At 38.1% G+C, this 65,494-nt stretch overlaps 4 protein-coding genes and 1 pseudogene across 4 annotated transcripts; 3 read left to right on the forward strand and 2 right to left on the reverse strand.

Moving 5' to 3' along the window:
- Positions 1-13,844: 13,844 nt before the first annotated feature.
- LOC133523523 (chromobox protein homolog 1-like) lies at positions 13,845-37,385 on the reverse strand. Its single transcript, XM_061859167.1, has 6 exons — positions 36,798-37,385; positions 36,541-36,684; positions 34,831-34,977; positions 17,173-17,319; positions 16,925-17,049; positions 13,845-16,591 (listed from the first exon to the last, which is right to left on the reverse strand). The coding sequence occupies exons 1-6, from the start codon at positions 37,041-37,043 to the stop codon at positions 16,567-16,569; spliced, it is 834 nt and encodes a 277-aa protein (XP_061715151.1). The 5' UTR covers positions 37,044-37,385; the 3' UTR covers positions 13,845-16,566.
- On the forward strand, positions 17,334-19,981 carry LOC133523522 (uncharacterized; annotated as a pseudogene).
- Positions 37,384-38,841, forward strand: LOC133523520 (acyl-coenzyme A diphosphatase FITM2). The gene has a single exon (XM_061859165.1). It carries the CDS (start codon positions 37,460-37,462, stop codon positions 38,543-38,545), a length of 1,086 nt encoding a protein of 361 aa, XP_061715149.1. The 5' UTR covers positions 37,384-37,459; the 3' UTR covers positions 38,546-38,841.
- On the reverse strand, positions 38,774-42,101 carry LOC133523521 (ganglioside-induced differentiation-associated protein 1). Its single transcript, XM_061859166.1, has 5 exons — positions 41,862-42,101; positions 39,990-40,182; positions 39,581-39,760; positions 39,279-39,479; positions 38,774-39,206 (listed from the first exon to the last, which is right to left on the reverse strand). Exons 1-5 carry the CDS (start codon positions 41,979-41,981, stop codon positions 38,905-38,907), a joined length of 996 nt encoding a protein of 331 aa, XP_061715150.1. The 5' UTR covers positions 41,982-42,101; the 3' UTR covers positions 38,774-38,904.
- A 4,537-nt stretch (positions 42,102-46,638) lies between these two features.
- On the forward strand, positions 46,639-48,280 carry LOC133523524 (YTH domain-containing protein 1). The gene has a single exon (XM_061859168.1). The coding sequence runs from the start codon at positions 46,872-46,874 to the stop codon at positions 48,213-48,215; it is 1,344 nt and encodes a 447-aa protein (XP_061715152.1). The 5' UTR covers positions 46,639-46,871; the 3' UTR covers positions 48,216-48,280.
- Positions 48,281-65,494: the final 17,214 nt, after the last annotated feature.

Genomic DNA, 65,494 nt, shown 5'->3' on the forward strand with positions numbered 1-65,494 from the left:
TTGCTTGAAAATCGAAAACGGTACGTCCGGCGTAAAATTTGTTATAATTATGATTAAAACTGATATCTGAGGATCCGAAATGAAATTTAATTATGTTCTTGCAATAAAACATATTGATTTATTGAAGGTACCCTAATATGTATTCCTAGTCTAAATTGTATAAAAAGGTCGACATTTTTTATTTTTGGTAAAATCATGTTAAAAACCCAAAAACGCGTTCTTACCAGTGTCTAATCCACGAACTGTCCTATGTCCTTCAAAATCAAGTGGTTTCGAAAGGAAAAAAATATCTCCTAAGGATCCCAAAATGTATGCCCCCTGGGATGGAGCAAACTTGGATTACACGCATTTAGAATGAAATGAAAGTATTAAAACATTTTCCAGCTTGCTGGGAATTAATTCCTCAAAACGCTATTTTTGGATTTAATTTGATTGGCCTAAATCGTGAAAGTTTAAATCAGTGTTTTTAAAGGCAAAGTCTAAGACTGAGCTTTTCATAAGAGTGAACGCGCGGAGCGTTCAATCGGCGCTTACGGATGAGGCATGAATGAGGCCAAAGGTCGAGCTGGAAGAAAGCATTTGAATTTGACCACTGGCGAGGTATGAATGGCTGAACGTCCGGAGCGTCCGATCGCGGTGGGTTATCATACAATACAACTGATGGCGAGGTGTGAGCAAGGCAGAAGGCCCAGCTTCGAGAGAGGACAGCTTAGATTTGGATCCATGTTAAGTGAAAGTAAGGCAGTTTGCACAAAGTAGAAGGCCTAGCGTCGCATAAGACCTAACGCCGAACTGCAAAAGAGTGGCTTGAAATCGAACCTATGTAATCACGGTTCTCCTACTGCTCGGCCTTTGGCTTAAGTGGAAACCAAAACTTAATAAGTTGCTTTTGGTTTTGTGCCTTCGCGGGGCCCTTTATAACAGTTTGACAATTAGGTCGCAGGATCGTGGTTCTGCAGCAACTCGGCCAGGCCGACACATCTGGCGTGCAAGAGAGCAAAATTCGCTACAAAATCGGTAATCTACGTCGAGAAAATCGGTTGGCCACAAGCCCGACGGTAAGATATTTTGGCTATTAGCTTTGAGGGCCTCCGCGAAGGGTTGGTGATGTGCTTACGTGTCCTCACTCTATTACGACCCTTCGTTATTAGATGGGTACTTGCACACGTCAAAGTCGACAAAAAAATTCGTGTACATAAGTACTACGACTGCGATGCAGCCTGCGCGTTTTTTTCCTACGATTTTGGTGCCCCCCTAGACGTGGTGCCCTAAGCAAGTGCTTATTTTGCTTAATGGTTAATCCGGCACTGCATATGACATGACGACTACAACTTCACTCAGTAAAACATTGATACACATTTGCCTTCGATGGGAGTTAGGTACTCCCCAGAAGTTGATGCATGCACTATACTTGAGTTTACTTACGACCAAAAATCGTAAAAAATCATCGCACGAAAATTTTGACAAGAAAATCCATTGAAGATGAAACAAGGAATTTTTAAAACGATGGCACGATACTAACTGTATTCTGCTCCCAAAGAGTTACATTTTTATATGTTATACACATATATACTTCTATACATATATTTAATATAGTTCCAGTAAGTGCATGACCCCTCCGGATACATAAGTAGCAGCCCTCGTAGGAATGACACTAGACTTATCATCTATTTACCATGCATTTAACTGTATATACAATGATATTTGTAGATTATATCTTATTGTTACTTTAAATTGTGTAGAAAGCAGTTACGCTATCAATGTTAACTGACACTCAAATACACATTGTTTAAAATATATGTTGTGTTTTGTTTCTTGGCACAGCTTCTTAATACGAGTACATAACATAAAAGAGAAGACTAGATAAGCAAAAGTTATTTATCGAAAAAATTGCTATCAGTGGAGGTATATTTAACTACTTAGTCCGGTCATAAGTTCTGCCACAAAGGTTTTGACTGATAAAAAAGCTAGGTATGTATAGGTACAGATCCTTCATTATTCATATACATATATGGGTTGAAAGCTTATTTAATGCTAAATTACTTACAATATAATATAACGTAATTTGCTGTCTCAGTTTTGCATTATTATATTTAATTATATTGTTCATATTCGGAAAAAAACGTTGTAAATAAACTTACAAAAAATACGCGACCTGTTCAAGGTGATTTTGATCCCTATTTAAAGCCTGACCAGTTATAGGGGCCTTCAAATCTGCGTCTATACATTTTTCATTGTACTACTTACTTACATGCGCGCCCTTGAATGCTGTGCGTATTTCGTTCTGCTGTTAGAAATACTAAATAATGCCTTACTGCGACAACTACCTATGTCTAAGGGTGGCACGGAAGCCAATTTTATGTAATAAGGCAATCAATAATTTTGAATAAAAATAATAAATCGGTACTAAGTGAAAGCGCCTGGTGTTTTTATGATGTGTAGCGGAGAAAGCTAACCACCCACTCGGAATTCCAGTGCTTTAATGAACTTTTTCTAGAGTCGTTCAATTCGGGTGTTATAGACATTAAAGAATGGAATCCGTAAGAGAAAGCGTAATTTAAATAGTTACCATCCACTCGGAATTCCAGTGCTTGAATGAACTTTTTCTAGAGTCATTCAATTCGGGTGTTATAGACATTAAAGAATGGAATCCGTAAGAGAAAGCGTAATTTAAATAGTTACCACCCACTCGGAATTCCAGTGCTTTAATTAACTTTTTCTAGAGTCGTTCAATTCGGGTGTTATAGACATTAAAGAATGGAATCCGTAAGAGAAAGCGTAATTTAAATAGTTACCACCCACTCGGAATTCCAGTGCTTGAATGAACTTTTTCTAGAGTCATTCAATTCGGGTGTTATAGACATTAAAGAATGGAATCCGTAAGAGAAAGCGTAATTTAAATAGTTACCACCCACTCGGAATTCCAGTGCTTTAATTAACTTTTTCTAGAGTCGTTCAATTCGGGTGTTATAGACATTAAAGAATGGAATCCGTAAGAGAAAGCGTAATTTAAATAGTTACCACCCACTCGGAATTCCAGTGCTTTAATTAACTTTTTCTAGAGTCGTTCAATTCGGGTGTTATAGACATTAAAGAATGGAATCCGTAAGAGAAAGCGTAATTTAAATAGTTACCACCCACTCGAAATTCCAGCGCTTTAATGACCTTTTTCTAGAGTCGTTTAATTCGGGTGTTATAGACATTAAAGAATGGATTCCGTACTATAGAAGCACATTCCAATCTATTACCTACGTAGTCTGTTCGGAAAGAGTAGTGGCCCTATACATTCCACGACTCTCTTTCCGAACAGACTACGTAGGTAATACCTAGCACACTACACCTTATAAAACAAAGTCCCCTCGCCACGTCTGTCTCTGTGTAAGTGCGTGTCATGCGTGTTTCTGTGTATATTCGCGATAAACTCAAAAACTACTGAACGGATTTTCACCTATCGATAGTGATTCTTGAGGAAGGTTTAAGTAAGTGTATAATTTGTTAACCCGTGCGAAGCCGGGGTGGGTCGCTAGTTATAAAGAAGTTTATAAGTGAGAGGTCTTCAAAAAGGTTTTGCAACGCGAAGAACGAAACCCAGTTGTTTGCATGCCTTGTTTAAGATATGTTCTGTACGAGGGTTAAAAGTTAGTTTTGCATCCCTAATTCCCCTAGATGATGTATACTATGATGTCGTGTTATAGTACTGCCACACAGCCGGTAACTATATTGGGAGCGTGCACGACTGTCACGCAACCTAGTGTCCGCAATTCTAGGGGAAAACGACAATTCACTACATCTTATAAAACTACTCCAAAACTAAAAACTACTGAACGGATTTTCATACGGCTTTCATCTATCAATAGAGTGATTCCTGAGGAAGGCTTAAGTATATAACTTGTTAAGGTTTTGTGTAAATTGTTTGAAATATAACGATGTTGTCGGAAAAAATCACGCTGGCTAGGAGCTTTAATCGAAAACGCTGCCTAATCCGTTTGAGCTATAACAACACAATGTATGGTGGGGTTGTTTCTCATTCATAGGTCTACAAAAAAGTCCGCGATGTGAAATGTCTATATATTAAGGATAACTTACTATATCCATTCTTAACTTCTAGAAAAAGATCACGTAATATGTGGCATTTGCAAAGCTATTTACATGGATACATTATTAACAATTATCAAAATAAATACGTTAGTTATATTAAGCATTTCATACAGATTACAATGGTCCCTTACACCATACAATTTAAATGAATATTTCAGGAGTAATCGTAAATCAAAGTTTCATTTCGAGCCATATCATTGTATGAAATGTTAAAGACGCTATCCGCAGTTAGTTCAAATTTTTACCGCCTTATGCGCTGGGATCGCTTTACTTACCCCCACCACGCACTTCGCACGGTCCCAATACAATGGGATCTCTTTTCCGCGTGAAAGTAACAACTGTACCCCTAGTGTAAATTTTATCGACATCATAACGTGACGAACGCGTTTGCGTTAAGTCTCATTTTGTATAGGATTTTGAGTTTCCAAAACGTCCCGCTTGGCGCGCTCTTTCTAAATCCAATACAAAATGAGACTAAACGCAAACGCGTACGTCACGTTTCAAAATCGAATTTATTTACACTAGGGGTACTGAACACTCGTCACTATTTAAAAACAGAATATTTTCCACATAATACGTTCCAAAGCTACTTAAATCATCTTGCAGAGCACAGTCGACGTCTGTTTTAATGACTCGAAATATTTTAGTATCGTCGCTGTATAAAAGAGCTTTAAAATTTGTCACTCTGTGTACGAAACGCATAGTGGAATTGGTTTACCCAATGTCCCGATAGATGGCGCTGTTACATCGGTCAACTAGCGAACGTTAGTTCAACGTAGTTTTATAAGGTGTTAAACATTTTTTTGAATTTTCCTGAGAATTTGTGTGGAGATTGTTACTCATAGAATGAATATACGTCTGTTTATTATTAAACACTGTAATTGTTCTTGCCTCCCCTTCCGAGACCCTAGTGCAAAATTGTACACTCTGTCTGTGTCTGTGATATCTTATAGTTCTTATACATATAAAATAAATAATAAAGGACCCAAATGGGACCCTCGAGGAACACCTGAAGTGGTTATTTTGAAAGCCGATGTAAAACCTCCCGAGTAGTCAGAGTACAACACTTTGGGACCTATTTTCTATTTTAAAAGATTTCACCCATCGAAAAAGATCACCATGGATGCCAAGTGCCAAGGTTCCAAAGTTTCTTGATAAGGTGTAAGAAATTTTATCGAACGCTTTAGTGAAATCTATGTAAACCGACTTGATACTTATTATCTACCGCATCTCGTATGACTTCACTAAAGGACAAAAGATTATTCGGCACACTTTGACCCTTGTAGAATCCATGCTGACTCGGATTGAAGTACGCCGGACAGCGTAAATGTAGTAATAAAGTAAGTAACTAGTAGCTCTGTGAGCTGTAGACCTCGCGACCTCGTGTAGGGCTTAAAATGAATAAATGTTTAGAAGTATTTATGAAAACTAAATTAACAAAAATACATAATTATCGAAGAGGGTGGTCCAACTTTACTTTGTATGTAGAAAAAAAGGGGAATAGATTTTATCTTCACAAGGCTCCCTTTATTTACATTATAGAATAATTTGAACTTATTTGCAAATGATTTAGTAGTCCCTGTACTCGCTAGGATTTTTTGATTTGCAATATCCTCATACAATTAAAAAAATACAAAGTAACAACAACCAAACAAGTAAGAAGTAACCAAAAAGTAAAAAAAAATCGACCGCCATATTTTTAAGTAACAAGTAACCAAAAAGTAAAAAAAATCGACCGCCATATTTTTAACATACTTATAACTTATAAATAAAACGTATAAGAAGTCCTTAAAGACATTTCCAAAGCAGAATTATAGATGGGTCAATTTATTTTCATACAATTTTGTATGTAGCAGAATTGTTTTATTTATAGCGACCTCTAAATGATGTTTAATACTCTAAATTTTGCTAGGAATACTTGTTATGTAAATATGTTGGAATAAAAAACCCCTCATGGAAAAGTTATTTTCTAAAAGATGTCATTCAGTTGTCATGCATTTCGCTCGTAATCTACGGAGTCCGTACATGTACTGGCGCAAGCGAGACGCATGATAACTAAATAAAATGGTTCATAATTATATCATTCGTGCATTCTGATGTCAGTGTACGTTCGAAATTGGCCTGTAAGCTGTAACCGAGATGTCTTTTAAGTATTTTTTCCTCGAAGTCCTCGAGTTTACTCGAGTAGGAGTTTCATGATCTAAATTAGAAGGCTCTAGGATAATTATATTAAGAAATTGAACCCGAGAAAGCGCAACGTATAACAACCTACAGCAAGATACCCCAAGGTCGACCACTACTCTAGGCAAAGTAATGGCTCCTCTACACGATGGCTTAGAACTGAACCAGCGAGATGGCTATGCGATGGTTGAGAGCACGCACTATGGAATGGGCCACGTGTAGATGCGTACGCACCATCGCTGGCCCACTACCTTTGATGTGCAGATGAAAAACCGACACTGTGGCCATCCCATCGCCATCCCGCCGCGCCATAAGCCATCCGACACCACTGTCCTGTCTACACGCTGGCCCATCTTAGTGGGCTAGTATGACGGCCCATCGTGTAGAGCAGCCATAAATGTAACCGCCGTAACAGCCAGTATTGTCACTCTGCAGCTGCGGTCGAGAATAGGAACGTTACCTTTAGTTAACCCCTGCGACCATAGAAATAGGATAGTATAGAACGACTGTCAAACTTCAAAAGTGTGACCAAAAATGAAATGCAAGTGTGTGCGTAAATTGTCTATGTGCGAACAAAAATAGTGATGTCATGTTACAACATATTAATAATCTATCGATGTTTAACTGCTTTATCGACTACTTTTTCAAATGTATTTGTTTTTATAAAAAATGTAATAGGTATGAGTATTATTACTACTATTAGACCTTATTAGCGCCTTTAGTACCTTTAATTTTCTTTTACAGCGGACGCATAGTAAATAACAATACTGATAGTGATAACCGAGGCTACAGTTACAGTCGTTACAGTCAGCATCAAAATGGTCAAATATATAGGTACACATGTGTCACAATGGTCAAATATATATTGTTACTTATTTTACAGTACATATGGAGCTACTTTACCGCACTAGTGCGATAATTAGCACATTACGTAACTATATCGAACATTTTAAGGGCCATATGTATTGTAATACATTTACGAATAGTTAATTCGAAACTCGTGTCGACTTAAAATCGTATCGCCACTCATTGCGATTTTTTATTTTTCTCACCTGGTTTGGTGTTCTGGGACGTTTACTTACTTACTACTTACTCCGTTGGCTCAGCGACCCAAAATGAGACTTGGCCTCCGACACAAGACAGCGCCACTTTTCTCGGTCCTGTGCGACCTCTCGCCAATTGTCGACTCGAAGCTCGCGCAGATCCGCCTCCACCATGTCGCTCCAGCGATACCTAGGGCGTCCGATAGGACGTCCACCTGCTAGGCGACCCAGGTACGCTCTTTTTACGTTTTTTCGTTTTTACTTGACTAAATTACTAACGTAGTCCGATCAAGCATTATGGAACGCGGCGCTGTCGGTAAAGCAGGTGACTCGCGTTGATAAAGCAGGTTTCTGTCGTATGCGGGTGTGAGTGGTGTAACATGTGCAATGTCGCTAACACAAACACATGCTAAGTGTTAACAGTAGGCGCAATAATTGACTTACCAAAGAAAATTTGAATTTCGTGCCTTTTCCGCCTGACAAGTTGGGTTGGGTGTGTATACGCTGTCTTGTGTTTCCTTGTGTTGGCGGCAAAGCCGTGGAAAAGTGGTTAAAATGTAAGTAATGTGTTGGAAAGTGAAGTTTAAATTTATCGCTGAACATGTGCACCTTCAAAAAAGGTATTATAATAATCGTTATTATTTTAAGTCGGTTATAAAGGTTAATATCTTAATGATGTCTTGTGAACAACTAATTCCATACCTACTAATATACCGACAAGTTATCGATACAGTCATATGAACATTTTGTCAAGCCCTAGCGTAAAGTAACAGTTAAGGTTTTTACACAAAATATTCTAAATTATTGACTAATATCATGAAATATTAACACACAATTGAAGAAAAACTTATAATGAACTGTATAAATTGGCTTTTTACACTTTTTATGCTGTTAATTTGATAAAATATCGTTACGAAAATTTCGCTACGATTATCATAATTACCTGTGAAATGAGTATTTCCCTGGGTTTTTTGGCCCTGAAACACAACAATCCGGCACACAACATGACACCATCTTCACTAAATTACTTAATATTTATTTTTGATTTTGATTCTCGTATATTTTTAACGTTAAAAAATACGGCAATATGATTTTGGCCGCCTCGGCCGCCTTCGAATTCAAAAAATGGTTACGTTTTCTCATATGTAGTCTGTCTCTTTCACACTCGTGGCTTGTTCATATACGTGATGGCTTCCCTTTCGCACACTTCATCTGTCTGTCAAGCGAAGCGTATGACAAGTCTCTGCCTGCGACTGATGGATGGTGACGGCCTATACTAACGTAAGTGGAAACTGACTCCTAGAACATGTAAGTTCTTGAGGACGCCAAGTTCTTTTGACAGTGGCGTTATCAAATCTGACAAAACTTCAAAATGGCATCATTGGGCAGTCTCAAAATGCAACAAAAATCAAGAAACAAAATCATACAAAAACTCTGAGCATTTCAACTTTTTAAGCCAGTCAGGACCTATGTTGGTGCTCTAAATACCGCACAGCACAGTAACAAACTGTTCAACTAATGTGGGTTTATATCATAGAAATAGGATAGTATAGAACGACTGTCAAACTTGGAAAGTGTGACCAAAAATGAAATGCAAGTGTGTGCGTAAATTGTCTATGTGCGAACAAAAATAGTGATGTCATGTTACAGCATATTAATAATCTATCGATGTTTAACTGCTTTATCGACTACTTTTTCAAACGTGTTTGAAAAAGTTGAAGTTGTTTGAAAATGTGTTCGCAAAGAGTTGACTTACCAAAGAAAATTTGAATTTCGCGCCTTTTCCTGCTGGCAACTTGGGTTGGATTGTATACGCTGTCTTGTGTTTCCTTGTGTTGGCGGCAAAGCCGTGGAAAAGTGGTTAAAATGTACTGTGTTGGAAAGTGAAGTTTAAATTTATCGCTAAACATGTACACTACACGTTCAAAAAAGGTATTATAACAATCGTTATTATTTTAAGTCGGTTATAAAGGTATAATATCTTAATGATGTCTTGTGAAGAACTAATTCCATACCTACTAATATACCGACAATCATAGATATAAGAAGTAAGGAGATTTATAACGAAGCATAATTTCAACGAGTCTCGCTGTCTCCAACTGTCCCCCACCACATCATTAAAGGCGTGGCCAGACAACCAACTCACGCGCTGTGATTGGCCAAACCGCGCGGTGTAGGAGCCTAGAGCGGCGGCACTAGAGTGAGGACAATTCGATAGAGCTATCGATATTTTACATGTTCTGAAAATGACCTTAGAGTTTTGACATATTTGTTTTAAGTAATAATTGCCATAGACTTAATTTATATTCCTTTAAATTTTTGACCTTATTTACGAGCTAAGAATTTTAAGGTACGTGTAAGGTATATTAGTTGAGCCATAAGTTCTCTCACAAAGGTTTTTACTGATAAAAAGTAATACAAAGCTTATAATTAAAAAAAAAAAAACATGTACCATGATGCGAAAGCTTGTTTATGCTTAACTAATCAAATTGGTTCAAATTTCAGTAATTATTTGATGTAATGTTTGTTTAAATTGTTTACTTTGGGATTGTCGTTAGACGCGAGCGCTTCATTAAAAAAAAGTTTCAGTTTATTATAGCATATTTCGTCACCAATTGAAAGCAATTCCAGCATGTTATATAGTAAGTATAATGCACCATTAAATAAGCTTTTATATCATATGTACGAATAATAAGGAAACAGTAATCATAATTATCAGTAAAAATCTTTCTAATAGAACTTTTGGATCGACTAAGTATGCAATATACTATTATTTTAAACATATTTATACGGGAAACAATTTTCTTGAAAATGATCCGAACAAATAACACTTTTCTCGCTCATAAACCAGTTAGGGCCCTCTTCCTGTAGCATCTATCCATTTTTCGTTAATACTGGGATTTTTAGGGAAACTGAAAAAAATTGCAATCATGAGCATATTTCTTTTTTGACTCACTGTAAACTGTACCTCTGTAAATTCCATTCACCACCGTTTCTTTTTCAATTGTTTACTCTAAATAATTGTATATTATTTTTTTCAATTGTAGTATTGTTTTTTTTTTACTTGTAAACCTTATTATCCACCACAGGACAGGCTATGCCTAGTGTGGGGGCCAGCATAAATGTAATACTGTTATTATTTTATTTCTGAAATAAAACATTTGTACAATTGTACTTAATTAAATCAGTTTATTTTTTGGCTTACCTTTTCGATTTTTAATCCAAATTAAAAAGTATTAAATTAAACATTATGTGCATATAAAATAATTATAAAATTTTACTTGAAAAATAATTACTTTCGTATGAAAGTAATTATTTTTAATGTGTGTATACACTATATCCAAACATTTTTATCGATAACGCTCAAAGATCAATTATATGCACGAGCACCACTCTACTTCGCGGCGTCAATGAAGGGAGCGGTTGGCGGTCGTACCAAGAAACAATAATGTCCCTGTGAATATCGTTAGCGGTTTAATGCATTGCGCCGTTGCTAAGGACACTACAAATAGTTTTCCATGCCAAAGCGTCAATGTAGAATGCATAGACAAATTGCCACGCGTTTGTATGACAACATGGTCTGATTCAGAAAAATCATATGTCACTGGATTCATTTGTTAAAATGTGTGGTTTTATTGACTAATACGTGAAAAAAAAGTACTATGTAACTCCATGATCATTATAGTTTTTGGATGCACTCCTATTTCGACACAAAATAGCGCTATAATTCGGCATTTCAATAAAATTGACGCGCACATTGTTCAATGACAGCTAAGTTGCTACTGTCTTACGGCGGGCCGGTATGGCCACGATGTGGCCATGTCGCGGCGACACGCGCCACGCCTCCGTCAGCCATCTAGTACTTTCTATGATCTGAGATCGATACAGTCATATGAACATTTTGTCAATCCCTAGCGTAAAGTAACAGTTTAGGTTTTTACACAAAATATTCTAAATTATTGACTAATATGATGAAATATTAATACACAATTGAAGAAAAACTTATAATGAACTGTTATAATTGGTTTTTTACACTTTTTATGCTGTTAATTTGATAAAAATCGTTACGAAAATTTCGCTAGGAATATCATAATTACCTGTGAAATGAGTATTTTCCTGGGTTTTTTGGCCCTGAAACACTACAACCCGGCACACAACATGACACCATCGTCACTAAATTACTTAATATATATTTTTCTTTTTGATTCGCTTATATTTCACGTTAAAAAATACGGCAATATGATCTTGGCCGCCTCGGCCGCCTTCGAACTCAAAATTGGTTACGTTTTCTCATGTAGTCTGCTTCTTTCGCACTTATGGCTTGTTCATATACGTCATGGCTTCCCTTTCGCACACTTCATCTGTCTGCCAAGCGAAGCGACTGACATGTCTCTGGTTTATACAAATATGCGGCCCCTGACTGGTAATCTGGTGACTAACAGCAAATAGAATTCGAAATAGAGGTGTATTGTCAAAGAAAACTTTATAGTCACGTAAATTTACTGCCTTGTCTTTCGACACATGATTAAAACTTTTAGAACGCCATTTGACTTTGATCCTTATTATTTCACTGATATGTGTTCAATTTGATATCAAAAACCGTCGCCATTTTACCGGGAACAACCTAAAGGTTATGGCACCATCACTCGAAACGATGTCGCTATACCTTTGCTTTGGCCTTTGATCTATTAGATGGCGCCACTTTTTCATCGCCGACTGTTGTTAAAAATTATCTAAAATAATGCCACGTGCCGTACCGTAACTTTCTGCCGCGACAGCCATCTTGAAACATTGCAGCCCCGGCAGGGGCTGGGAAAATGCTAGAGAACTGTTTCCCTCTTTTGACTGTGATATTCATTTTGGTAATTAAATAAATATTATATATAAATATTATAGGACATTATTACACAAATTGACTAAGTCCCACAGTAAGCTCAATAAGGCTTGTGTTGTAGGTACCTAGACAACGATATATATAATATATAATTATAAATACTTAAATACATAGAAAACACCCATGACTCAGAAACAAATATCCGTGTTCATCACACAAATATATGCTCTTACCAGGATTTGAACCCGGGACCATCAGCTTCATAGGCAGGGTCACTACCCACTAGGCCAGACCGGTCGTCAATCTAACAAACATTTACGTTTAAACTTCTGTTCTTAAAATAATACCAATATTCCGATCTACAACGAATCTATAGAAAAACCAAAGTTGATAAATGATTCAAACTCCAAAAAATTCTGAACATGGACCCCACACATCGCACACGCTTTCACCTGCGCAACTGTCCGTCTCCTTGAACTTTAACAGCTGAAATAAAAGTTCAGACAAAAAAACTGATACGAACGCGCTAAGCTTGATCAATCAACAATACGAAATTTAAATGCAAAAAAAAATACAAAAAGTTACAATTCCGGGGATAGATCCAGGGACCTCTCTTTTCATACTACAAAGCTTAGTCAATCAAAAATCAGAAATTAAAGTGAAAAAAAAAAAGAATTCGTCTTTCGGGGATGGAACCCAGAACCTCGCCATTGCAAAGCGAGCGTATTCCAACGAAGCCACAAATGGTTATATGCGACATGGTTAAATTAGCCTACTTATTGTCGAGTAAAATACCCCCTAAACCAGCATTCTAAAATATCTGAATTTTCGCAAATCACTCAGTAAACACGTCTCACAAGAAAGAAACTCTTATGATATCGATTCGACACGGCTATTTGTTGAGGCGCGACTCGCTATGAATCCGCCATTTTGAAATTTTCCAAAAACTGGATCGACAAAAAAATTCTATTTAGTCATAGAATATGGTCATAAAATTTCACGCGAATCGGTTGAGAATTGCGGCCTGGAGCTGGAGCTTGCGTGCGCGTTGGAGGGTCTGCCATCTGTGGCCTGAATCGGAACCACAAACATGTACATTTACACGTCACGTGTTTTCTTGTGCATAGTAGGTTCTGCCATCTTGTGGGCTAGATCGGAACAATAAACATCACATTTACGCCTTACGCCAAAAATCTGACGGCTCCTGTGCTGCCTCCTACAGTTCATGCACGCTCCCTATTGGCAGAGTCAAAACGTAGACCTAGGCTACGCTTCGGTCAATAATTGATTAGTAACGATTTTTTCTTATATTTTACCGAATTGGCACAATGTAGAGATAGGCCCATATTTTTCTGCACTATTGTGCACGTGGTCTTCCCCGTCGTCCAGTTGCGCGAAGCCTTCCCTCCCACGGCCCTGCTACCCTGGCGCACTCGGGAGTCCGGCGCATGCTGGCGCCTACCACCGCGGAGTGCAAAACTGAAAATCCTCCGTGATGCTCCAAGGTTGGTCTTCGAGCATTCAAATTAATACCTTAATATAATTGAAATAGGGAATAATACGCATTGATAATCTGCGCTGCCCTCCACCGGTTGCAGTAAAAGCAAAAAAAGGGTAGATAGGTAGGGTATGACGGTGATAATAGTTCGGTGGGCGGGGTATAACCAGGTTACAAACAATGAAATTACTTCTTATATTGAACTATTTATATTTAGAAATAATAGACATACTTAAAATTGAAACCATATCACCGGTCAGGTCAAAAATGAGACACGCACTCGGGATACTTACACATTCATATCTTATTAATTACACTTATTTTTATAAAATAGTGAATTCTTTTAAATGCAACGGAAAATAAAAAGTGCATGTAAAAATCAGAACCTCAGCCATGAAGATCGTAAGTTCTTGTACTTACTAGACAACATTGACTATTTTAAGTTTATTGCATAAAGACAAAAAGCCTGTGGTCTTCATGGTTCAACTGGCTTTTAATAGAATTTATTCATTTGCATTTTTGTCGAATACACAAGAAAATGCAAATAAATATTACACAAGTATACAAAAATGCTATCTTATTGAAAATTAATGTTTATATTCGTCGTCTTGCACAAATATCTTATTAGACAACTCGCTAACTCCGAAAACTTGTAATTGTAACACAAATAACACTACACATACCTATTTAAAAATTTCGACATAGCCCCAAAACATCAATAGAATCACACCATATATATTCATACCAAAGAGTCCATGTGTTTTCTGATACAGTTTATTTTGTGTCATAAAAGTGACAGTCACTACAATATCTTGCACCACAATTCAAGGAAAAGTTAAATACGTACTTAGTAATTACCTACAGAACAAACAAGATACTAGTAAAATAACTATGTACCATTTTGGGCTTATACCGAAATATTTTTTTTCCCAAGCCTGATTTTGTTATTATTTGTGTATTTTACAAAGCAGTAATAATGGAGGTACAAAAGAAACTTTATTATAACCATTTAATTAGACTGTACTTGTATCAAATTATAGCATGATAATGGTTTTATCGAAGGGTATCCCCGTCACTAACAGATGTTGCAGCATAATCCTTAAGTACGACTAAAAAATACAGTCATAAATCTTTACAACCCGATGTTATTAATTTATTTCAAACTCCTAATTTAAACAACAGTTGTCAGTGCAATTATTTTAAACCATTATGCAATAAAAAAAATCCTTAATCCTAGAAAAAAAAACACTTGTTAAAATTTATATCCTTTTATAAGCCTTACAGTCCCATGACCTGATGAGACAGACTAAAGTATAGAGATGTATACATATACATATGTATTGCAATTTTTTTGGAAGCCGAATATACCACTGCTATCAGATTTAGTAAACATACAGACATGTAATTCAAATAAACAATGCGTTTTATAGACTGAATCGGTTGCACCAATTCAGTCTATAAAACGCATAGTAATGTAACAATTCAGAATTTCGAAAAACACCCTGAATATCATATTCAACTTAACTTTCGAAATAACTGAATATACCTTTCGGTAATTTTAATAGCTCTTTGCTGAGTTACGACGTTAGCCAGTCCGTCTGTTGTAGTAGGTAACACATATTAAGAGCCCATCAACGTGCTCACTAGCGCCACTGGAAAATAATTGTTATGGTTTAAATTTAACGATAGATATTTAAAAAAAGGGGCCGCTACGGACTGTATTTTGTATTTAAGTACCTTTTGATACATCAAACTAGTTTCTAGTTAATTTAAATACAAAATACAGTACGTAGCGGCCCCCTTCTTTAAATATATACCGTTAAATTAAAATAATCACAATTATTTAGCAGTGGCGCTAGTGAGCACGTTGATGGGCTCTTAACTAATTTTTCATTTCCTTACCTTTATCAGAATATTTTTAAAAAGCTGAGATACCTATTGCAGCAACCATGAGTCAACTATTTAATTGCATGTCTATAAATTTACACAAGGTATTTTGTAATAAATGTCCATAGCGTAGAGCAATCATTAATTGAAGACGCATTACCTATGTCATGTCACTTGGTTTAGAGAGTCAAATAGAACCCATCAAATTTCAAAACACATTCAGTTTCAGTTCCTAAAACGCCTAAGAAAATGAATAATAATTCTTTGAGTTAAAAAAATCTTACATTATAAAGGAACTAGCACTGTCATGCTGGAGAGTTTTCACACAAAGAAAAAAAAACAAGACCCAGCAACATATCATAGCAAACTAACATAAGAAGGATAAGAATAGCGTCTTCAGTTATGTATGATCTAAGCTCGTCCACAATCAAGTTCCTACAACATTTACCTTTTTATCTTTTTTAATTTTTTCATAAAAAAAAAAACATCAATAACGCGTCAAGCTCCCGGGCACAAGCAAGCTAATGTAAACCTTACTTGAAAGTGTGACGGTTACATTGACAGCGTCCGCCATAACACCTGTAGTTGTGCCTGGCGCTGTGGGTACGACTAGTTACGACGCCTAGGTGTTCTTGGCGTTCAAAAGGTTAAACAAAAATAATCGTGATAAAATGACTGAAATTCAAATTGCTGCCTATTAATACATTATGGGGTGTTACATGCTGATAAAAGCATTCAACTTTCAGCTTATGGCCCCCTCTCTAACTCATAGTCAGGGCTATAACCGCAAAAATCGAAGTTCGTCAATTGCGGGCATTTTTCTCTATCACTCTAATTACGTCTTAGTGAGAGTAAAAGAGAAGGATCCCCGCAATTTGCGAAAATCGGTTTTCGCGGTAGGCCCCCAGTTGTAGTGATGTCTGGCCCGACATAGATAAAAATTGGAAAACATATTCTGCTTCCAAATATCCCAAAAAAAAGTAGGTCCTACTGCTTTCGTGTTATGAGAGGTCATAAACTTGAGATTATTCCGCGTCGTCGTAGCGAACTCTGAAAAAAAGAACAGTATTTAAATGCAACAGAATAAAATATTAGCAGAATAGATTTATAAATTCATGTTTTTTTTATTCATAAATGCTATGCCATAATTGTTTGACCCTATTTGTCATTGCCACATTTGTGTTTGTTGTTTAACAGAGGTATGCTAAGTTTCATGAACAAGGGGGCTGTAGTCCATGCATATTCGCATGGGCCGCCGCGTGAAAAAATCTATATACTACAAGGGCACAGCCCGGTTTAAGCCAGTTAATGGAGATTATGTAGCATCTGAAATTTGAGAAATGATTATCACTATTATAGGGACTGATTTAATAATCTCACTACCTCTGCTTTTGACCACGCCTCTTACTGAGTCTGCGGCCTGAAGAAGGGGCTTGTAAGGTAAAGCGGTTAGTAGTACCGGGTGCCACTCTTAAACTGCGAGCATCTGTGGATTTGGCTGCTTCCACCTAAAAATTACAATTAGAAAATGGCAATGTATGTCAAGTGATAAATGAAATTGTAGATTTCTCATCCTACTTGCTAACTAAGAAGATGCTTGGGTTGAAAAAAAAATTGAATTTATAATTTACCTTTTCCATGAATTTATTGATCAAGTCTTTGCAGTTGAGATTGCTTTCTGGCTCCCAAGAATCAAATTTGTTAGACCATCCCTTCCAATGGATCAGGAATTCCCTTTTGCCATTCTTGCCATGGTGGACTTCTAAGATACGATCAACCTGCAAACCGATATCTATATTTAGTAAAAATATTCTTTTATCACTTTCTTTAATAATGAAACTTCATCAGTGATTTGTATACATGTACAGTCAGCGTCAAATACTTTGTAGCAGTCAAAGTGGCCAAATAGTTCGGTACACCATACTAAATATATGGTGTACCGAACTATTTGGCTACTTTGGTTGCTACAAAGTATTTGACGCTGACTGTACCTACATCGTATGTATAGATGCATAAACTAGTGCGCTTGCGACTAAAACCTTGTCAAACCACTCTTGTTCAGTATTAAATCAGCAATAGCAATACACGGTCGATTTACTTCCATACGTCCCAGTGACGACGAGGATGGGATCCGAACCCACCCGTGTGTTTAAAAAAAATAGTTATGTCGTTTTTGGGTAATTTGACCGATTTTGACCTGCGAGTGGCAGATATTTAAAGGACGATTGACACAATTTATTCAGATTAATAATGTGAAGGATGAAAATAAAAGTGAAATTCTTATAACTCATCTTACTGACGAGTCATACCGGTTGTTGCGAAATCTCGCTTATCCTTCGGAAGTGGATGGGGTTAGTTATGACCAGCTGATTAAATATCTGGACGATCATTTTAAGCAGAAGAAGTGCACATATGCAGATAAGGCACGTTTTTATGGAGCGACAAGGAACGTAGGGGAAACTTTAGGAGACTGGGCGGCACGATTGAGAGGTCTAGCTAGCTACTGTGACTTCGGGACCGCCTTAGTAACGATTCTAGCAGATCGTTTTGTCCTAGGCCTAGGTTCAGGCTCTGAACGTGACAGATTATTTGAGCAAGATGCATCGTCGATTAAAATTGGACAGGCCTTGGAAATAGCGGAGAAAGCAGAATCTGCTAAGGAAGGAAAGGCTGTGATGGCATCATGGTACCAGCTCCATCAAGGAGGAGCCCCTATATCGAGCGAGCAGTGAAGGGCGGTACGCGGCAGGCGGCAGCAGTGGAGCGCGGCGCGCGGGCTCCGACGGCGGGCCGTGATAACCAGCGAGACGCTTCCCGGTGCTCCGTATGCGGCATGAAGAGTCACGAGGGTGACCGGTGTCGTTACAAGACCTATCGTTGTCAAAAGTGTGAAGTCGTAGGTCACTTGAAGAAAGTGTGCAAAAATACACGCCTCAATAATATGGAGTGTGACGGTAACTCGGTCGAGCAAAACTGTTGCGAGGAAGGCCATATGTTTAATTTAAGGTACGTAAACACCAAACCAATTAAATGTAATATTAGGAGGTGTTCCCGTTGTTATGGAATTAGATTGCGGATCGGGTGCGACTGTGATGTCACACAAAAAGTACAAGAAATTATTTTCTAAATATAAATTGGAAGTGTAACATTAAAATGTGTCTATACGATGGCCATAAAATCTCTCCGCTGTGTGGATTTACTGTAGACGCTAATTATAACGGCCGATTTGAACGCATTAATATATTTGTATTAAAAAACGACGGGCCAGGCCTTCTGGGGCGAGACTTTATGGTCGCGTTTGATTTAGAATTACGTACAAAGGTGAACAAAATAAATAATTATAACGACGCTGACGTAAACAAGTTATTGGAACGACACTGACTTGTGGCGTGATGAGCTCGGGTCTTTTAATAAATTTAAAGTAACATTAAAATTGAAAGATAATGCATTTCCGAAATTTTTAAGCCCCGGTTAGTACCCTTTGCCTTAAAAGACAAGGTAGAAGAGGAATTAAACCGTTTGGTAAAATTAGGTATTTTAGTACCAGTTAATCATTCGCTGTACGCGACACCTATAGTTCCTGTTTTAAAAGAAAATGGCAAATTCAGGATAGCCGGCGATTATTCAGTAACATTAAATAAAGATTTAATTATCGACAAATATCCATTACCTCGAAACGAGGAGGTAACGAAGATAGGAGGGGGGGAATGTTATAGTAAAATTTATTTAAAAAATGCGTATAATCAATTTTTGTTATGTGATTCGTCACAAGAACTTACAACTATAAATACGTCCAAGGGTCTCTTTAAATACACTCGATTAGTCTATGGCTTTGGCCCCTGCTCCAGCTATTTTTCAGAAATCAATGGAAATACTTCTTTCTGGAATCGAAGGTGTATTAAGTTGTTGGTTTGACGATATATGCATAACCGATCCTAATAAAACAATTAATCTCAGTAGGTTACGCAAGGTTCTAACTAGGCTAAATGACGCGGGTCTTAGGTTACAACAGGAAAAATGTGATTTTTTTTAAACCGAGTGTTACGTATTTAGGGTACGTGATAAATAAGGAGGGACTGCATACGTGCCCTGATAAGGTTAGGCCTATAATTAACGCGCCAGAACCAAAAAACATAACTGAACTCCAAAGTTTTATAGGTGTAGTGAACTACTACAGGAATTTCATTCCTAATGCTTCTAGCATTATGAGTCCCACTATACGAGTTGACGCGAGCGGGCGTGGAGTGGCAGTGGGGCGAGCGACAGTGCAGCACCATGCGGCGGATCAAGCAGGAGTTGGCCTCCGAGCGGACGCTAGCGCATTTTGAGCCCTCGGTACAGCTGACGCTGGCATGGGACTCTGGACATGCGGGTCTTGGAGAGGTACTTTCCTTGAAGGACCGAGCGAGCTTTGAGCGACCTTTGGCCTTATTTTTTATTTTTATTTTATTTTATTTTAACAACAACAAAATTACACAGCATTACAGTATATACTAATGCACTGCGAAATTTAGGACAGAAAGTATATAAATGCATACACATCAGGTACAGAATACAATCTGGGACTAAGTAGGTAGATCATTAAATTGTGTTATACATAAAAATAGAATTACAAAACACAGGAGAACCTTAATAACTAACTGAGGACGGACGGTCATCCATTGCCTCACAATGGTTTTTGCATTGCTCACAAATTTGCCTCCAATTACTGGCAAAAAGATCGCAGTCTGGAGCCGACTGGAGAAGTGCGTTGATGTAGTGCAAAGCACGAACCAGTGGTGATTGCCTGTACGCCTTCGTGCGTGCTTTAGGAGCCGCAAGTAAGTCGCGATTACGAGGCCTAAAATTGAACTTTGCGACGGACAGAGAAGGGATGAGGAGGCGTACCAGCTGTGAGACCAGCTGAGGGCAGTCTGAATCTCCACGTAATATTCTGCACGCGCCGATCATAAGTGCATAATTACGCCTCACTTCTAAGGAGTTAAAACCCAGAGTTCCAAGTAAATATTTTGTCGGGTAAAGGAAAGGATAATACCCATAGACTTTTTTAAATAAAAATCTTAGAAAAGTCTTTTGGATTTTCTCCAGAAGCAAAGCGTAAGTGACCTCATGGGGGTTCCACACCACAGACGCTGCCTCCAGTTTACTCCTAACTAGAGAGGTATAAACAATCTTGATAACAATCGTGTTGTCAAAATCACGAACGTTACGGATGACAAATCCCAATCTCCGATAGCATTCGGTAGCTAGGGTTCTCATATGAGCATGAAAGTTAAGATGCGGGTCAAATATGACACCTAGGTCTTTAATAGTGTCAACGCGGTTAATTAATTTCGTTCCTAACATGTAATTACCAACTAGCGGACTACGAGATCGGCTAAAAGACATCACAGAGCACTTCTCAGGGTGAAAAATCAGTTTGTTTGAGATACTCCATTCATATACCCTGTTAATATCTTCCTGGAGCGATTCAATGTCAGAAAGTTGTTGTAGACCATAAACAAGCTTTAGGTCGTCGGCGTAAAGAAGACATCGCGCACATCCAGGGAGAGACGCCAAGTCGTTGATCATAACGCCGAACAGAAAAGGGCCTAGAATTGAACCCTGGCTTACTCCGGAGCGAGTATGGTAGGAATCGGAGACGAAGCATCCGTGCTGCACGTACTGCTGCCTATCGCGTAGATAACTCGCAAAAAACCGGAGCAGTTTTGGCGAGAAACCGATGTTACATAGCTTCCTCAGTAGTATATCGTTATCTACGCGATCAAAGGCTTTTTTAAAATCAAAGTACAGCACGTCTACCTGTATCCCCCTATCCAAATGCTCAGAGATAGAGTCTACTAGGGTTAAAAGGTTGGTCTCGACAGAACGCCTAGGCCTAAAACCATGCTGAGCGTCACAGAGATAGGGCTGCACTTGGGAGGCTATATGCTTGTTTATGATAGATTCAAACAACTTTGCAATAGAGGAAAGAATCGCTATGGGACGATAGTTTTCAACCTTGGTTGCTTCGCCTGACTTTGGAATCGGCCGTACCCGTGTTACCTTCCAGTGACTCGGGTACTCCCCAGCACGTAGGGCTAGGTTGAAAATGTGACATATAGGTTGTGCTAGCCAGTCTTTGCAACCCTTTAGAATGTACGCCGGGATAGCATCAGGACCCAGTGAGCTTTGAGGCTTCAGACAAGCTATGCCAGATTTTACATCCTGAAGGGATATTGTGCCGATATGAATCAAATTAGCAGTGTTCGACCGATCTTGTTCAATGGTTTTAGAGGGGTCAAGTAATGGTACACAAGGAAGGAAGACACTCGAGAAGAAGTTTGCGAAAGCCTGAGCCGCCTCTACACCCTCATAAGGCTTCCCATCGCATAACACTCGGTTTTGAAACCCACCCTTACATTTTAAGTTGTTAATATGTTGCCAAAAAACACGAGGATTACCAGTGATGTTGGTCTGAACACTGCCAATATAGCTCTCATAGGCTTTTGATGTTCTCGACTTTATATCGGCTCTGAGTTTGGAAAATCTGGTATATGCTTCTGTTTCTCCAGTTTGTTTCCACTTTCGGTGAAGAAAAGCCTTCCGTTGTATGTCTCTTATAAGATCAGCTGTAAACCAAATCGGATACCGTCTACTGGGCTTACTGGACCTTCTCTTCCTGGGTATGCACAAGTCAAAAAAGCCGTAAATCAATTTATAAAAGCGGTCCACGGCGACATTGACATCTTGGGCTTCAAACACGCTTATCCAAGACGCATCGGAAATTAGTTGGTAAAGAAGCTCGTAATTGCCCATTGAGAAATTCCAGTCACGCCGAGTATCAAGATTGCTAGGGTCGATCTCCACAGTGTCACTTACGGCTTTCATGAGCGGGATAGAAATTTCGAGAGGTGGATGATAAGCATCGGCATATGGAACTAGGCTGCCCTCCGGGTCCTCACTAACCATAACACCATGAGCACGTTGTCGCACCAGCACTACATCAAGCATTCCTCCACGCGCATTTAACACCTCGTTAATTTCAATGAAATCACAGACTGTGGTAAAAAAACAATAATAACTTAGGATACTGGTTGAGGTATACTTAGGGTTAAGATTCAAGTCACCTATGATTATAACAGCACCAATAGAGTCAATAAACGACTCTATTTTTTGAAAAAACTGCATATACACACTTTCGGAAGAGTTAGGTGGAATATATACAGCACACAAATGAAACAGTGTTTCGCCCACAACAAAAGAGGTCCACAAATCCTCTCCGTCGGCGGTTTCAAACTCTCGTCGCCGCCGTAGACTAATACCTGGCCTCGCAGCAACCAATGCTCCTCCGCCCTGTCGTCCGGTGACGCGATCTCGGCGCAAGACGCTCCAAGCATCTCCCACTAGTTCCGGGTCCTCTACAGATGCTGTCAACCATGACTCAGTGACGACTACAATATCACTTTCGTGAGAAAGAATACTTTGTTTAAAAAATTTTAACTTCGTGTTGAGACCTCTGACATTTTGGTAGGCTATGCTAATGGTGAGACCATTAGTTTGTATTGGGGGTTTCTTTACTTACGATCACTGACCGCAAGTGAACGTAACTACAGTCAGATACAAAAAGAAGCTACGAGCCTTATATTTGGTGTGAAAAAGTTCTATCAATATCTTTACGGCCGTAGCGAACCTTTTATCCTTAAGACGGATCACCGACAATACAGGTATATCTGTGACCACGGCGCTTCGTCTTCAAAGGTATGCAATCATATTATAAGCATATAATTACATTGTGCAAAATACGACTGGTAAAAGTACGTAATGTAGTAGCAGATTAATTCTCTCGAGCTCCGTTAGCGGAAACGGTAACCGCTACGGATAAGGAATTCGATAAATTTAGTTCGTTAAAGGATTAGACTTTGAGAACTGTCAAAGTTACTTGTCAGGGTAAAACCTTGCTCGCGATTTAAGACGAAATTTAGTAGTAAAAGCGTGTTTTATCCTATAAAAACTGTTTTAATGTGCTTGTGAGTAGTTGTGGAAACTGTGATAGTGTTTTCTACATGTAAAACTATAAACTTTGAACAATATTAGTGCTAAATATCTATGTCTGACAATTATCCCAATCTAAATATATAAGTCTACCCTTAATATTTTTCTCAAGTTGTCATTTAGTGTTGCCAGTGCAAATACTCTAAAATCTACCAAAATACATCCGAGAATACGAAAACAATGTCAGGGAAGAAAATTGCAAGTCCAAACGTATCAGCACAGGGAAAATGCACAAGATGTCAGAAGTCGTCAAATGAAAAAAAGCTTTCAGCTAATTGTGATTTGTGCAAGAATCTCTTCTGTAGCGACTGCCATGGCCTGTCACCGACGGAAGTTAGAGTGCTTGAACTAAAGACTGTTGCTCGAGTTATGAGTTTTTACTGCACTGACTGCAGATCGGCAATAACACAGTTGCCAATGATTCTAAAAAAACTGGATGAACTAACTGGAGAAGTGCAGAAGCTCCGCGTGCGCCAAAGCATGCTGGAGACAGAGTCGGCAGTTCGAGAAATAACGGAAAGATCGAACCGGGCGAACAACATTATAATCTACGACATTCCAGAATCTATTAGTGAGGCGGCCGAAGAGAGGAAAGAGCATGATGTGCGTGAAACAATGAATTTGATAACCAGCGTTTCAAAGAACGTGAGCTGTGTCGGAATAAAAGCGTTTCGCCTGGGTGCTAAGTGCAGCAGCCGCACGTCGCCGCGCCCTCTGAAGGTCATCTTACGCAGCAAGAGTGAGGCGCTGGAAGTGCTTAGCAACAGAAAAAAGCTAGCGAAGCCAACGTCCGTGAAAGCTGACCTTACACCCATGCAAAGAGAATACCTTCAGTATTTAAGAGAAGAGCTTAACAAGCGTATAAGCGAAGTTGAAACAGGGATCACAATCAAGTACATCCGGGGCCACCCAACAATCGTAAAGACCGACCAGTCGGCTGCCAGACCGGCAAAAAACCAATAATTCATACCAGATATCGCCGGAATGATCCGACTGCCACCAACAATAAAGCCATTGCAGTTGGAGTACCCTTACCTCCTATTATTACTGTCAGTATTTTTTACACTAATATTCAATCTATTACTTCCAAACTCGACCTACTTATTGCTAGAGTACATAACCTGAAACCCACTCTGATTGTTATTACAGAAACATGGCTCAAACCAAATGTTCCCGACTCGATGATAAAAATACCAGGCTATGACTTATATAGAGATGACCGGACTGAAAAACGTAGTGGTGGAGTAGCAATATATGCTGCGAATGGACTGGATATTAAAATAAAAACTAAATTGGACACTAAGTATAACACAAAACTTACAAACTCTGAATGCCTATTCTTGGACGTGGAAATTGGTAACTGCAAATTCATTTTATGCGGTGTATATAGGGGACATGACTCAACAATTGATCAGGACAATATCCTTCTCAATAGGCTGAGCGTGGCTTCGGAGTCTAATCTACTTGTCGCTATGGGGGATTTTAACTACGGTGGAGTCAAATGGCCATTAGATAGTTCAGGATACCTGACACCGCGAGAAGATAACTTTTTACAGTGGTACAACAATACGAACTTCCATCAACTGGTAAATAAAGATACTAGATTTCGCCAAGGCAACCAACCATCCTGCTTAGATCTTATTCTAACAAACGATGATATACTAATAGCAAAAGTTGACCACCAAGCCCCTATTGGCAAAAGTGATCACACCTGCCTGCAAGCTACCATACAGTTGCAAACAAGGACACCCAATGCCACTAGACAGTTGCGATATAATTACAACAAAGCTGATTTTGACAAAATAAACGAGACAATTTCACTCAGATTACCACAAAAAATGGAATCGGTGGATAATGTTATAGAACAGTACAATATATTTCTTACTGAAGTGAAGGACGCAGTTGCCCTATATGTACCACAGGCTAAAACTAATGCTGTTGCACCTGATAAGCCGTGGATCAATAAAGAGATTCGAGATATGATTAAGCAGAAAATAGAACTATGGGACAAATATGTGCTTACTGGCTTGGATAAATTTCACAAGCACTACCGAAAGCTAAATAACAAGCTAACGAACCTCATAAGAACATGCCGCATAAAATATGAAACAGACTTATTAGAAACTGGACCAAAGCGGTTCTACTCCTACATTCGCCACCAACTAACATCGAAGGTCAGCACACCTAACGTCGTTTGCAATAAACAAGGACATACTGTAACTTGCGCCCCTGATATCGCTGAAGTTTTTGCGGATCAGTTCGAGGATGTCTTTCAGGTAGAACCTCAAGGACAACTGCCACACCTAGATCCATCCCTTAGAGTTGAGGAGTGTATTACAAATATTACATTTTCGATAGATAAAGTTAAACAGGTAACTAAAGAAATGAATTCAGATTCTGCACCTGGACCAGATGGCATTCCTGTTACATTGCTGCAAAAGTGTGACACCTTGGTTGGCCATGATAATGCAGAATGCAGACATCATATGACACAGGCATTTTACCTGAACAATGGAAAACGGCAACCGTGACACCAATATTCAAGAAGGGAAATAAGCTTGAACCATCTAACTACAGGCCAATAAGTCTCACTAGTGTAGTATGCAAAGCCCTGGAGAAAATTCTGGTTAAACACATAAGAGGATTCCTTGCCCTGCACAGTGTGATTGGTGACCAGCAGCATGGTTTCTGTCCGCATCGCTCTACAGTGTCCAACTTGCTGTCTTGCCTCTCCTCCTGGACTAAAAGTTTTGACAAGAGGGACCCTACAGATGTAATTTACCTTGACTATGAAAAGGCCTTCGACAAAGTTCCCACAGAGAGGCTACTTTATAAACTGGAACACTTGGGAATCCGTGGGAAACTATTAATATGGATAAGGGCCTTTCTACAACATAGAACCTTTGAAGTTCGAGTTGGTGAGACTAAGTCACGGCAGCATGAGATACAGAGTGGAGTACCACAGGGTTCAGTTTTAGGCCCGCTGCTTTACATACTATACACTGTTGACCTTCCATGCCGCCTCAAATGCAGTATTAGTACTTTTGCGGATGACACCAAGTTATTTGCTAACCCACTCCTAGATTACAGCCAACTACAAGACGATCTAGATGCAATAGTAAGCTGGTCTAAGGAATGGTTAATCAATCTGAATTCTGCCAAATGTATAATACTTCACATAGGAAATCGGAATCCCCGCCAGATTTACAACTTGGAAGGCACTCCACTAACGGCTGTAAAAGCACAAACTGACCTAGGTGTTAAAATCTCTGAGGACCTAAAGTGGGAAGAGCACATATCTACAATGGTTAAGAAAGCCAGAAGCATGATTTACCTCATTAGAAAAGCCTTCAAGACCTTAACACCGTATATGATGCTAAAAATATACAAAACATATGTCAGACCCGTACTGGAGTATGCTTTTCAAGCCTGGAGTCCTTACTTTGCCAAGGACATTGAGATGCTCGAGAAAGTACAACGCAGTTTCACGAAACTGCCAAGGCAACTTAAAAACAAGCCATATGAAGAGAGACTGAAGGAACTGAACCTCACTACTCTAAAGCACCGCAGAGAACGTGGCGACCTAATAGAGACGTACAAAATACTATCTGGGCACTATGACCTCAAGGATTTCCAAGAGATGTTCAAGCGTAACAACAACAACCGTCTGAGAGGTCATCATTTAAAGCTGGAAAGGCATAGGGCTCACAGTAACCCATACAAACACTTTTTTAGCAATCGAGTGGTGAGGGCTTGGAACAGACTCCCAGAAGATGTGGTTTCAGCACCAAATGTGAACCAGTTTAAAAATAAATTAGACAAGCACATTATATCTACTACTCGTTCATGATAACTATCTTTATGAATATTGGATACAGGTCATATCAGTTGTCAAACTGCCTGCCTGCTTATTAAATAATAATAATAAAGTTCTTAGATTCGGTTTTACCGACGGTCACCTCAAGCGATATCGAGCAGGCTACAGAAAATGACCCTATTTTAAAAACGGTGATAAATTATGTTTATAAAGGTTGGCCACGTAAGGTAAGTTGTAAATCAATAAATCCTTATTTTCAATGTAAAACCGACTTGCACATTGAAAATGGGACCTTACTGCGCAGGCATTGGGTCGTAATTCCTAGTACGCTAAGGCAAAAGATGTTACTCCAATTGCATAGTTCACATTTAGGCATGATAAAAATGAAGTCCAATGCGCGGGCTCGGGCCAGGAATCGATGCCGATATCGAGCGTTGGGCCGCTACCTGCGTCACATGCACCGCGCTAAGGCCAGCGCCGCCGAGAGAGGCACCGGCGCCCTGGCCTAGGCCGCCCGGGCCTTACCACCGTATTCACATAGACTACATGTCAATAGGGCAAGGGGCTCATAGTCGTAGACGCATACAGTAAATGGCTGGAATGTATCTATATGAATAATGGTATGACAACGCAAGAATTAGTTTCTAAACTCAAGCGTTTATTTGCAACTTTTGGGTTACCACATGCATTGGTTTCAGATAATGATGATAAAATAAATTGTAAAGAATTCATTACGTTTTGTTCCAGTAACAACATTCAATATATTACGTCACCCATTTATCACCCGAACAGTAACGGAATGGCCTAAACATCTGTAAAAATTTGCAACAAAAATGCTAAAATGTATTTTAAGAGAAAATTGAAAAGATATTGGGCTATTTATTTGAGTATAGAAACTCCGTTCACTGCACCACGGGCGAAACACCGGTCAAGCTTATGTTCGGAAGGAATTTAAGAACGAGACTCAATTTAAATTTGCCACCCGTAAAACAAAATTGTTCTGAGCCTCCGCCTCATAAAAGAAGTTTCGAGATTGGTGACGTTGTTTTAGCCCGGTGGTATACAGTGCAAGAAATGAAACTTGGGAACATGGTATTATTAAGAGTATAGTAGGTAATAAAATGTTTAAAGTGTACATGTTCGATTTTGAGTCTTACTGTATAAGACATACGGATCAATTAATTAAGTACAAGGGCAATGTTAAATTTGATATACCGCCTATTGATTCAGTGTCCACGACCCGGGGACCAACATTTCCTTCTCCATCAGTTACAACCGAATTGCCTGCACCTGAATCGAAAGGTCCCGAGGGAGAGAGGAATGTAGTCCAGGGTGAGGACAGACTGCTACGGCGACGTCGGCGAGCAAGGGGCCAGGGCCCGCGAGCCGGCGGACGCCGCCGTGGACGGCGCGCAGGCGCAAGCGCCGGAACCGGAACCGGTAGCGCCTGCGGCTGTGCAGCCGCCGGCGGCCGCGCAGCCCGTACCACGGCACCAGTTGCGCCCGAGACAACCAGTAGATTATAAGATTAGATAATTGTGAATAAAATTAAGTTTTAACACATTCACTGCCAGACGAAAAACGGCACGCTACCCCAGGATCCGGGCAATATATATAAGCGCCCGCTGTGCGGGTTGGCAAACTCACATTATGATTAAACCAGTACTGTACGCCGAGCGCCCACCAGGCGGGCGCCCCTGCGTGCGCCAAGGCTGTGCTAAGTTTCATAGTCAAACATCCTAGTACTTTTATTTTGTCAGTACGGATCTACTCACGCCCTTCACAACGTGATGCATTTACAAAGGAATTATTAATGTAAGTAAACATAAATTACATATAAATTAAACCATTTAATCCGCGGCCAAAATTAATTATAATTTGACGCGGATTATCGGGTCGTGCATATACATAGGTTAGTCTCCAATTTGTAATTTAAGATATTAAAAAGTAATTGATGCCTAATTAAAACAAGAAATATTACTTTGCTAATCCGCGAGAAAATAACGTGTTAGTCAATCAGTGCTAATCCGTTATACTTACTTGCGTATTTTTACATGCAATTAATGTTCCCACCCTCCCACCGCAAATATAAATACGCAAATAAATATAACAACCCACCACCAAAAGTACAAAACTCGACACGTGTTTCGCCGCTCTACGAGGCATCCTCAGGAGATGCTGGAGATGTTGACGGTCTGACACCCGACAACTGACTGAGCTGTCTAGAACGGTCGGCCATATTTATACCTTGACCATTCCCCCTACTGTGCAAGTGTGAGTGAGATGGAAAAATTCGTAATAACGGCGAAGACGCAACATTCAAATGTTCGTTAAGAATCATCCCCCTATTGTTGTACTTACCTAATTATTTCCAACTGTTCCAGAACACTCAAACGCAATCCTTTCTCGCAAACATGTAAAATATCAAAAGAATGATTCTCAGGTAAAGCATGGCCACTGTCTATCAAGTGCTTCGCAAAATTTGACTTTTCTGGATGGTTGTGTCTGTATGACGCAACATGCTCCTTATACCTGGTAGTGAAATTACGGCCTGTTTGCCCCACATACACTTTATTACAATTATCACAAGTAAGCTTATAAACTCCAGATTTTTTTCCCTTCTCGATCTTATCTTTCCCATTGCAAAGTTTAGAGTGCAAAGTGTTGTTTGTCCTAAAAGCCACAGGAATGTCGTTAGATTTTAAAATTTTGTAAACTGCATCTGACAATTTGCCAACATAAGTTATGCTCGCTTTGTATTTCTTAATCGGCTCAGAGGATCGTGCAGCATACAACATATTGTTGACTATACTATTTCGCTTTTTTCTGATGATTCCATCCACAACAGACTTATCATAGCCATTCGAAACTGCTAAATGATAAATATTATTTAGTTCAGCTCGATAGTGTTCATCAGAAAGAGGCACAGTCAACATCCGATGCACATAACAATGAAAAGCAGCCAACTTATGCTGCCATGGATGCGTCGAAGAAGCCGGGATAACCGAATCAGTATGTGTAGGCTTACGGTAAATTTGGAAACGATGCCTATTATTCACTCTCGAAATTGTTAAATCCAGAAAATTCAATGAGTTGTCTTGCTCCAGTTCCTTTTTAAACTTGATTTTCGGATGCTTACTATTAAGGTCAGCAATAAAAGCATCCAGTTGGCCCATGCTCCCCATCCAACAAATAATCAAATCATCTACGTATCTAAAATAATATAATATATTATTATTGCCTACAATGTGCTGGTTCTCAAAATGGTCCATAAAAATATCCGCCATTAAAGGACTCAGCGGAGAACCCATAGCCAAACCATCACTTTGCAAATAATACTGTCCCCCAAATCTGAAATAATTTTGTTTCATACAAATCGTAGTTAGATCTATCAACTCATCTACCTCCCCTGGATGCAACCGTTGCTTTTCAAAAAGACCCCTAAGAATATCCAAAGTATCCCCATATGGCACATTCGTAAACAAACTGTCTACATCTAATGAAAGAAGGACAGCATTCTCTGGTATGTTAATATCTTTTATTTTCTCTATTAACTGCAAGCTATTCTTTAAACAATATTTCGGCTGGAACTGAGACTTCTGTCTAATAATACAATTCAACCTCTTAGCTAGATTATAAGTTGGCGCACCCAAGTAAGAGACCACTGGACGAACCGGAATATTATCCTTATGTATTTTTGGAAGTCCGTAAAGAATAGGAGCTCGTGGATTCATAGGCACAACCATGCTCTTTTGATGCTCGGTTTCAAAAACAAACATAGAATTTTTTATTGCATGTCTGAGATCTACGCAAGTAAGTATAACGGGTTAGCACTGATTGACTAACACGTTATTTTCTCGCGGATTAGCAAAGTAATATTTCTTGTTTTAATTAGCATGGATTTCCGCAAAGTAACGCCTGATTCTATTAATTATTTGAAAACGGCTTGCGTAGCCGAACAGGCACGACTTTACGTTAAACTAACTAAACAACATCGTGCAGCTGTCCAGAATGTTTGGTTTAACCAACAGTGCAAGCGTTTGAAGGTTGTTCCTAATTACATCCCTGTTCGCTGTAGTGGTAATTCTAGGGCTGCTAGGTTGGCTGTTAATGGGGCTCAGAGAATTTGGTTGAACGAAGAATCTCGCCACTGGTTTTCAGTAAGAGACAATTTGAAATTACATCTTAAGGTGTTATATTCAGAACTTTCATTTAAGTTGCATAATCTCGAGTTCGATATACTGGATCAAAAGGCGAGGTACTTTGCTTCTGAACTTGCACACGAGATGTACACCACCCAGCTTAATAAGTTGCATAGGTTAACAGAGTCAAGTTCTAGTTCATTTTTAAGGAGGAGGGAAATGGAACCAACAACACACCATGATTTCCATCCTCGCGTAAAGAATTTAACTAATGTAGACTTTGCTGAGAATGAAATTGGGCTTTTAGGAAAAGGATTAAAATATAATTTCCGGCCAAAAATAACTCAGGGAACTCTAGAGAATTTAGCAGTGGATTCAGAGGTTGCAATAGTGCGGGGCCGTGGTGATGTAGATACGAAGACCATGGTAGCTAATGTTATTAAGAGTTCTAGTCCAGCACAGGCTGAGGGTGCTGTTTCTGATGTTTTGGTGCTGAGATCTATACAACAGAAAGTGCAAGACAATGATTTGGTGGTTTCAAAAGCGGACAAAGGCAATTGTGATTATGGGGAAGGGACAATATAATCAGAAAATATTAGATCTTATTCAAGGTGATGGTTTTTCGAGCTTGCATAGGGACCCAACTCCAGGGTTCCAGAAAGATCTCAGACATGCAATAAAAAATTCTGTTTGTTTTTGAAACCGAGCATCAAAAGAGCATGGTTGTGCCTATGAATCCACGAGCTCCTATTCTTTACGGACTTCCAAAAATACATAAGGATAATATTCCGGTTCGTCCAGTGGTCCCTTACTTGGGTGCGCCAACTTATAATCTAGCTAAGAGGTTGAATTGTATTATTAGACAGAAGTCTCAGTTCCAGCCGAAATATTGTTTAAAGAATAGCTTGCAGTTAATAGAGAAAATAAAAGATATTAACATACCAGAGAATGCTGTCCTTCTTTCATTAGATGTAGACAGTTTGTTTACGAATGTGCCATATGGGGATACTTTGGATATTCTTAGGGGTCTTTTTGAAAAGCAACGGTTGCATCCAGGGGAGGTAGATGAGTTGATAGATCTAACTGCGATTTGTATGAAACAAAATTATTTCAGATTTGGGGGACAGTATTATTTGCAAAGTGATGGTTTGGCTATGGGTTCTCCGCTGAGTCCTTTAATGGCGGATATTTTTATGGACCATTTTGAGAACCAGCACATTGTAGGCAATAATAATATATTATATTATTTTAGATACGTAGATGATTTGATTATTTGTTGGATGGGGAGCATGGGCCAACTGGATGCTTTTATTGCTGACCTTAATAGTAAGCATCCGAAAATCAAGTTTAAAAAGGAACTGGAGCAAGACAACTCATTGAATTTTCTGGATTTAACAATTTCGAGAGTGAATAATAGGCATCGTTTCCAAATTTACCGTAAGCCTACACATACTGATTCGGTTATCCCGGCTTCTTCGACGCATCCATGGCAGCATAAGTTGGCTGCTTTTCATTGTTATGTGCATCGGATGTTGACTGTGCCTCTTTCTGATGAACACTATCGAGCTGAACTAAATAATATTTATCATTTAGCAGTTTCGAATGGCTATGATAAGTCTGTTGTGGATGGAATCATCAGAAAAAAGCGAAATAGTATAGTCAACAATATGTTGTATGCTGCACGATCCTCTGAGCCGATTAAGAAATACAAAGCGAGCATAACTTATGTTGGCAAATTGTCAGATGCAGTTTACAAAATTTTAAAATCTAACGACATTCCTGTGGCTTTTAGGACAAACAACACTTTGCACTCTAAACTTTGCAATGGGAAAGATAAGATCGAGAAGGGAAAAAAATCTGGAGTTTATAAGCTTACTTGTGATAATTGTAATAAAGTGTATGTGGGGCAAACAGGCCGTAATTTTACTACTAGGTATAAGGAGCATGTTGCGTCATACAGACACAACCATCCAGAAAAGTCAAATTTTGCGAAGCACTTGATAGACAGTGGCCATGCTTTACCTGAGAATCATTCTTTTGATATTTTACATGTTTGCGAGAAAGGATTGCGTTTGAGTGTTCTGGAACAGTTGGAAATAATTAGGTACAACAATAGGGGGATGATTCTTAACGAACATTTGAATGTTGCGTCTTCGCCGTTATTACGAATTTTTCCATCTCACTCACACTTGCACAGTAGGGGGAATGGTCAAGGTATAAATATGGCCGACCGTTCTAGACAGCTCAGTCAGTTGTCGGGTGTCAGACCGTCAACATCTCCAGCATCTCCTGAGGATGCCTCGTAGAGAGGCGAAACACGTGTCGAGTTTTGTACTTTTGGTGGTGGGTTGTTATATTTATTTGCGTATTTATATTTGCGGTGGGAACATTAATTGCATGTAAAAATACGCAAGTAAGTATAACGGGTTAGCACTGATTGACTAACACGTTATTTTCTCGCGGATTAGCAAAGTAATATTTCTTGTTTTAATTAGCATGGATTTCCGCAAAGTAACGCCTGATTCTATTAATTAGTAATTGATGCCTAGACAGCTTATTTATAGACATATTATTATTATTATTATTTTATTTGATACACTAGCAGCTCTTGGAGCTGATGCGTGTATATAGCAGCACTTGTGTTTATTTAGCACTTTTTAATGTCTTTAAATAATATTATAGGTAATAAGTAAATAAATCTCTGAATGTGTCAAGTTGACAACCCTGTCAACCCTGCGATATGCCTGTGAAGATGTGCGCTCACCAGGTGGGTCGTCTATAGCTGTGTATACAGTGAACTCCCGCAGCGGGTTGTCCGGCATCCGAGTAAAGTTTACGAGCGCCCACCTGGTGGGTTCCTGGCAGTGAATGTGTTAATTATTATTTTCATTGTTGACAGGGTTCAAGAATAGTGTGGGAGGGACGATGTGTATACATGTACCTACATTGTATGTATAGATGCATAAACTAGTGTGCTTGCGCCTAAAACCTTGTCAAGCCACTCTTGTTCAGTATTAAATCAGCAATAGCAATATACGGTCGTTTTACTTCCATACATCCCAATCAGTCACCAAAGATTGATGAATACTACAGATCTGTCAAGTTATTAATTGGACAGATCTGTCAAAAAAATCATAGCAATAATTGTTTATTTTAAAAATATATCATCTGCAAAATATTGCAAACCTCAACTAGGTCAGGCTCTTTTATAAGCCATTAATTGGGCTTATTAAAAAAACTCTGAATGTAAAAGAATATAGAAAATAAGGATAATATTTGTAAAATCCATATCCCACCTCATATTCAGCATTTTCATCAGCATTCTCACTGTCCCACTCAGTTTTGGCTCTTTTAGCCTTCTTAGGACTTGATTTTTCTTTTTTAGCTCCTCTCTTCTTCCCTTTCTTTGGAGACAGTTCTTTTTTCTTAGTTGAATTGCCTTTCTAAAATTAAAAAAATACCATTATTATGGGGTTCAATAGGCATAGGGAAAAGTAAACATCAACACAAGTAACATTGGACATGCAATGTTAACTAAAAATGAATGAAGACTGTTGATTTGCTAATCTTTCCAGTTTAATACTAAAATCGCACTGTGACATAACTGGTGGAACCAAAGACTCATTGATTGAATTAGATGTCTATATTGTAAGACAAATTTGTGCTCAGACTTGCTATTACAAAACATATTTCTAACTTGGTTCACAACTTTTTCTTTGCACATGTTATCTTGAAACTCATGCCGCCCAATGTGCAATACATTGTACAAAGTAACACAGACTAGAAATTTTATTCAGAGCTTTACGCCCAGTGAACAATATGCTGTACAAAAAAGTTTATCAGATGTCAGATGTGTGTTTAAAATTTTCCGCTAAATTAGCATTCACCCAGACATTGAGAATGGTCCATTCAGTGGCTACTATTTTTATTTTGTATGACAGATCTTCACAGACAAGTGCATGACACATGTGACATGGGTACATAATCTTGATTTCTGCTTTTGAGAGAGACATAAAAAATATCCTAAATGTTTGTTTTATTTAAATTTACTGTTAGTTTTTTACAAAGGCATATATACCCAGAAAATAAAATCCTGCTTGAGTTCTTCATAAAAAAATTTTATGAAGTGTGTGGGCAGTTAAGACTTCAAAATATTATGGCTTATACATTGCACACTGGGTGTTTAGATGACCTAGCGTTTTTTTTCTTGAGCGGCATGAGGTTAATACTATGATTACAGAGTGAACTTTTTTAAATTGGTTTGTTTACACTTTACCCAGTTTTTATGGAACTATTATTTTTACATTCATAATTTTATCATAATGTCACATTTTAAGGCAAAAGATACCACATTGTTGATTGTAAATATGTAATGAAATCTCTCCTGTTGTGGAGCAAAACTGACATGCCAATAGGGCAAGAAAAATAAAGTGAAAAAACTGCAACATGCACCACTAGAGTGATCACAAGTGCAAGTGAGTCAGCCAGCTTAATGATTTACAACTGTGCGAGCACATTGATTTTGGCCCAATAATAAGTACGAGTTACTTAGTTGATACTAGGTTGATCTATGTAAAATTCTCCAAAATATGAAATAATTATACTCGCAGATGCAGTAATAAGCTAATCTATTTCTATAAAAAAATATTGAAGACCTGATTCCCACAGATCCTGGTGATTTTGGGTTCTTTCAACTCACTAACATATTCAATCCTGATGTTAAAAAAATGTCCCAAAAATTTGTATGAAAATTGTAGTTTCCGCCATGTGAAAATATTTTTCATACTTAAACATGACTGAATGGAATGGACATTTTGGGACATCTTTTTTTATTAGTAGGATGGATGTCAAGTCTGAGTAGAATGATCCCAAGAATGTCCAGATATGTAAGAATCCGTTTTCAATATTTATTATAGATTACGCTCATCTATGGATAAAGTAAGGATGCTGAGCACAAATAATTTTGTGCAATGACCACCTATTCTTATTTCACATTGTATACTTACTTCCTCATGATATTTGCTGATGAGCTCAGGGCAAGAAAGAGTATTTTCTGGTTCCCAAGTGTCACTGTCAGCAGAATAACCCTTCCAGCGAATAAGATAATGCAATTTCCCTTTGATCTTTTTAGAGTCAACCACTTTTTCCACCTTTAATAAAATGACATATTAGGTTACATTACCAGAACATAATTCCACACTAAAGTAAAACGTCTAATTCAATTTAATCCGAATAAATCTTATGTTAGTGAGCACCCAAGTACCTCGTATTCTTCTTCGGCATTATTGTCCTCTTTCTCAGATTTTCTTTTCTTGCCTTTGCTTTTAGCAGACTTTCCCTTTTTCCCATCTTCTTTTTCTTCGGATTCGCTTCTGGGTTCAGCGTCAGACTCGCTAAGTTTATCATTTTGATCAGAGTGTTGTGTATCAGACCGATCATCATTTATTACCGACCCGTTGGCAGATGAAATGCCATCATCGTCCGCACGGCTTTTCGATACTTTACGCATGGTAAATTTCTTGAAATAAACAATTATGGATATGAAATTCAAGTGATTAACAAACACTAAAGAGCAACACGAAGTTTCAGTGAAATTCGAACGCCGAAAATATACGTCGAATACGCAATAGGAGGGAAATGAAAACTTGGCTTGGCTTGCTTTTTTAACTTTTTAATTTCATGTTCAAATTCTAGTTTTTTTAGTCTCAATGGTTTAAGGATAGTCTACACGGTCGTGGGGGTTCATAATTTAATAACAGTAGCAACCTAGCAACACAAGAGCACTGACAATTGACATATCATTGTCTGTGGTTAACCTACAATTTACATCAATTACATCTGACGGTGAGTCAGTGAGACTGACGGAGATGAGACTTGAGAGTTGCAGAAATAGAAACTAAAAGAGATTTATTCAAATTCTGAGCCATGACAAGTAGAAGTAGTAATTATAAAAATTCCCGAATGAATTACAATTTTCAAAATGAATCTTTCGAAAGTAAAGGTAATAAACCTACCCGAGAAGCATCATCTATTTTGGAAGTTCTCGTTTTAATGATAGTGCACATTTGCAAGAAGGTACTGTTCTTCGACACCAATTTAAAAATAGCAGTTTATTTAGGAGCTCTTTTCTTGATTTCACTTATGGCGGACAGTCTAACGTTTCCGAAAACATATTTCTCGAGGAGTGATAATATATTCAACCAATATTTCGTTAAAATTGGATGGTTTTGGACATTATTTATGACGGTGCCCTACGTTCTGTTGACATCCTACACCACTTGTTGTGGAAATAGAAGACTCATAGCTACGGCACACTTATCGAGATTGGCGATTGCAACATTTTTTTGGTACACATGGACAATGATCTTTAATGTTATTGAAACCAAATATGGACGTTGCAATATGAAGAATGTAGACAACAAAGTAATATGTTTAAAAAACGGGGGCTTTTGGAATGGATTTGATATATCTGGTCATTGTTTCATTCTTATATATTCAAGTTTAGTGATGATAGAAGAGGCCAGGGCTATAAATGGATGGGAAAGAATAAAAGATTACATCAGAGATGAGAAACATGCACGAAGTATAGATGATAAATCTGTAAGCATGAATCCTCTAAGAAAAATTTCAGCTGAGGAATTAGAGGTTGTAAAAACATCCTATGAAAAATGGACACCCTATGTGAGAGGATTTTTAATTGCAACAACTTTGCTTCAAATACTGTGGGATGTAATGCTTGTATCTACAATTCTTTATTACCATATAATGGTGGAAAAATTCATCAGTGGTGTAATAGCTATATTTACATGGTTTGTGACCTATAGAGTTTGGTATACAATACCAAATGTTCTTCCTAATTTACCAGGAGATGGCACATTTAAGTATAACAAAACAAAATTGACATCAACTCCTACATTCAGAAAAAGAAGCATTACAAATGGTAAACATTTCATGGGCATGCCTATCAACCGACAGGATACCACAGAGGCTGCATCAGAGGAAAAAAAATAAACTAAGGTAGCTGAGGTAATAAGGATAAGCCAGGCAAACATGCATTTTCTGGGGTTTAAAGTAATTAATAATCTGTACATATATCAAGGGTACTTGGATTAAAGTTTAAAATCTTGTTATTAGTAAATTAGGTGAAGTGGGTGCAGGGTGGGTAAGATAAGAAACAACTTTATTAAGAAAGTTACCTAACTTTAAATTTGCACAATTTCTATATTAAATCAAAGGAGATTTTAGTTTGACAACTATTTATTGATTTTAAATTAATATTTAAGAAATAAAAGTTCTTATACAAACTACTAATACTGTTTCTTTTATATAGTATCAATATTCTTACAATTTTCGTTAGTAACAATCATTTACTAATGAAGAAGTTTTCTGATAACATATAATACTGCAATGACAATGCCAAGTGATGCTGCTCCAGCGGCACCAACATATGCTGGGGGTTGGGAAGTAATAATCATCTTTATATGGAACGGCAAAGTCGGCACAGTCTTCTTAAATGATTCTCTTTGTTGGACACGATGATAATAATTCTCTATTAGGGGGCGTTTGCCTTGAGCCCAGAATCTGCCTTCAAGACCTAGTTCCCACAAACGATGCAAAAGTATTGCCAAATCAACATCAGCTATGCTGAAGTATTCACAGCACAACCAAGTGTCTAAAAATAGAAAAAAAAGATATACAATACATGTCCATTTGTCTTGATTCTAAATAATTGTATGCAAATTACCTTCATTTTGTTCTTTCAACTGTTCCTCAACCTGAGCTAAGACATGGTCAACTATGTTTAATACTTTTAAATATTCTTCTTCACTAGTAAGTATTTCATGTTTTCTGTCCTGAATTTCTGCTTTGTACAGCAGAATGCCTCTTGCTTTTGGATTTTCTTCAGCTAATTTTCTTAGGTTTTTGGAACTGCCTAAGTCCCCACCTGCAAAAATGTGAGTGTTATAAATATTAGTATTACACATTTTAACTGAAGAAAAAAGTAAAAAAAAAAAACATTTAATTTTCGTACTAATTGTTACTCACATTTTAGGACTTCTCTGACAGGCAAAATAAAAGGCAACTTAGGCCTGCCACATAACTGAGGGTGAAAGAAGGAACCCACAGTAATAACACCTGCTGGTAGTGCGTCAATCAGGTCACGAAATTTGTTTATGTCATTTAAAACCTTTTTATCCGTTGACACATTAATTAGTGGAGGAAGTTCTAAAATAAAACCAAATATTTAATTAGAAGCCTATCTTATCAATTGCTGCAATTATTCAGGCGCATCGAGAACTAGTAGGTACACTTAGTCTGCCGGCTTTAAATTCTAAAGATACACATACATATCTTCACTTACTAAATAGTAGCAAACACGGCGCGTAAAGGGAGTTATTTAATATAAAAAATTGGGAAGCACTTTTAAAAATGTTAATATTTTCAAATCACATACTAGGATCTAAATAGTCCTCCAAGTAATCAAGGATTCTTGTTGAATCTGGGATGATGTCATTATTTACTTTAAGTACAGGAATTTCTCCTCGTGGATTAATATCAAGAAACCAGGAAGAATATTGTTCTCCTTTAGTAATATCAAGCAGTAGTGGTTCAAATTCCACATTTTTTTCGTATAATGCCATTAACACCTGTAAAAAAACAAATGGGTAAAATAATGTATTACATACCTAACTATAATCTAGTATCTTTATACATAAGCGTTTGCGTCAGATACGGTACTGATTTTTGTTTTTTGCAGACTTGTTTATGATGTTACCCCAATGAATGATCGAAGTTTGAGACCTCGAGCGCCAAACGCAACTTTGTCAAAAATCGATAAACCCGTCTAAATTTAGTTTTTCGATAATAGTTTCCAAATTTATAATATTTTCGAACTTTTATTCTAGACTGAGTATATGCAGTTTTGTCTCAGGCGAACCCGTTTGGCACGATTGTTCCCAAGCTCGAACAAAGCTGGGGGCCTACAGCGAAAACCGAAATTCGCAAATTGCGGGGATCTTTCTCTTTTACTCTCATTAAGACGTAATTAGTGACAGAAAAATACCCGCAATTGACGAACTTCGATTTTCGGGGTTGTAGCCCAGATTTGGCCCGGTAGCCACGAGATCGTATCGTGCCTACGAGGGAAAGGGTCGGCTCTCCTGGCTTTTGCCATAATTAAATTTCTATGGAAATCGTCAGTGACATGCACTACATATTTTTACAATAAGGAATAAATGAGCTAAATTGTCCAATTTTTATTTACTTAGTACAAATCGCCACACTGATTGTAAAGGCCAAAATTGTCACAAATAAAATACATATACATAATTTTCATTTATTGTGCAAAAATCAGTTTATTTTTGGATGATAAGGTATGATTCCTCGTACCTAAATTATACGAAAATGATACAACGTGTTTCTTTAGTCACCTGCAATAATTTATGGGGTGATTATATGTCATACTAGGCAACTTTTACTATGGGACCAACCTCGATATCGTGAAAAAAATTGGCTATTTCATACATTTTGGCTGTCTGACCTTGTTGTATGAGAGAGTAATTTAATTCGCGATTTTGAGGTTTGTCCCATTATAAAAATTGCTCAGTATGACCTATATATTCACCCCATAATTATTTGCAGGTAACTAAATAAACATCCTGTATATAACTTGCCCTAGTTGTTAAGAGCAAGAAGAAATATAGCATAAATTGGACCGGGTGAGCCTCTTTTCCCCCCTTTTTTGGGGCATAGGCGCGGTACGATCTCATGGCTACAGGGCCAATCAGGGTGAAATCCGGATTTCGCAAATTGCGCGGACCGATCTCTCTCTTTTACTCTCACTAAGACGTAATTAGATTGACAGAGCGAAATGCCCGCAAGTGACGAACTTCGATTTTCGCGGTTATAGGCCAGTTTTGTTAGACCTAAGGAACAAACGTGCCAAGCGGCACCGCCTGGGACAAAAGTGCATACTCACTGCATTTACTTACCCTACTGATTAAAAAAACAGAAATGTTCGCGGTGTTTTCGATTTTTTACAAAGTTGGATTTGGCGCTCGAGCTCACAAACTTGGATTATTCATTGAGCCAACATCATAAACAAGTCTGCAAAAAATAATCAGAACTACCTATCGGATTTGACGCAAATGAACCCCATTACAAAAGGCGACTAAGTTACTGGATTAATAAAAAAGATAGTAGGTAAACATTTTAAATTGTAATTCTAGACAGATAATCTTGATTTATTTATAATATCATAGTTATTTCGAGGTCATTTCATGATAAGATATAATCTAAAGAGAAGAGATGATTCACGAATTCTTACCTTTTGAGAATAAAAGCTGTAGTAATTACAGTATAGGAAGATATTGGTTCCACTATTAACGGATTTCGCACTTCCTTTCGGTAATGGTAATTTTTCAAGATACTTTTGAACATAATGCATGATTATAGAAATCTATTTATTGTTTAGACGCACCAGGCAGCTCCAACTTATTTACCTACAAAGAGTAATAAAAAGTTAAGAAACCCATGACATAAGTATTAAGTTTTGTTAGGCGGCTTTTTCAGATCAAATAAGAAAGACCAACCTACAGAAACTAAAATCAGGTGACATTCGACCATAACCAATATTAATTTTTTTTAGAATACAATTTTTATTCTTATCGTCTAAGCGCCAATAATATCCACACTTTCCGATAACGCGCCCGAAATCAGTCCCGATGACATCGTTAACAATCTTCTTCTTCTTTGTTAAGGCTCTACAGCCTACATATCACTGCGACCATTCCTGATCTATTGTGATCGCCACTTACTACAACTCTCGATGCAAACCTACAACTGCAAACAGCTGCAGGATCCTCTTGATCTCGAGAGACCTTAACTCCTCCGGACGTAATATGTGTCTGCCCAGGATTGACTCACGAGTGCGCATTAGGCAAGGGCACTCTGCGAGGTTGTGCAAAGGCGTCTCCTCTGCCTCCATGCAGAGTCTGCACCGCCCCATGTCACGTTTCCCCATAGTGAGCATGTGCTTATTTAGGCCGCAGTGCCCAGTAAGCACCCTTACCAAGTTGCGCAGTTGGTTCCTAGACAGCGCTAAGGCATTCGAGGCCGCCTTTTTGCTGAAGGCCTTGATAAGCGCCTTGGAATGATTCAAGCATGTAGTTTCTCTCCAGAGCTGAATGGTTTTGTAGTGACAGTAGGTCTTTAGGGTGAGCCGCTTTAGGCTTTTGGGGATCCACAAAAAGGCTCAGGACTGAAGTTCTTCCCCTTAGCCCCTGCTCGCGCGAGTTCGTCGGTCTTTTCGATTCCTGCGATACCCGCATGCCCCGGGACCCAACGTAGAACAACCTTGTTCCTGGCTCCAAGGTTGTTCAGTAGCTGCCTGCAGTTCTCGACTAGCCTTGATGTAGTAACATCAGAGGTTAGGGCCAAGAGTGCCGCCTGGCTATCCGAATGGATATAGATCGTATTTTTGCCGTTGTTGCATTGCAGGTTCATCGACGCACATTCTAGAATGGCGTATACCTCTGCCTGGAATATAGAGCAGTAACGTCCTAGGTTTAAGCTAATGCCCTTCCTAGGCGCCTCGCCATACACTCCGCAGCCTACTTCAGATCCGGATTTGGAGCCATCAGTGTACCACCTCAGGCTTCCTTCTTTCCACTTGATTTGACTGTTTGACCAGTCCTCCCTTTTGGGGAGTTCCACTGAGTAAAGTTTGTGTGGACTATATTTGGGTGCCATCGTGTCGGACGGCATCCCAAGAACAGGAATATCGTGTACTGATTCCTTAAGCAGTCTCAGAGTTTGCGATAACCATTTACCTCTCCTCGCGCCCGCTATTCTAAGCATACTATATTTCGCCTCCAATTCCAAATACAGGTGAAGGGGCGGTAGATTTAGTATGGCCTCTAGGGCTGCCGTCGGGGAGGATGACATATTTTATTTTTACTTAAAAAGATAAATAAAATTAGACAACAAAACATGTTCAATGTTTGATAAACTAAAAATTGTTAAATTTTTTTAAACCAAGTGAAACATTTTGGTCTAATGAATGTTATTTAATTATTGTTAGGGAAATGGTAATTTGTTAAATTGAAATCTGTCAAATAAGTATATAGGGAAAATTTGATTGAAAAATGTACAGTTGGAAAAAATTGTTTGGGAAATGAAATTTGTTTGAAAACCGACTCGTGAGCGAATCGCGGCGCGAAGCGATCGCGAGTGTGGAGTCTTGCAAGTTCGCGCTTCGCGTCAACTTTGACGCGGGCCAAATACCGACAAAAAACGGGGAATAAGGCGCGAAGGGGTGAACAATCTGCGAAATCGACGCGAGGGCCCTCCACACTCGCGTTCGCGGCTTCGCGCCTCGATTCGCGCAAGAGTGTGGAGGGCCCTTTAGGTAATGAATGACAACAATAACAAACATTTATTAAGTTACATATAGGCATGTCAAGTCATCCGAGGCTTTGAATTTCGATCGGCGGCGAGAGTCCCGTGGCCAGTACTCACAGTTAGGTCTAATATCACAAGATGAACCTAATGATGAACTTCGAAGATGTGCGAGGGCACTCGTTATTGGTTTGTGATAAGCACATGTTGCGTAGATTTTTTAGAAACCTCTTGGTGAGCAGTTAGGTCTCGAGTAACGAGATGGACCTGATGATGAACTTCGAAGAAGTGCGAGAGAACTCGGTGTTTGTTTGTGCCAGGCATTTGTTGTGTGGTCTTTTTAGAATCCTCTTGGTGAGCAGTTAGGTCTCGGGTAACGACATGGACCTCATGATGAACTTCGAAGAAGTGCGAGGGAACTCGGTGTTGGTTTGTGCTAGGCATATGTTGAGTGGTCTTTTTAGAATCCTCTTGGTGAGCGGTTAGGTCTCGGGTCACGAAATCGACCTGATGATGAACTCCAAACAAGTGCCAGGGAACTTGGTGTTGCTTTGTGATAGGCATATGTTGTATGGACTTTTTAGAATCCTCTTGGTGAGCAGTTAGATCTCGGGTCACGAGATAGATCTGATGATGGTCTTCGAAGAATTGCAAGGGAACTCGGTGTTGGTTTGCGATTGGCATATGTTGTGTAGCCTTTTTAGAATCCTCTTGGTGAGCAGTTAGGTCTTTGGTCACGAGATTGACTTGATGATGATCTTCGAAGAAGTGCGAGGGAACTTGGTGTTGGTTTGTGACAGGCATATGTTGTGTGGCCTTTTTAGAATCCTCTTGGTGAGTAGTTAGGTCTCGGGTTGGTTTGTGATAGGCATATGTTGTGTGGCCTTTTTAGAATCCTGTCGGTGATCAGTTAGGTCTCGGATTGATTTTTGATAGCTATATGTTGTGTGGAAATTATACTTTTGAATATTGATTACACGTTAAAAAACTGATTTATTGTTTTATTTTTATAATAAAATGTATAATCATGATTTTCACCATAACAGCAATAATTAGCGTCAGAAATAAAAATAAACGTAAAATATAGTATATTTTTGTCAAAAAATATATTTACCACTCCTTTTTGGCGCATTTAGAAATGTTTGGTCAGTAAGTGCTAGACAATGAAGTTATCAAATATATAAGAAACACGTCATACTTTGCGAGAGTACTATCTATAGTTTAAATATTTATTTTTTATCCTGTTTGGAGTTACCCCGAAGCACCTTATTATTTTAACGCTTTTACCAAGCACATACATACTGTGTAAATCTCATGAATGTAAATTTCACTACCAAATGAATACTCGATGTTGTATTCAATTTCATACATATTTTCTGGGACTCTTATTATTTTATGTTTAATATGTTATCCCATTAATATGCAAAATATTTTTTTAGATATAATTTTAAAGTACTTAATGAAAGATACGTAAATAGCTCGGCTCCGTTATGTCCCTTTCTTTAGTTACATAGGTAAACAATACTCTAGGCATTATACAGCGGTATCGATATACGGGACAAAAACTGGACAGGTACAAATACGGGACACGACCCTTCAATACGGTGACAGTCCCGTATATACAGGACGTATGGCAACCCAACGTATACATAAATAGTTCGATAAACCGTTTCAGTATTAAAATATGATTTATAAAATGTTTATAAACGTAAGTCTGAAATGTTTAAGGAATTTGGATTTCAATTTTGGCAATTATTTATTATGTAATAGCTCTCATTCCAACAATTTAATCATGCCGAAATAAAGACACATATATTTAGATAAACTTACTTTTAAGCACGTAACACGTAATAAGAATTGTGTAAAACTGGTTCACATCGTGGCGACATCATAGTCAGCCTAATGAGTTTGACAATTATCGTCTCGTATTTTTACCGTAAAATTGAATGATTGTGGTTCATCTTAGAAAAAATATACCACAATCAGCAAAACTTTCACTTCTACAAGCTGTCACATAACATTTTTACCCATTTTGAAAATATCTCCAAAATATGTCATCAAGTTGGGGATACCAATTAATGTTAATAGTTTCTACAATGTCTACCATATTAAAATTAATGATTTTTTGTTGTGCACATGCTTGATTTAATCAGTTAATAATATTGACATCATGATTATTTAGATAGAGATAGAGAGATAGAGATCTTTATTTGCATACTTAACTTAATTTACAAATTACTGAAAAGATATCAGAACCGAACTCTGGGCTATAACCGCGAAAATCGAAGTTCGTCAATTGCGGGCATTTTTCTCTGTCACTCTTACTACGTCTTAGTGAGATTAAAAGATAAAGATCACCGCAATATGCGAATTTCGGTTTCCGCGGTAGGCCCCATGAATATAGCACTAAAATTGTATAAGAAGGTTTTTAATTTCAGTAGTATATTGATATATAATGAATACTACCAGAATGGTATGTTTTTAACATTGGCAACATGTGTAAGTGAGACACTGCGCCCCACCTTTGCTATCTCAAGTGAACCGTTTTCTCTAGTCTGGTAACAACACCTTTCTAGCTCTATGATAAGGTTCAAATTTGTATGACAAAAAAAAGAGCGTGCTCCGCTTTATAGATCAAGAGTAAAGGCAAATGAGGCAATGTGACGCCAACTTTTTACTTGCTTCTATAAATTATCTGTATTTTTGCCTCATACTTGGGTGTTTATGGTTATTAGCAGAATGAGGTGGTGGGTGGTGTTTTTATGGATTTATTTCTTTGGTAAACATAGTTATTGTGCTTAATTATCAAAATATAATACCACTCCAACATTCTATTCTGTTTGTTTAGACAAATTCAAGCTTATTCTTCTCGTAATATGTCAACGTAAACTCTCAATTTAATGTTACATGATCTTAGCTTGTGATACAGTAACTGAAAATGGAGGCATCCAATAACACAGACGCCGTGAATCTTGGCGTTGGTGAAGTCGAGGCAGAAATAGGAGAGGAACTGAAACAGCTCGAGGAAGGAAAAGATTATGATACACGCAGCGAAGTATCCAGCTCATCTTCAAGTGATTCAAGCTCTCCAAGCATAAGTACCGCCAGTTCTAAGTCAAAAGAAAGACGCGCAAATCGTAAACGTACAAAGTCTGAAAGCCATTCTCCAATACAAACTAAAAGGACACGCATTACAGCCGCCAATAATAAAACAAAGACCTATGATTACATGACAAAACTGAATTATTTATTCAGAGATACAAGATTCTTTTTAATTAAGTCCAATAATGCTGAAAATATTACACTGTCCAAAGCTAAAGGTGTGTGGTCAACTTTGCCACAAAATGAAGCAAATTTAAACCAGGCTTATAGAGAGTCAAGAAATGTACTATTAATATTTTCAGTGAAGGAAAGTGGTAAGTTTGCAGGATTTGCGCGTCTGAGCAGCGAGTCGAGAAGAGATGTGCCGCCCATATCCTGGGTACTGCCTCCGGGATTATCTGCTAAAGTACTGGATGGTGTATTTAAAGTTGACTGGATCTGTCGCAAGGAGCTGCCATTCAGTAGCACTCTGCATTTGTACAACCCCTGGAATGAAGGTAAACCTGTAAAAATTGGACGAGATGGTCAAGAAATTGAGCCAAAAGTTGCTGAAGAATTATGCAGATTATTTCCAGAAGATGAAGGTATTGAAATGACACCAATACTCCGGAAGTCTAAAGAAGCATCTAAAAAAGCTTACTTAAAGAGTGGTGGTAATTATAGAACATATAGAGCCCCACTGTTGACAAGAGGTTCTAATTTTAGAGCAAGGCTGAACACCTCATCTAGGAGCAGGCGTAAAATTTTTATGCCGCCTAGGAACAGACTATCATCTGGGTCATATAAGAGAAGGTCTCCATCACCATACATGCGCGATAGGCTGCCCCTGTGGTTTACACGTGGTCGGGACAGTTACAGCAGCAGTAGTTCAGCAGCAGCAGAGGCATATGTAGCTGAGTATATGCGATCCATGCATCATCAGCTCCCACCATTGCCATATGTGCCTCCTCCAGGATTCAGTGGCGCACTTGCCTCATATGATGGCCTGCCTCCGCCACCCCCGCCACCTCCGCCACGCTACTATGACGCTCCGTTGGCCGATTATCCTCGATCTGTGCTAGTGTATGATAAGAGGTCCTATGAACGTTCAGTGGATGAGTTTCTGTGGCGCACGTCAGACCGTTCGCGCGGCCGTAGCCGCGACCGTGACTCCCACAGATCATACCGTGACCGACGGTAAAGCCTGTATCACCACCGATGTATTAAATAATTAATTATCACTAATAAATAAAAATTGTGTTTGAACTTTGAACTTTATTGGCTTGAAAATATAAAATTGGTGTGTGTGATGAACCTTATGGCGGGACAATGGTTACAGTTTGGACTATTTTGAATTTATTTAGTCCGTGTTTTAATGGGACATTCAAGTTGCAAGAGCAGGCAAATGGAGAAGATCTAAAAAATGAGGAAAATTGAACAAAAAACATTGTTTTGATCTAGTGGTTAAGAATTTAAACTCCAACCTTGATATGAGTGTAATTGGTGATTTACAAGGGTGAAATGTTGATAGGTACTTTACCCTTATTTATTATGTATGCGTGGTTTTTGCTTAAAGCCCCTTATTTCTCAGTTTTCTCACTCTTGTGTTTTGCTAGGATGTTACAATCATTTTTCAGCACAATACTGCTTTCAAAATATAAATGTGGTCGGATAGTTAACCATTGACATACAGTCAAGGATGGGCCTTACGGGCACTAGGAATGGTGCTAGTGTTTTACTGTGTTACTCACGAATTCGAGCCAACCGTGCAACGCAACTATTTGTGACCAATCGCGCGCGTGATAGCGTTGTGGCGTTAGACTGCACGATTGGCTCGAATTCGAGCGTTAGTTAGCGTTAAGCCTTTATCATTTCTGAGTAAAATGTGCTGCTATAAATGACAAATATCATGTGCAGCTTTTCCAATTTCCATAATCTCATTATTCCATTTAAATTCCTTATCAAATTCTAGTTTCAGTTCAGGAGTGAATAATTCGGTATTCGGCAAGTTGGACAGATTCGGCACATTGGAAACGCACGCATTCGGCCGAATTATTCGGTGAAAGCGTTGAATATTCGGCAAATATTTTAACTATGACTCGTTGCAACACTAAAATGTAAGCTCCATCAGAAAATTTCAAGTACTCTTTCCATCAGGTTACGTTTTCCAATTGTCATTAAAAATATTAAAACGCAATATAGTGACTCTTAAATGAGACATGTTGATTCCATAAGATGTTTTAATTATTTGGAGTGTTTTTTGCGTGTCCTTTCTTTTTTACCTCTTTGTTTGTAGGGAATTACCTAGGGAGCAATTAATCTTTAGCTACTAATGTATTTGACGCGTTTTCAAATGGTTTATTAAAGTGATACAGATGAACCGAATAATTCAGCCGAATATTCGTTTCGGCATACTCCATATTCAGCCCATCTCTACTTCAGATATATTCCTTCTGTGCATGACTAGCGCTGCTGACATACTCATAATATTCTATAAGAGTCAAATGTCCTCCCATGAAAATGCATGTTACCCACGCCGTGCGGTATCATCGCTTATATTTCGCATAGTTAATAGGGCCACGCCCCACGCCCCACTGATGCATTGCGTCATGTGCATTATTACCACAGAGTTTTTACCAGTGGTAACTACTAAAAGGAAGGTTTTTTTCCAGTTACAGTCGCTTTTCGGTGAAGGAAAACATCGTGAGGAAACCGGACTAATCCCAACAAGGCCTAGTTTATCCTCTGGGTTGGAAGGTCAGATGGCAGTCGCTTTCGTAAAAACTAGTGCCTACGCCACATCTTGGGATTAGTTGTCAAGCGGACCCCAGGCTTCCATGAGCCGTGGCAAAATGCCGGGACAACGCGAGGAAGAAGAGACTGATTCAGTCAATGCCGGATTTAGAGGTCTGGAGGCCTCGGGCAATAAAGGAGTGGAGGCCCCCTGGCCCCAAATTTTTTCCAAATAAAATGGTAAATTTACCGAATTCTCTATTGTGGGGGGCCCCTCTTTTGTGGAGGCCCGGGGCGGTAGCCCCGGTTGCCCTCCCCTAAATCCGGCCCTGGATTCAGTAAACTTCCTTAAAAGTGATCAAAAATAGTCTGTTTTTGACTGATATGTTTGTTCGTTAGCATAATTGTGACGTTATTTATTGAAAGTCGTTTAGTTATCGATCTTTTAAAGATCTTAAACTTGTCTTAATCATTCTTCGAATCGGGCCGCCAGGTTTTCATTTCATTTCACCCTGCCTATGAAGCCGATGGTCCTGGGTTCGAATCCCGGTAAGGCCGTTTATTTGTGTGATGAGCACAGATATTTGTTCCTGAGTAATGTATGTTTTCTATGTATTTATGCATTTGTATATAATATATATCGTTGTCTGAGTACCCACAACACAAGCCTTCTTGGCTGACCGTGGGACTTAGTCAATCTGTGTAAGAATGTTCCTTATAATATTTAATATATAAATATTTTGCACCGGTTTTAATATTTTTGATATATTTTAACTGAAACACTAAGTCACTTATACTTTTTTATTGAGGCATTCTATATTTATACTATACTATTTATAGACTGTTTTATATAGTATTGAACTCTAACAACATTTTGGTGGTAACTACTGGGGAAAAAATCCCACCTTATACCAGTGGTAACTACTGGAAAAAAAACGCAGTAGTTACCACCAAACCAACTTGCGGAGTCCCCGCACGCTTTATTGGGAGCGTGCACGACTGTCACGCAACCTAGTGTCCGCAAGTCTAGGGGAAAACGTCAATTCACTAAATCTTATAAAACTACTCCAAAACTAAAAACTACTGAACGGATTTTCATACGACTTTCATCTATCAATAGAGTGATTCTTGAGGAAGGCTTAAGTATATAACTTGTTAAGGTTTTGTGTAAATTGTTTGAAATATAACGATGTTGTCGGAAAAAATCACGCTAGCTAGGAGCTTTAATCGAAAACGCTGCCTAATCCCTTTGAGCTATAACAACACAATGTATGGTGGGGTTGTTTCTCATTCATAGGTCTACAAAAAAGTCCGCGATGTTAAATGTCTATCTTTTAAGGATAACTTACTATATCCATTCTTAACTTCTAGAAAAAGATCACGTAATATGTGGCATTTGCAAAGCTATTTACATGGATACATTATTAACAATTATCAAAATAAATATGTTAGTTATATTAAGCATTTCATACAGATTACAATGGTCCCTTACACCATTCAATTTAAATTAATCTTTCAGGAGTAATCGTAAATCAAAGTTTCATTTCGAGCCATATAATTGGGTATCAGGGTAATTCGTCCCAATCGTTTTTCGTTCATTTCTTATGTCCGTCTCATTCTGTGTTCGTCACTCATTCTTTATTCGTCTCGATCGCTATACGTCCCTATCGTCTTAAGTCCAATTATGTAACCTGTCTCTTTCTTAATAAGTCTTTTTCGTTTTTCGTCACGCATAGGCGCCGCCGTGTGAACGAGATGAAAAATTGAATGTGCAGTAATGACATCAAAGATTTTTACGTCTCGTGGTTTTGAGTTCCTCGCCATGCTCAAGATTTCGCACTTGCTCTTCTTTTTTCCTTTATTTTGCGCTTGCTCGGGGTTCAAAATTAGCACTCGAACCAAAAACTAACTTTGCCCTATTTAGTGTACCTACTCGACAAGTTCAAAATAGTGAAAAATAGAAATACTACTAAAAATACGTGTCATACCTCATTGAATTTGGAATGATGTATAGAAAAATGTATTCAAAGCGTTTATTATTAGCACACAAAAAGCAAAGAGCATATAATCACTACGTACAAAAAGTTTCAAAAGTTGTAGACAAAATAAGTCGGGAAAAGAAGACATCCTTGTTCGCCAATGTCTCAAAAATTATTAATATTTAAGAAATCTGAATATAATAATATTAAAGTGGAGGAAATCAATCAATAATTCTTCACTTGCAGAACTGTATCTCCATTATTTATACTTTTTAGTCAACGCTTAACACAGCCCTCCGCGTCTCATTTTTGGGAAACGTGCGCGGTGTGAAAAAGCGAGTACGTAACATAAAATTTTATTTAATATACATTTTAAAATTTGGAAAAGATATTGTGTGAGAGTCAGAATGACGGGTGTACCTAAATAAAATTAAATGAAAACCATACCATATTTTTGTACCTAATTCGTACTATTTAGTACCTCCTTTAAAAAAAATTGTACCTCACGGTACTTAAATTTATCACCAAAAAACAGTACACCCGCCATCCTGACAGTCAGAATGGCGGGTGTACTTTATTACGATATGTTCTCGTGATTATTGATAAATTCTATAAAAGCCAAATTTTTGTACCTTCATATTCAATTATAATATGATCCATTTTATTTGTGGTTTTAACGGAGGTACTAAATAGTACAAATTAGGTACAAAAATATGGTATGCTTTTCATTTATTTTTATTTAGGCACACCCGCCATTCTGACTCACGATATTGTGCATTTTAAACATGTCAGAGAATGTAATACTGTTTGAAATTTATCTTAAAGTTATTTTTTCAACAAGTTGGGCAATTATTAAGTAACACATTTTCTCGAACTTGTCTGAATTTTTTTTTAAATATTTAGAGTAAAAATATTTCGCCTAGTGGAGCCCTTCTTATAAATTATTTCAAAACTTAAAACGTGATCTTGTTAAGCATGTATATAAGAAGGGCTCCATAAATCAAAAAGATTTTTATAATTATTTATATATTTTTTTGTTTACAATGAAGAAGGAAGTTAGAGAAAATTTTATTAATAAACAATTTCCTAACTTGTTGAAAAATAATCTTGAAGTATTTTTTCTGACGGTAATAGATTCTCTAGTATTCAGAATACGCCATAACATATTCAATTTTTACATAGACAATAATACCTTTAAAAAATATTCAATATGACGTACTTGCTTCTGAAGCCGCGCGCCCATACCCAAAATCACGCGCGGATACCTATTTTCAACGTTGAATAAAAAGTACAAATAATGGAGGTACAGTTTTGCAATTATGGACTTTTCTACTGGAAATATTCTCTTATTTTATAATATCACTTTTGATTTCTTAAATATGAATACTTCTTGAGATATTGGGGAAATAAGAATATCTATAAATATTTTCCCCCCTTTTTTTGTTAATAACTTTTGTTTTTTTTGTGTGTGTTAATAAGCGCCTTGAATACATTTTCCTGGACATATTACGTATCTAAGGTATCACACGTATTTTTGGGAGTAGTATCTCTATTTTTCACCGTTTTCAGTTTGTCGAGTAGACTATCTCTTTGTAAAAATAAGGAATAAACTTTAAAAAAAAAAAGACTTCTGCTTGCATTTTGCTTGTGCTTTTCGTGCAATTGGCCCACTATCACCACCACAATCGAAAAGAAATTAATAAGGTCAAGGCTCTCGAGGCATCAATCATCATAATTTTCAAATATGTATATTACTTCACTCAAAGCTTACTCGCTGTCATCCACGAAATTATTCAACTTTATTCTCTCAACTGGTAGTATTCCTAATTCCTGGTTAAATAGTTACTTGGCACCTTTTTTCAAAAATAAAGGAGATGTTAGCGAATGTGCAAATTACAGAGGAATCAAATTAACATCACACACTCTCAAAATTTGAAAACCAATTTGGCTTCACAGCAAATAAGTCGACTTCAGATGTTATTCACGCATTGCGAATCGTTATGGAAAAACACAGAGCAAATAAAGAGAACCTGCATGTTGTCTTTATTGATTTAGAAAAGGCCTTTGACAGAGTCCCCCGAACATTAGTGTGGCAAGCGATCAGGGCTCAAAACATTCCCGAAAAATATATCATTATAATCCGGGACTTGTATCACAACTGCACAACTCGAGTCAAAATCCCAGGTGGCCTTAGCGAACCGTTCGAAGTCCAAGTTGGTGTTCATCAGGGATCCACTTTAAGCCCTTTACTGTTTAATTTAGTAATAGATTATTTAACCAAGGATATACAACTGCCGGTGCCATGGTGTATGCTATACGCGGACGACGTAGTACTCTTAACCAAGTCAGCTGAAGACATGCAGACCCAACTTACATCCTGGACTAAGGCATTGGAACAAAATGGCCTCAAGATTAGCAGGAGCAAAACCGAGTACATGCAATGCAAATTTTCTACCGAAGTCCAAGACGACAGAGACGTGTGCATCGAAGAACATCCTGTACCTAAGGTAACAAAGTTTAAATACCTAGGATCTGTCATCTCATCCGATGCCAATATAGATGCAGACGTCTCCCACAGAACACAAGCGGCATGGCTCAAATGGCGAAGCTTATCAGGGGTTCTATGTGACAGCCGTATGCCCATTAAAGCGAAAGGAAAGGTGTATAAAACGGCCGTGAGACCTGCCATGCTATACGGCTCAGTGCTGGGCCATAAAGAAATACAACGAGCAAACCCTTCACGTAAATGAGATGAAGATGCTACGCTGGGCTGGTGGTGTCACAAGACTACACCGGATAAGAAACGAGTACGTTCGCGGAAGTTTCAAAGTGGCTCCAATTCAAGACAAACTCCTTAAATCTCGTCTACGATGGTACGGCCACACTCGAAGAAGAGGAAATGACCATATTGTAAACATTGCGCTAAGCCTTCCTGAACGCCCTAGAGGAAGTGGCAGGCCAAAATCCACGTGGTGGTCCAATATTAGAAACGACCTGAAGAACCTGAACATCGAAGAACAGACAACCCAGAACCGACCACTCTGGCGCAAATTGACAAGGAGACCCGACCCCACATAGGTGGGATAAGGGAAGGAAGAAGAAGAGAAGACTTCACTCAAAGTTTACTCGCTGTCATCCAAAGCGTCGACCTTTCTTCCTTTGGCGGACGGCAAGTATACATAGTACGGAAAAGGCCTAAAACTGCTTTGTACTAGACAAATTAGGTACAAAAATATGGTATATTTTTGTTTATTTTTATTTACACCCTAAAACATAGTTAATTCGAGGTTGGAAGTTTAAATTCTTATCTTCAATAAAAACCCTAAAAATATGGTTTCTTCGAGGACCTATGTAAGACTGGCATTTATGCAACTTCATGTTGTGTTGATCTGTGATATATTTTGCACCTATTAACGACTTATAAAATTATACACTACTTTTTATTAGTAATTCTCTTTAGAAATATGAATCCCATCGTACATAATTATGTAGTTGCAGGAAGTTAACATATACCTATTTCCTTGAACCAAAATATCCTTGCTTAGGTACCTCAATTTCTTATAGGTATTGTGTTTACGGAGCTTGAACGAAAATATTGTGGTTTTTCCTGGATCGAGAGTTTGCATGCGATCGGTTGATGGCATTGAACTATTATTACTACGTGTAGAACCGGCACAGAGAACCAGTGTTCTGCGCCATAAGCTGTTGTCGACCGACAACAAACTATGGAAGCGAACCGTGAATCTCGCGGCCTAAACGCGTAAGCGTCATGAATTTCACTGCACATACGACGTTTTGGCCGCGTGGTACAGGTTTTTTTTAGGTAAAGAATTTCATTGTTTGGCATGGCTTCTCTATAGAACTCAATGATTGACGGTCATATTGTTTTCGTAGCAACGGTGATATAGGTTAATTTTTTTTCCTACTTCAAAAAAGAAAGAATTTCAATACTTTTTACTTGTATTATACCAAATAAAATTTGAAATAGAGGTGGATTGGTGTATAAAATGGAGTTCTAAAATTTTAATCATGTGTCGAAAGATGGCACTAAATTTACTGTGGCTACAAAGTTTTCTTTGACAATCCACCTCTATTTCAAATTCTCTTTGATTAAGTATAGGTACCTACTTATCTGGGTGGCAGCTAACTGCAGCAAATCAAAATCGCGACTATAGTTTTTGCAGTCTATATCTGTTTAAGTATTAAATTCACTGTAGCGTCAAAACGGGTAGATGTTACCACTGGTAACAACAGTACCCCTAGTGTAAATTTAATCGACATCATACAGTGACGAACGCGTTTGCGTTAAGTCTCATTTTGTATAGGATTTTGAGTTTCCAAAACGTCCCGCTTGGCGCGCTCTTTCTAAATCACATACAAAATGAGACTAAACGCAAACGCGTATGTCACGTTTCGAAATCGAATTTATTGACACTAGGGGTACTGAGCATAAACCACTGGTAGGTAAAGAATTTTAGAAAATGAATTTTCCTTCATAAAAAAAATCCTAGTTAAAAACCAAGCCAAGAGCATGTCGGGCCATGTTCAGTGTAGGGTTCCGTAGTTACCATTCTGTCAGAATAAGCTAAACGGGGGTCATTAGACTCATTAGTATATATCATGTACATTATAAGCATAAGGGAGTACCTTCGCAGCGCTTTGTACGTCTTTTTACAAAGAAGAGAAGACTTTCTGCAATGATTAAAAAACGGTTAGACCCATCATGTTCGCTATAGTTTTCATTGAAATAACTTGTTATGCTTTAATTTTAGGTTTTTTTTCCAAAGTTAAATGGTGGGGACATATTTTTCTTTCGAAGCAATTGTTTCCGAAAATATTCACTTATCCCACGATGCTCCACACTCTTAGGTTAAACCGATTTTTTTTTCAAAAAAATTATTTCTTGTTTTTAGGGTTCCGTAGCCAAATGGCAAAAAACGGAACCCTTATAGATTCGTCATCTGTTTATGTCACAGCCACTTTTTTCTGAAACTATAAGAACTATGAACCGCATTAAGATTTTTACACAAAAATAGAAAAAAACAATAAATTTTGGGGGTTCCCCATACTTAGAACTGAAACTCAAAAAAAACTTTTTTAATCAAACCCATTCGTGTGGGGTATCTATGGATAGGCCTTCAAAAATGATATTTAGGTTTCTAATATCATTTTTTTCTAAACTGAATAGTTTGCGCGAGAGACACTTCCAAAGTGGAAAAATGTGTGTCCCCCCCCCCCCCCCCCTGTAACTTCTAACATAACAGAATGAAAAAAAAATCTAAAAAAAATATATGATACACATTACCATGCAAACTTCCACCGAAAATTGGTTTGAACGAGATCTAGTAAGTAGTTTTTTTTAATACGTCATAAATGGTACGGAACCCTTCATGGGCGAGACCGACCCGCACTTGGCCGCTTTTTTAGGGTTCCGTAGTCAACTAGGAACCCTTATAGCATCTCCGTCTGTCTGTCTGTCCGAGGCTTTGCTCCGTGGTCGTTAGTGCTAGAAAGCTGAAATTTGGCATGGATATATAAATCAATAAAGCCGACAAAGTCGTACAATAAAATATATATATTTTTTTTTAGGGTACCTCCCCTACACGTAAAGTGGGGGTGATTTTTTTTTTGCTTCAACCCTACAGTGTGGGCTATCGTTGGAAAGGTCTTTCAAAACTAATAGGGGTCTTCAACAAACATTTCTTGATAAAGTGAATATATTCGGAGATAATTACTCCGAAAGAAAAAAAAATGTGTGTCCCCCCCCCCCCTCTAACTTTTGAACCATAGGTCCAAAAAATATGAAAAAAATCTTGGAAGTAGAGCTTAAGAAAGACATTAAATGAAAACTATAGCGGATATGATCAGTTTAGCTGTTTTTGAGTTATCGCAAAAAGTTTCCCCTTCATAGTAAAAAGACGTATACCCACAGTTCATCCCTTGGTTAACAATCTACTATACTTTAAGCTCCAGTTTAGCTTATTGTGACGGAAGAGTAACTACGGAACCCTACTCTGAGCATGGCCCGACATGCTCTTGGCCGGTTTTATTATTCTATCGTTCTGTCGTCATGCATGATTTAGTATCCGTGCCAAATTGAAGCTTTCTAGCATTACGGAGCAAAGCTGCGGACAGACGGACAAACGGACATGACCAAAAGATAAGGGTTCCTAGTTGACTAAAATATTTTTTTTCTGTCCGTACGCACTTTTACTTGGCAAGCAGCCTATTTGCAACGTGTCATTGTCAATGTCATCTATGTGAATATTTAAAAAAAAACAGCCTATATGAGTCCCACTGCTGGGCACAGTCCTCCTCTCATGCGCGAGAGAGCTTGGGCTATAATCCCCACGCTAGCCCAATGCGGGTTGGGGACTTCACACCTTTGATTTTTTTCGCAGATGTATGCAGGTTTCCTCACGATGTTTTCCTTCACCGAAAAGCTAGTGGTAAATATCAAATGATTTTTCGTACATAAATTCCGAAAAACTCATTGGTATGAGCCGGGGTTTGTACCCGCGCCCTCCGGATTTCAAGTCGGATCCGAATCCGAATGTGAATATTATCTATCATTTATTTCTTACCACAAACAAATAACAAATGAGCCTAGATATTCCTTATAACGTATCTCCTACTAATACAGTAAGAGTAAGACGGACGTAGAACCACAGTAGAAGTGATATTATTGGCGTATTGGCATCTACACTTGTAGGTAGGTAGGTAGTCGCGTTCACAAATATGTATACATTTATTTACCTTAATCCATTGCAATAAGGTAGAAAAATGTATACCTACATAGTTAGTTGTTTTTAGCATTACAAAGAAAAGTAGAAAAAAAGGTAAGCGAGTTTGACATGCCCTTTTACCGAAAAATACTTTTGTAAAAATAAGAGCGTACCTATGCGTAACAATTATAAATCATCAGGGGTCGGACAAAAAGTGCGGATGACGTAAAAATGACGTACTTAATCTTGCACACAGGATGATGTTTAAGTTTGTATTTAAACTTCCGTGTGACATGTAGTAACAAAGTAGTATTAATGAAGTAACAAAATAAACGTAAATAAATCCATGGAATTAATAATACAGGTGGTAGGGTGATGTAGTGAATAAAATAAATTTCACGAAACTTGTTACCATAAGGTATAATTATTTGAAATTAGTTAGAACAAGTCTGTGGGATCCTCAGATAAATAGGTTTAATAGTCAAAAGTGGGAACAGTAGGTAAGATTAGCAGTATACGTGTTTGTCACGTACCTCCAAAAACGGAAAATTGCCACAATATTCGAGTAAAGATGACATGACATTTTAGAGCGTTTTCTTATACATTAGTAAATATAAATTTTAGCTAAATATAATCGTGAAGATACAATAGCTAAACAGTAACGAAGTCAATTTATTGTTCATCTGATTGACAATGTGTCAGTCAAAAACGTACTTACTCATTTCAAGTGGCGATATCGTTTAATAAAGAGGTTGATAAATGATAAGTGATAATTGTTTATGAAAATCAAAAATACTATGTATTTGAAATCATCCTATAAGTGGTTTGACGTCATGCGCACTTTTTGTCCGACCCCTGTAAATCATATACGATTATTTACATTATTTTGCTTTCATAAGTAATAGCAGTGGGGCGACACTTCATCCTTTCGCCATTTCCCGGCTCCTTTCGGTTCAGAGGGCCTACCGCGAGCCCTCTCTGTCGCACTTGTAAATTCATACGTAAGTGTAACAAGGAGGCAACATGACACACAACACAACTTGACGTCCCTGTCCCTATCCCTATCAGTGACATGTCAAACGCTTCGCTTGACAGACAGATGAAGTGTGCGAAAGGGAAGCCATCACGTTTATGAACAAGCCATGAGTGCGAAAGAGGCAGACTACATATGAGAAAACGTAACCATTCTTTGAGTTCGAAGTCGGCGAAGGCGGCCAAGATCCATATTGCCCTATTTTTTGACGTGAAAAATATAAGAGAATCAAAAAGAAAAATATATATTAAGTAATTAGTGAAGATGGTGTCATGTTGTGTGCCAGATTGTAGTGTTTCAGGGCCAAAAAACCCAGGAAAATACTCATTTCACAGGTAATTATGGTATTCCTAGCGAAATTTTCGTAACGATATTTTATCAAATTAACAGCATAAAAAGTGTAAAAAACCAATTTATACAGTTCATTATAAGTTTTTCTTCAATTGTGTGTTAATATTTCATCATATTAGTCAATAATTTAGAATATTTTGTGTAAAAAAACCTAAACTAAACTGTTACTTTACGCTAGGGCTTGACAAAATGTTCATATGACAGTATCGATAACTTGTCGGTATATTAGTAGGTATGGAATTAGTTGTTCACGAGACATCATTAAGATATTACCTTTATAACCGACTTAAAATAATAACGATTGTTATACTTAAGTAATACCTTTTTTGAAGGTGCACATGTTTAGCGATAAATTTAAACTTCACTTTCCAACACAGTACTTACATTTTAACCACTTTTCCACGGCTTTGCCGTCAACACAAGGAAACACAAGACAGCGTATACTTGTACACAACGTATACACACCCAACACCCAACCCAACTTGTCAGTAGGAAATCGTCTCAAAAAAAAAAGGATCGGTATTCGGGAACACCTTCCGGAGTCCTCTCGACAGAAGGGTTCAAAAGCTTCCTTTTGCACAGGCGATCACGACCACCAACACCACGGCCCGATCGGATCCGCCGCGCACCTCCAAGTTCGGTAAAATATAACGCACTGGTGTCAGAATATTGAAATGGGTTATAGAAAACTTTGTGCTATAACTATACTTAAACAAGAAATAAAATCAATCCGGTCAAACACCCAGGGAACAAAATAGACTTCTCAATCCAAGAATCACAATCGATCTGCCTTTTCTTTCCAAAACCAAAATTCTCCATCTTGACAATCTCGAATCCTCCAAAATTTAAATTCAAAATGAGCGCAAATACTCTCTTTATTCAATTGCTACCAGCCATAAAAAATATTCAACAAATTAAAGGTTACATATCCCGGTAAGGCAAAAGACGGGTTTTGATATAAACACGATGGAATTATAATGAGTAGATTAGGAGTTCTAGTGACCGACTCCTGACTCCATCATGAGACCGCGGACTTCAACTAGATTGATGGTGCTTGTCGGGGTAAATCTATTGAGCCCAAACACGATGGATCTATAATGAGTAGATTAGGAGTTCTAGCACCAACTCCTGACTCCATCATGAGACCCTGGACCTCATCTAGATTGATGGTGCTCGTCAGGGCAACTCTATTGAGCCCAAACACGATGGAGTTATGATGAGTAGATTAGGAATTATGGTGACCAACTCCTGACTCCATCATAAGACCCTGAACCTCATTTAGATCGATGGTACTCGTCAGGGCAAATCTATTGAGCCCAAACACGATGGAATTATAATGAGTACATTAGGAGTTCTGGTGACCAACTCCTGACTCCATCATGAGACCCTGGACTTCATTTAGATCGATGGTACTCGTCAGGGTAAATCTATTGAGCCCAAACACGATGGAATTATAATTAGTAGATTAGGAGTTCTAGTGACCAACTCTTGACTCCATCATGAGACCCTGAACTTCATCTAGATTGATGGTGCTCATCAGGGCAAATCTATTGAGCCCAAACACGATGGAGTTATGATGAGTAGATTAGGAGTTCTGGGGAGTTCTGGTGACCAACTCCTGACTCCGTCATGAGACCCTGGATCTCATCTAGATCGATGGTGTTCGTCAGGGCAAATCTTTTGAGCCCAAACACGATGGAATTATAATGAATAGATTAGGAGTTCAGAGGGCCTACCGCGAACCACGTTCGACGAGTTACCTCCCTATCACACTTACGTACGAATTTACAAGTGCGACAGAGAGGCAACACGTCGAACGTGGTTCGCGGTAGGCCTCCTGGTAACCAACTCCTGACTCCATCATGAGAACCTGGATGGACTTCATTCGGGTCAAAAATAATAATACAAACCCTAACGTGATTTCAAATAAAACTGAAACTCTATAGCACTAATGTGCGCAAACGATTGGCATCTTGACTAGGCAGCATGGGTGCGTAGCCACCATGCCAAACGTTTACGATACGACAAGGAAACACTATCTGTCTCTCTATCGCACTAATATGTGCAATCGATTGGCTTCTTGGCTAGGTATAATGGGTGCGTAGCCAACATGCCAATCGTTTACGATACGACAACGAAACACTACTGTCTCTCTATCGCACTAATATACGCAAAAGATTGGTATTTTGGCTAGGCACCAAGCAAGTGTGTGGCCAACATGTCAATCGTTTACGATACGACAACGAAACACTATCTGTCTTTCTATCGCACTAACATGCGCAAACGATTGTCATGTTGGCTAGGCGCCATGGGTGCATAGCCAACATGACAATCTTTTACGTCACGACAACGAAACACTATCTGTCTTTCTATCGCACTAATATACTTTATTTATACCTGCAGTCATTTACTAACTTTTTCATTTTCCATTGGTGTGAAAGAGACAGAATAAAGAGCAAGGGTTGTAGTACACTCTGTAGTCTGTAGACTTAGTAGTAGTGTACATAAAAAAAAACTACTGTGCATATAAAATAAAATAAAGAGTGCCCATATGATATCATAATATAATATAATAATAATTCAGCCTATATACGTCCCACTGCTGGGCACAGGCCTCTTCTCATGCGCGAGAGGGCTCGGGCTATAGTCCCCACGCTAGCACAATGCGGATTGGGGACTTCACATACACCTTTGAATTTCTTCGCAGATGTATGCAGGTTTCCTCACGATGTTTTCCTTCACCGAAAAGCTAGTGGTAAATATCAAATGATATTTCGTACATAAGTTCCGAAAAACCGTAAGTAATTCCGTAGCCAAATGGCAAAAAACGGAACCCTTATAGATTCGTCATGTCCGTCTGTCTGTCCGATTATGTCACAGCCACTTTTTTCCGAAACTATAAGAGCTATACTGTTCAAACTAAGTAAGTGGATGCATTCTATGAACCGCATTAAGATGTTTACACAAAAATAGAAAAAAACAATAAATTTTGGGGGTTCCCCATACTTAGAACTGAAACTCAAAAAATCTTTTTTCATCAAACCCATACCTGTGGGGTATCTATGGATAGGACTTCAAAAATGATATTGAGGTTTCTAATATCATTTTTTTCTAAAATGAATAGTTTGCGCGAGAGACACTTCCAAAGTGGTAAAATGTGTGCCCCCCCCCCCCCCCCCCCCCGTAACTTCCAAAATAACAGAATGAAAAAACTAAAAAAATATATATGATATACATTGTCATGCAAACTTCCACCGAAAATTGGTTTGAACGAGATCTAGTGAGTATTTTTTTTAATACGTCATCAAATTAAAAAAAAAATTTTTTTTCATCAAACCCATACGTGTGGGGTATCTATGGATAGGTCGTCAAAAATGATATTTAGGTTCCTAATATCATTTTTTTCTAAACTGAATAGTTTGCGCGAGAGACACTTCCAAAGTGAAAAAATGTATGTCCCCCCCCCCCTGTAACTTCTAAAATGAAATGAAATAAATGAAATGAAAATATTTAATTCAGACACCAAGAACAGAATGAAAAATCTAAAAAAAATATATGATATACACATTACCATGTATGATATACATTACCATGCAAACTTCCACCGAAAATTGGTTTGAACGAGATCTAGTAAGTAGTTTTTTTAATAAGTCATAAAATAAAAATATTTATTTTTTTCATCAAACCCATACGTGTGGGATATCTACGGATAGGTCTTCAAAAATGATATTGAGGTTTCTAATGTCATTTTTTTCTAAACTGAATAGTTTGCGCGAGAGACACTTCCAAAGTGGTAAAATGTGTGCCCAAAGTGGTAAAATGTTGAACAAGATCTAGTAAGTAGATTTTTTTAATACGTCATAAATGGTACGGAACCCTTCATGCGCGAGTCCGACTCGCACTTGGCCGCTTTTTTTTTTATTTGTACTACGAGCAACGGCTAACAGCCATATATGTGATATATGCCATATTATTTAGTTATCGCAATTTCAGACCAAGTAATATCGAAATTAAATGTTAATTGCATTGCATTATTAAAAATTATGCTACTAGTATTTAATATTTAAACGTATGAATTAAACATAAATATTTGTTAATAAATCAATATAAATGACGATGAATATTTAATATAATTATTATCATTGCGTTACATTCATTCAATTTCACTTTTTTAAAGGCGCTTATATATTAAGGCCGTTTCGGACAGATTCTAATTAAAGATCTGATTGTCTATGGTATTAGAATTTTTTCCGATCAAATTATAAATGGCGCCAATTCCAGTCATAACCTACATTTCTTGTGTGTTGTGACTTTCCTCCTGACTGACAGACTTGTTTGTATAGACAATGTTTGGCGGAAAAACATTTACTTTCTTTTTAAACTGACTTATTTAAAAATAGATTTAATCTTTAAACATATCGGCGTGGGTGAAGACGATTTACGAATATTTTATACAGTATTTTCATTTCATACACAGTTTAATTCTATTTTTAATAAGTAAATTTAAAAGGAAGTACCTAATTGTTTTCCCGCCAAACATTTTCTATGGAAATATAGTCTTAAAAAGTATACGTTATAGACCACCTCTTTGTTTCATATTTGTCTATTGCAAAACTTATCCTATATATATTAACCTATGTATGTATCTTATACCTTTAAACGAGCTATATATATATTTCTGTGATCTCGGAAACGGCTCTAACGATTTCGCTGAAATTTGGTATATGGGGGTTTTTGGGGGTATACAATCGATCTAGATTAGTCTTATGTTTGGGAAAACGCGTGTTTTCGAGTTTTCATGCGTTTTCCTTTCGACGCGGGATATGGTCGCTAATTTCGTGTTGCCGGCCACTGTCCGTCTGGTCCAGCGGGTTAAGACGCGGACGGCTAGAAACGAGTGATACGGGTTCGAATCTCGCCCGGTGACTAACTTTTTTTTTAAATGTTCTAGTTTATATATAATTTTTTAATTTTTATTGTTGTAGACAAGTTTAATTTAGTAAAAAAATGTAGGATCACTGAAATCAAACACCTGATCTACACAGAAAGCGATTGTAAATAATAATAATTGTCAGTTCAATAAATAGTTATAACCGAGCAAAGCTCGGTCGCCCAGGTACTATATAATTAAGTGTGTATATTTATATTCGTCGAATTTAGACTGGTAGTCAAATCGAATCGCGTCGGGTGTGAATTACATTTCAAGAGCCACCCTCGCTCTTTCCCAAGGACAATGAGCTCGAGTGAGATTATTTTTGTCAGTCCTTGAGCGGATGTACAGTCACGAACAACATGATATTGTTTTGCTTTCAAATTGTGACTTATCGCGTTGCGATAGAATTGTTTTGTAAGTATCAAGAGCGACGAAATGAAGTGGTAGGAATTTGCTTTACTTACTGCGCGTAAATTAAATTGGGTACCTACCTAAGTATAATAAGCTCCCGTAAAAGTAATGTTGACAGCCATGAACATTTCCAAATTGTTGGTATGACAAGGGTCTACGGTAGTCCATTATTCAATTTATATTATGGAACGTACCTAAATACAGTCGCGTAACTCGTGTCGTGCATAGTTGAAAGCCACATATTTGATGCTTTGGTTTACTGGCGTGGCAAGCCTCGACAAACCTCAGGGACGCAGTTATGCGTTAGAGTGAGCT

Source organism: Cydia pomonella, chromosome 12 (assembly GCF_033807575.1).
Source record: "Cydia pomonella isolate Wapato2018A chromosome 12, ilCydPomo1, whole genome shotgun sequence".
NCBI classification, from domain to species: Eukaryota; Metazoa; Arthropoda; class Insecta; order Lepidoptera; family Tortricidae; genus Cydia; species Cydia pomonella.

What these genes read in the sequence shown, in the direction of transcription:
- LOC133523523 (XM_061859167.1), bottom strand. Translation starts at nt 37,043, where the DNA reads ATGCGTAAAGTATCGAAAAGCCGTGCGGACGATGATGGCATTTCATCT. An exon ending in TCAGCAAATATCATGAGGAA is followed by an intron (nt 34,978 to 36,540) that starts GTAAGTATACAA and finishes TTTTAATTTTAG; the next exon opens with AAAGGCAATTCAACTAAGAA. An exon ending in TCAATAAATTCATGGAAAAG is followed by an intron (nt 17,050 to 17,172) that starts GTAAATTATAAA and finishes TGTAATTTTTAG; the next exon opens with GTGGAAGCAGCCAAATCCAC.
- LOC133523520 (XM_061859165.1), top strand. Translation starts at nt 37,460, where the DNA reads ATGACAAGTAGAAGTAGTAATTATAAAAATTCCCGAATGAATTACAAT.
- LOC133523521 (XM_061859166.1), bottom strand. Translation starts at nt 41,981, where the DNA reads ATGCATTATGTTCAAAAGTATCTTGAAAAATTACCATTACCGAAAGGA. An exon ending in ACAGCTTTTATTCTCAAAAG is followed by an intron (nt 40,183 to 41,861) that starts GTAAGAATTCGT and finishes GTTTTTTTACAG; the next exon opens with GTGTTAATGGCATTATACGA. An exon ending in GTTGAAAGAACAAAATGAAG is followed by an intron (nt 39,207 to 39,278) that starts GTAATTTGCATA and finishes TTCTATTTTTAG; the next exon opens with ACACTTGGTTGTGCTGTGAA.
- LOC133523524 (XM_061859168.1), top strand. Translation starts at nt 46,872, where the DNA reads ATGGAGGCATCCAATAACACAGACGCCGTGAATCTTGGCGTTGGTGAA.